The sequence below is a fragment of the Phocoena sinus genome, chromosome 1 (genome assembly GCF_008692025.1).
Source record: "Phocoena sinus isolate mPhoSin1 chromosome 1, mPhoSin1.pri, whole genome shotgun sequence".
NCBI lineage: Eukaryota > Metazoa > Chordata > Mammalia > Artiodactyla > Phocoenidae > Phocoena > Phocoena sinus.
In genome coordinates, this window is record NC_045763.1 from 152000102 (window position 1) to 152070416 (window position 70315).

The 70315-nt window shown below is 52.5% G+C and overlaps 1 protein-coding gene and 1 pseudogene across 3 annotated transcripts; both read right to left on the reverse strand.

Annotated features, from left to right (window-relative positions):
• Positions 1 to 1991: 1991 nt before the first annotated feature.
• On the reverse strand, positions 1992 to 2472 carry LOC116764339 (annotated as a pseudogene).
• Positions 2473 to 17572: 15100 nt separating this feature from the next.
• On the reverse strand, positions 17573 to 49464 carry CDK18 (cyclin dependent kinase 18). Of its 3 annotated transcripts, none has more exons than XM_032635545.1 (16): positions 49220 to 49464; positions 32802 to 32952; positions 32528 to 32667; positions 31840 to 31965; positions 30951 to 31007; positions 29992 to 30106; positions 29710 to 29804; positions 29421 to 29483; positions 28823 to 28946; positions 28574 to 28694; positions 27491 to 27588; positions 27142 to 27247; positions 26970 to 27012; positions 26228 to 26318; positions 25824 to 25901; positions 17573 to 19256 (listed from the first exon to the last, which is right to left on the reverse strand). In XM_032635545.1, the coding sequence occupies exons 2-16, from the start codon at positions 32914 to 32916 to the stop codon at positions 19141 to 19143; spliced, it is 1488 nt and encodes a 495-aa protein (XP_032491436.1). In that variant the 5' UTR covers positions 32917 to 32952; positions 49220 to 49464; the 3' UTR covers positions 17573 to 19140. The 3 variants fall into 3 exon arrangements, with proteins under 3 accessions (XP_032491436.1, XP_032491426.1, XP_032491443.1); XM_032635552.1 differs by lacking the exon at positions 17573 to 19256 and adding an exon at positions 23866 to 25148 and having other exon boundaries at positions 49220 to 49463; XM_032635535.1 differs by lacking the exon at positions 25824 to 25901 and having other exon boundaries at positions 49220 to 49352.
• Positions 49465 to 70315: the final 20851 nt, after the last annotated feature.

Here is a 70315-nt window from a genome sequence, read left to right on the forward strand (position 1 = left end):
GTTTTCAGGCTTATTTTCTTGAATTTCTCAGGGAAGGAGATCTATTTTCCAAGGTTTCTTAAAGTTCAAGTTACAAAAAGGGAAAAAAAGTTCAGGTTGTCACTCTTCGTCCTACTCCTAATTGGGTACCTGAGCATAAAATGTGCTATAAGCTATTGCACCAAAATGGGTAGACCAAGGCACTAAGAATTTAATTATGCAAGATTTAGATCCAAAACCTGGAACGTGGGAATATTTCCAACTCGGTGTACAATATTTCCATTCCCCAAATTGAGGCAGGACTATGCCCCTTTTCAGCAGAAAGTAGCCAGAGCAGTCATTGCCCCATTCCTTCAAAGATATGGAGAAAGTCAAAACAGGAGTAGGGATTGAAACTGAGTCCCCCCAAACCAAGTTCCCCTGCTGAGTTTATGATTAACCTCTCTATCCAAAACTTTATTCCCTGTCTTGTCCCCTCTGACCTTAGTTGTGTCCTAACTGAACACTGATCACCCAGAGCCAGATGACTAAAATTGCTGTTGTCTATAATGTCATTAATGTTCAGACTCAGATTGTTTCTCCTGGGCAAGATGAGCTAAAAGACCCCTGGGTCATGGACCACCGGACAAGAGATTCATAAGCCTTAGGCATCCTGACTCCCAAAACTATGAGTAAGAACTGTCACAAGATGGTGATTAACCCCAGCTTCTTTGTCTTTCCCTTTTAAAAACCCCTAACTCAAGGACCAAGAGGGAGTGGATCTTAGGCTTGTCTTCCACTTCCTTGCTTGGTGCCCTGCGACGAACCCTTACTTTGCTTGCAAACACTTGCTGTGAGAGTTCTGCCCTGCTCAGTTACACTAGCAAAGTGTGTCCCTGGACCAGCAGCAGCTTGGCCTGGGAACTTGCTAGAAAAGCAGATTCTTGGTCCTGCTGAATCAGAATTTCTGGGGGTGCAGCTCAGTAATCTGTTTTAATAAGTCCTCCAGGGGATTCAGTTGCAGCTTCAGTTTGAGAATCACTGCCCTAGAACCACAAAGGAAATGTCTAATTCCCATTCTACAGAGTGCCCTTGACTACTTGAAGACATTCTTCATGTTCTTCCTAAGGTTTATTGTCCCCAACATTCTCTCCACTTCCTTCAGCCATTCCTCATTTACTATGTGTTCCAGACCCCTTGCCATCCTTATCTCCCCATCATGTCATGCTCTGATTGTCAGTGACCCTCTTAAAAAGGGAGGCTCCCAGCACCACACCCAGGGCTCCCAAGTGGCCTATTCAGCACACAGTGCAATGAGTTTGCTGCCTCCTCTTCTCTAGAAAAGGAGAGTTTTGACAGCTATTTATTGAGTGCCCACTCTGTGCCAAGCACATGACATACAATAACTTTTTGTTTACTTTTTAAAATTGAGGTTAAACTTTCATACATTAAAGTGCATGAGCCTTGAGTGAACACACTGAATTTTTACATATGTATTTACATAGCCAGGTGACTGCCACCCAGATCAAAATATAGAACACTTCCAGCACCCACCCCAGAAACAGTACTGTACTTGCTCAATGTTGTGTCTATGAGAGTAGTAGTTCATTATTTTTCATTGCTATATAGGAGAACATTATATGCATACACCACAATTTATTTATCCTGTCTACTATCGATGGACATTCAGGTTGTGTCCAGTTTGGAGCTATTATAAATAAAGCTGCTGTGGACATTCATGTACTTGCCTTTTGGTGGACATAAGCTCTCATTCTATTGAGATAGTGCCCAGAAGTGAAATTGCTAGGTTGTGGGGTTGGTTTAACTTTAGTTGATGCTACCAGTTACCCAAAGTGATTGTATCAGAGTACAAACTTACTAGAGTTCCAGTTGCTCCACTTCCTTGCCAACACTTGGCATTGGCAGCCATGTTCATTTAATCATCGTGTTGGTAGTATACCAGTATCTCAGTGGTTTTTTGTTTGTTTGTTTGTTTGTTTTACAGTCCAGGTCTTTTATTTTCTTTACACCCATCATGCCATGAATTCATAGGGAGTGGGCTCCAACAGTTTAGGCTCTTTTCCATTGGTTCTCATGAGGTGTGCTTCTCTGGGTGGAGCAGGCTGGAGCTTCAGTTGAACCCAAGTCCCTTTCTCTTTGGCTTCCTTCTTTTTCTGATCGTTTTCCTTCACCCGTTTCAGGAAGCTGTCTCGACTCACAGACTGCTTAATATGTTCGATAGGCACATTAATTCTCTTGGCAAGAATCTTGCCCTTAACTTGTTTGTTTACAAGGATGCCAACAGCATGCTGGGTAACATTGTAGACACTCCCAGTTTGCCATGGTAACATTTGTGGGCATTCCTTTATGAACAGTGCCCATTCCCTTGATATCTACAATATCACCTTTCTTGTAGATTCGCATGTATGTGGCCAAAAGAACAACTCTGTGTTTCCTAAAAGGCCTAGAGAACATGTAGCAGGTGCCCCTCCTCTTTGTCTTTGTGTTGGTCATTTTGGCGAATTACTGGAAGATGGCGGTTCCAGATGAAAAGAAGCTATCTCAGTGGTTTTAATTTGCATTTCCCTCACGATAAATACTGTTCAGTATCTTATCGTGTGCTTATTGGTCACTTGAATATCATCTTTTGTGAAATGCCCCTTCAAGTCTTCTGACTACTTTAAAAATTGGATTGTCTGTCTTTTAAAAACTTATTTAGGAGTTTTTGATATACTCCGGATATGTCTTTTCTCAGTTATGTGTAATAACTGAGTAATGTAAATATCTGCTTCTTTTCTGTACCTACATTATCTGTAACCTTCACAATGATCCTGTGATATAGGCCTTATTATCCCCTTTTATAGATTAGGAAACTGAGACTCAGGAATGCACAGTATCTTGCCCCAAATCACACACCTAGTAAGTATTGAAGCTGAATTTTGAGCCCAGGTATCCCGATTCCAAACACTGGATCCTTCCCATGACACCATCTGCCTCTCACACTCCGACTTACACACCTAAGACTTGTGCTTGAGCTTATAGCTATTAACATTTTCCCCCACAAGAGCTGCTGTTAAACCAAGTCTTCCCATCTCATTTATGAGCAGTCGATGTATTGAATCCAAGTATAAGCCTTGGTATACGTTGAATAATGGAAAGAATCTGGACCTGGGAGTGTGTCAGGCCTGGACTATGTTCTGGGCCCACACTTGGCCATGACAACTCAGGGCTTGACATGATAAACCTAATTTTCTTCAATTGTAAAATGTCAAATTCGTACAGTGTTATGGTGGGATGAAATTAGAGCATATGCAAAGCCGCTGGTAGACACTCTTTGGTGCTGTTCACACTTCTCCGTTGCCTTCCCCTGCTCCCGTGTCTCATTTAGTTTTTCTTTGGGTTCCTCTTCCCTGCCAGCATGCTTCGGGTTCCAATTCAGCCATGCAGCAGAAGGGCTGCTCCTCCAGCTGTTCCAGAGAAGGATGGCACCTCACATGCATAATGTATATTTACTAATACAATTGACCCTTGAGCAACATGGGTTTGAATTGCGTGGGTACACTTATAGACAGCTTTTTTTCAGTAAATACAGTATTGAGGTTGGTTGAATCCTCAGGTGCAGAACCTGGGATATGGAGGGCTGACTATGGGACTTGCGTGTCCACAGATTTGGATATCCGTGGTGAGTCCTGGAACCAGTCCTCTGCGACACCACGGGATGACTGTACTCACCCAAACCACGGAGAAAAATACTGAACGCACTGCACCATTCTCCACCCTCCTCTTTCCTAATGAACCTTTCCTTCAGGGCTCAGATGAGCTATATGTTCTACCGGGGCTCCCCACCAACTCAGGATGCCTCTTTTGCCTGCCTTGTGTTCCCTCCATCTCCTCACTTACCTCCCTTTCTTGTGGTCACCAGCTGGGGTGTTCATAATGTGGATCAAATGTCAGCTCTTTGAGGATAGAAGTTGAGTCACACATTAATTCTCAGGGGCACTATACAGCACCTTCCTGGCACATAGCAGGCATTCAGAAAATATTAGCCATGTGAATATATGTTTAACTGTCATAACCTTGAACTTATGAAAAACTGAGGAAGAAATGATATTCATAGAGGACTCCATGAGGGATGTACAAGTCATCTATTGTATTTAGTCGGTAGTTCTCAGACTTGGCTTCTTGTCTTACCATGGAGTAACGTCCCCATAAGCCCATTGTAAGCTGAAAATATCATTAAGTCAAAAATGCATTTAATAGGGTGATCCCTGGAGGCCTAGCGGTTAGGATTCCGGGTTTTCACTGCCATGGCCCAGGTTCAATCCCTGGTCAGGGAACTGATATCCTGCAAGCCCCCCCACCCCCCAATAACATATTTAATACACTTAACCTACCAAACATCATAGCTTAGGTTAGCCTACCATAAACGTGTTCAGAACACTTACAGTTGCCATTAGGCAAAATCATCTAACAGAAAGCCTATTTTATAATTAAGTGTTGAATATCTCATGTAATTGATTGAAAGTTGTACTGAAAGTGAAAAACAGAAAGGTCTTACAGGTAAGGAATGGTTGTAACTGTATTGGTTGTTTACTTCTATGATCCCCTGGCTGACTGGGAGCTTTGGCTCGCTGCCACTGCCCAGGAGGATCATGAGAGAATATTGTACTGCATATTGATAGCCCAGAAATCAAAATTCGAAACTCCAGGTATGGCTCCTACTGAGTGCATATCGCTTTCACATCATTGTAAAGTCAAAATATCAGGAGTCGAACCATCGTAAGTTGGGGACAGTATGTATGTTGGAATCTCATAAAAGTCAGACTTTCTGGTTGATGGAGTCTTGCGTTGGTAGTTTGCAAAAGCTCCCCAGGGCTTTTTAATGCACAGCCAAGGTTGGAAACCACTGCTCCAGAGAATCCACATTTTATCAACAAGAGCTGCTTGCATATCCCACACCATTTAGGCCCCTCATTAAAGTGCCTTTACTGAATTATCCTTGGACTTTATGCCTAGTTTGAGCAACTTGAAGATACGTGACTGGAGTTATGGTAGGGATGTTGTTGCCAACGGACCACTATACAAAGACACACAGAAATTTCTATTGGGCACCAGGAAAATCTGTGATTCTCCTGAGCAACCATTTCATGTTTATCTTATGGATGCTGGGAATCATTTAATTAACACTATTTTCCAAGCTTGTAGTGGCTGCTGGAAAGCTCACGGTCAAAGTCGTGATCCACCTTTATCACCTATGTGGAATTTTAACGGTATATGTGTTGTCTACTGACTTGATTCCTCTTTATTTTCTGTCCTTTTCTCTTCATCCTCCTTTCCTCAATCTTCCCCATAATAATGCTTTTTAACTGAGATATAATTCACATACTATAAAATACAGTCTTTTAAAGTGTACAGTTCGTGGGTTTTAGTATATTCACATCACTACTACCTAATTCCAAAACATTTTCATCACCCCATTACCATGCTCAATCCCTCTTCCCCTCAACCTTTGGCAATCAATGATCTACTTTCTGTCTATGGATTTGTGTATTCTGGACATTTTGTATAAACGGAGTCATATAATTATGTGGCCCTTTATGTCTGGCTTCATTAATTTAACATAATGTTTTCAAGGTTCACTCACATTGTAGCATGTATCAATACTTTATTCCTTTTCATAGCCTAATAATATCCATTGTTCAAAATGGATGTACCACATTTGTTTTTCCATGGACATTTGGGTTTCCACTTTTGGCTATCATGAATAATGTTGCTACAAACATTCATTTACAAGTTTTTAATGTGAACATGTTTCAGTTCTTTTGGGTATATACCTACAGGTGGATTTGTTGGATCATATAGTACTTTTAAGTTTAACTTTTTGAGACTCTTTTCTCATTAAAATTTTTAAAAATCTTATTGTATTGTACGTCTCTCTATAAGCCACTACAAATCCTTCTTTTTGGAAGGAGGCAGAGTATAAATAAATAAATAAATCACAAAACACTCCCAAGCCATCTGTTTAATAATCTGTGCTAGAATTTTGCCAGGATTCTATATTGAGCCATTTGGTATATAGTTTCCAGAAATACCTTCTGTCTCTTTGTGAAAATGAACATTTTCTTATCTCCAATGTCCTCATCATTTACCCAGGTTGTTTTTCAGTCCTACCTGCAAGGTATTTCATGACCCTGTGTCTAATTCATCTGAATCTGGCCCCCAGAATTCATCTGCAGCCACATAAGCTCTCATCTATCTTGTGATGTACTTAAATTTTTATATCCAAGTAATTCATGTACATGGTTAAAAATAAAGTAGAACAGAAGAGCCTGCAAGGAACAGTCCCACCTCATTCCTTCCCCCTCTAGTCCTGCTCCCAGAGGCAACTGCTTCTAAATCTTTTAGCTCTTTATTCTGGGAATGACTTCTATATCTCTAAATAATGTGCTTATGTGGCCGTTTCTGGATTTCTCAGTTTAAAACATCCTTTCTTTATTTATAACTATGAAAAATAAGGATTTAGTTCATATATATCATCCAAATAACTCTCCCCCACCCTACTCACAACATGGTTGTATAACTGTTTTTATTTAATTCCTCTAAATAAAATAAAAATAAAGCTGTTGATTACGTATGTTGCTTTAAGTAACATATTTATATCTTTATTTCTCATACCATCAGCTATGGATAGTAGTTTTGACTCACTATTTTGAAGGATAAGGATATCACTCCTACCTTTCCCTTTTAGCTCCCCTTCCCAGCTTCTGTCTTCTGAACATTTACTTTAAATGCTCAAAGTTGATTACCTGTATATATAATTTTCTAACCATAATTAAGTCTTCTGTGCTTTGCCTATTAGTTGGTTCTAAAAGTTTAAAACCAATAAATAATGTTTACATTTGTAACAATGTAAATGTTGTTTATTGCAGAGCCAGGAATGTCCTATAATTATGTTTCTTTCTTTTATTTGTTTTAGTTTTTCATAGTTTCAGATTGCCTTTCTTCTCCTTCCCCTTCCCCCTCCTCTTCTTCTCTTTACTTGCCATGATTATTTCTTCATGTTTGTTTCCTACTTTTCAGCTTATCGAGTATTCTGTTTCCGAGGTTCCTCTTTTTCCCAGGGACCTCACACGGGGCCCTCTCCGTTATATGCTCTAATTTGGGCGTGTTGCTTTTCTCTTACATAGCTGTTGGTCGGGGACTTCTTTTCACTGATGCCCTTGACGGGTCCCACTGTTTTCTCTCCCCTCCCTCCCTCCCTCTCTCCCTCCCTCCCTTCCTTCCTTCTTTCCTTCCTTCCTTCTTCTCTTCCTCCCTCCCTCCCTTTGTTTTTGTTTAGGCTATCATTTTGTTGCACCACATCTCAGGTAATTGCTTAAAAAGGAGTGTATGTGTGTGTGGAGAGATAAATTAGGAGTTTGGAATTAATGTATATATACTACTATGTATAAAATAAACAACAAAAACCTATCATATAGCACAGGGAACTATACTCAGTGTCTTGTAATAACCTATAATGGAAAAGAATCTGAAAAAGAATATATATATATATATATATGTAACTGAATCAATTTGCAGTACACCTGAAGCTAACACAACATTGTAAATTTACTATACTTCAATTTAAAAAATTGTTATTAAAAAAGAAAGAAAGAAAAAAAGGAGTGGGCGGTATGTCATAGATATTTCTGAGTCCCTAGCTTCTCAAAGTGTTATAGCTCCACCCTCACACTTGAATGATAATTTGGATGGATATAGACTTCTTTGTTGAAAATTGCTTTTTTCACAGAATGTTGAAGGCATCAGTGTAGCCTTTGCTAATGAGAGCCCTGAGACCAGTCTGATTCTTATATTTTTAGAGGTAAATTTTCTTCTCCTCTAGGGAAATTTTAGGATCCTGTCTTTATCACTGCTATTCTAAAATTTCACCATGATGGTGCTCATATGTGGGTCCCTTATTCACTCATTGCGCTGTATTCTTGGTGTCCCCTTTACAAGTTGTCCTTCAGCTTTGGGGAATTATTTTATTTTCTTATTTGAGAATTTCTTCTCTTCTGCTTTTCTCTTTACTTTTTTTCTGGATGTTTCTCTTATCCAGACGTGAAACTACTTCTCTAATTCTCTTACGTCCAACACTTTCTATTGAAATTTCAATTTCCATAATCCTATCTTTTATTTCCAGGAGCTCACATTTATTTTCTGATCTTCCTTTCATAGCATCCTATACTTGTTTAGGGATGCAACACCTCCTCAAATCTCCCTGATTACCTATTAGTTACTGAAAATTTCTTTAGTCTTCTGTTTCCTAAATTATTTCTCTAAAGAGAAATAATGGAATATGTCCATTATGGACATTATGTTACCCCCCCCACACACCGTTTATCTTTATTATTTTTCATGCCAGAGGCTTTTTTTCAAATGTCTGATGATCTTTGTCTTTTCATATTTAAGAGTGAGGCTGGGCTGGTCAGGTGGCAGATTTCATTTCATTTCGGCAGTGAGCCTGCATCACATGAGGACTCCAGTATTAGAGGTGGAAGCCCCTGCTTTGGGACCATTGAACTGAAGCTTCCGACTGGAGATGGATCCCTGGCTGCCCTGTGTGTTGCTTGGGAATTGACTGTTCCATGTACCGTTGGCCAGTCCTCCTCACTTCAGCGGTGGCTATGTCTCCTGCTTCCTCTACACCGTCCACCCTCATAGCATCTCGGAGGCCTGAGCTCCACTGTGGTTCTGCCGCGGTAATGTGCAGCCATCTCTCTCTCTCGCTGCCTGCTCCTCTGGGTTCACTGTCCTCCACCCACTTCATCAGTGACCACTCTCTTCTCCATTTCTCAGCTCCTATATATTTGCTGAGAACGTTTATCCGCGGTGGCCTCTCTCCTGTTCTCTTCATCACTGGGAGGGTAACAGTTGCTCATTGCTTTATAATCATTTTCGTGGGGTCAGGAAGGAGAAGTGTCGAACACACGTGACCAATAACCTGTCTTTTTAAAGGGGAATCTTCAGTTCCCTCTTAATGTGTCTGTTTTACCTTTTCCAGAGTGAAGGTCATTTTCCTTGATGTAGGAGAAACAAAGTAAGAGCATTATTATAATAAATGTCTCTACACTTCGAGAAACGAGACTCCAGGGGGCTCCTTCCTTCTCTGTTTGCAGCTTTTGTTTCACCTTTTTACTTCAGACGCCATTTCCAGACCCACCCAGTCACTCTGTTAGAGACCTTTGCACCCTCACATCCAAAGGCCAGTTTGTGTCTCTATCCTATCAGTTCTAAGTCCAGAATGTTTCTTGAATTCAGGGCTCCGGCTCCTCTGTCCAATGGTCCTGACCCATAGTTCAGTTCTAGGCAGGTTTCTCCTGCACTATTGCAGTGGCCTCCAAACTGGTTCCTGCCTGCCCACTTCTAATCCAGCCTCCTTATACTCTAAGTTCAGACCTGATTTTATCCCTCATTTACATCAAAAGAGGGACATTTTAAAGCAATTAGTATCACCTCTACAGAGGGCTGTTAAGAAATATGCATCAAAATTATAACTGCACCTGACCCTTGACCTGTAACTGCACTTCTAGGAAGTTATGCTACATATGGAGTTTTACTTGTGCAAGACGACATATGTAGAGTTATTTATGGCAGCACTGTTTATAAATGCAAAAGATTAGAGAAAACCCAAATGACTATTAGTAGAGACTTGCTGAATAAATTAGAATACATTCATATGATGGAAAAGTATGTAGCCATAAAAATGAGAGGATTTTTTATACATTCATAGGAAATGGTATCCAAGATATACTAAGTAAAAACTGAAGGATGCAGAATAAGTGGCTAACAATTGTGTAACAAAGGGGGAGAAAATAATATGTTTATCTTCTTGTCTATGCATAAAACTCCTGGAAGGTTACAACAACATTTATTGAGTCCAAGGAGGAGAGCTAGATGGTAGGGGATGGAGCAATAGGGACATTTTCACTATATAACCTCTTGTGCCTTCTGAATTATGGAGCACACGAATGTGTTGTCTATTAAAAATAAACAAATAAAAATGAAAACTCCCTCTTTATAACATCTCAATTTAGTTTTCTTTAAAATGAACTATATTATACTAAGTTATTATATAATAACTTGTATGTTAATTGATATATTCTCTGAATTCAGATTATGTTCTAACATAACATAATCTTTTAATATGAAATATGCATTTTGCTATATTAATATGACTATATATTACATGTTGTATCTATCCTACATATACCCTTTTTAAAGGTCTCTTATTTATAAGAAAGAGTCTGAAAGGAAAACCTCAGTGGTTATTTCTGGGTAGTTGACATATGAGTGATTTTAATTTTCTTCTTTATACTTTTTCTGTTTCTCTGGATTTTTGTGTTTTGTGTTTTTTTTTTTTTTTTGCGGTACGTGGGCCTCTCACTGTTGTGGCCTCTCCCGTTGCGGAGCACAGGCTCCGGACGTGCAGGCTCAGTGGCCATGGCTCACGGGCCCAGCCGCTCCGCGGCATGTGGGATCTTCCCGGACTGGGGCACGAACCCGTGTCCCCTGCATCGGCAGGCAGACTCTCAACCACTGCGCCACCAGGGAAGCCCTGTTTCTCTGGTTTTTATGCCAAAGGTATATTGCTTCTAATAATCAGGAAAAAAATTATGTGTGTTTCCACTCCCCTCAGTCCACAGGGTAAAGGTCAGTGCCTTCAATATGCCTTTCGAGGCCCTGCCTACATTTCCATCCTCTACTATCACCCCTCCCCCTGCCCCCCACAGGAGGCTTTGTGACCCCTGAACAAGTCCCCTTTGCTGTTCCCCACTGTCCTGTAGAAATGCAACCTAGCCTTCAGTGTCCAGCTTCAATGTTCTCCCGCCTAGAGAGAATCAGTGGCGCCCTCCTCTGTGCCCAGGTGACACACTGTCTCCCTCTGGACTGGATTCCTCATGCTTGTGGCCCTTGTCTTATGAGTCACTGAGCCTCCGGGAGCAGCCCAGGCGCTGACTCAGGATGAACGTCGGGAGAGTGTGGGCCCAACGGCTCTCTTGTGGTTTCCTCCACCTTCTGTGAGATGGAGGTGCTAAGAGAGTTACTGTTGGCTGCAGTGCTCACTTCACTTTGGTGTCTCCTTTCTGTTCGTGGGTTTCTGGGGCGTGATCTTGCTGTCCTGCCTGACCTGGCCGCAGTCTTTGCTCCCATCCTGGTGGAGCCCTCTACCTAGCGGCATTCTTCACAGAGAGCTGCATCTTCCAAACCCATGGTGGGCAAGAATTAGTCCCCAGTGGTCCAGTTTGAGGAGAAAGGGCTCTCCCCAGGGTGGCTGGTCTGCCCAAGGGAGAGGAGGTATTTTTTCATGTCTGTTGGAAAAAGTGGGGCTGGGAGATGAGGTGACATTTGCCCTGAAGACTTCCAATCTCTTCCAGAAGCCTTCTGAGTCTTCTTGCCTGCTCCTATCGAGAGGGAAATTAGCCAGAAGGGAAGGAGATGATAGGAGCAGGAAGAACAGGCCCCACCCCTCCATCCCCTTTCTTGGAGGATTTGAGCCTGTTACTTGCCTTTTCGCAGACTCACAGACTGGTACAGAGGAACAAAGCTGTCAGAGAATCCCACTCCTTCCCAGGATCTCAGAGTGCAGAAACCCAGTGATTTACCAAGCCCTACCCCCAGTCCACAGGCAACTGAACCTTAAGAGAGAAGCAGATGTCAAATTCCCTTCATATCCACCTATGCTTTCCCTTAAGCCCTGGCTTAAGAGATACTAATAGAGACTCTCCCCTAATCCAGCCGCTGTTGCCCTCATCCTTATTCCCAAGGAGATTTACCAAGATGATGAATCCCAGCTCAAGAACTCAGACACTTGGCCCCATGTGCAGCATTCCCTTTAGATGACAGCTAGGGCTAAGCTTGGACTTGGTGGGCACACAGCCCCGGATGGACACAGGCATTAACCTATGAAATCCAGACTAGTAAATGTCCCAAATCCTTCCACTAATGAGCAATAATGACTAACATTTATTGAGTACTTAATATGTGCCAGACATGTTGAGACTTAATACGTGCCTGCATTAAAGAAGTGGATACGTTTGCTATTTCTCTGTTTGATACATAAGGAAACTGAAGCAGGTGGCACAAGGTCACTCAGCTAATGCATGGTCTAGCCAGGACGAACCCTCTGTCTCCGGAGCTTGTACTCTTAACCTCAAGGTGGTACTGCCAGGGGAGAGGCCCTCTTCAGGTCCCCCTGGACTGCTTTCTTACAGCTGCTTGTAAAGTGCACCTATTCCAGGGGAGGGCCTCTGGCCTGCTGAGTGTACCCACTGGGTATGAATTGGTTTCTCAGATCTTTTCCCCGGAGGGAGTTAGCAGTTGGCCTGAGGATGACCCCTGGGCTTCCTGAGAGGGAGAGGGGGAAAAGGAGCCTCTAAAGAGGGCGTAATGGTCAAGGAAGAGGGGATAGGGGTCCTTGGAGGCACCCAAGGGTGAAGATGGGAAGGAGGAGAGGAACAGTTAGGTCCCCCAGCTCAACAGAGACAACTCCAGGGAAACAAGACTGAGTAGCAGTGAGGGTCATACGGAGAAGGGCCCCTGGGCTGACCTCTCAGAGCCCATGCTTATGGTGTGATTCTTGGTGTGAAATTGAGGGTTTGGGAAGTGGACGGACAGGGGAGTGGAGTGGTGGAAACAGCCCTCCGGACACGACCTGGGCTTCAGGGTCCTTCAGACCACGGGGCTTCAGGGCTTCCGGGCTTCTGACCCTCTGAGGGTGTCCCAGGCCACTCCATCAGAGTCCACAAGTCAAGATTCTGAATTCTGACCCCCATCGCCCAACCCAGCCCTTGGTTCTCCAAGAGAGTGAAGTGGGTCTGTGGCAGCTGGATGCTGTTGGGAGCCCTGTCAGCATCGCCTGAAAACTTAGAATCAGCTTCTTCCACCGCTCACCTGCTGCTGTCCATTCAGTGCCCACTGTGTGCTCACTGGGTCTTCACAGCCAGGCGCAGAGGTGGACCGGATTATCCTCATTTGACCTGTGAGGAGTTGAGCTCAGGGAGGTTGTCACTTGCCCAGGAGTGCAGAGTGGCCAAGCCAGGGTTCAAACCCAGAATTACACACACTAAGTGTGGTACCTCTTTCACTAGTCCACAGCTGCACCCCAGGGATTCCCACCCAGGCTGTAGCTTTGGGGCCCTCCTGGGGTCCTCAGCTTCAGGAATTCCTTTCCTTCCCAGGCCCTCTGGCCACCAGTTCTCAAACCTCTATTTGCTTCAGAATTGTCTGGGGAACACATTTAAAGCAAAATGAGTTCACCTAGAGCTTACCCCCCAGGGATTCTGGCTATGGAAGCCTGGGATGGGCCCCAGGACTCTGCATCTTAGCAAACCCCCAGGTAACTCTGAAGCAGGAGGTTCCTGATGCATCCAGCCGTACTTGCAACTTCAGAGGAGTCTGTCCCAAGCCCTTTCCCATAGCAGGGGTCCAGAAAAGTCTGAGGGGTGAACGAGGGCCCCTTTATTCTGACTTTGTTGCTCAGTTTCCTATCTTGTGTGTTTCAAATATTATAAAGGGTGATGGGAGAATTTTCTATGCTGCAGACGGGTTCCCTTTGTCTTCTGAGGCTCCAGGCTGCTTCTCCTGGGTTTCACACATAGGCAGGGACAAGTGAGGGGACAGGGCCACCTCCTGAGGTCTCAGTAGGGGCCTGGGGCTGCGCCTCTGTTTTTAGTCCAGGATGCTGCTCTCTTGGCTAAAATCATAAAACGGAGACCAGGGGCTTCCCTGGTGGCGCAGTGGTTGAGAGTCCGCCTGCCGATGCAGGGGACACGGGTTCACGCCCCGGTCCAGGAAGATCCCACATGCTGTGGAGCGGCTGGGCCCGTGAGCCATGGCCACTGAGCCTGCGCGTCCGGAGCCTGTGCTCCACAACAGTGAGAGGCCACAACAGTGAGAGGCCCGCGTACCGGCAAAGAAAAAAAAAAAACGGAGACCAACCCCCAAGGCAGTGTTTCTCAACCTGTGGCTCAAGTGCTTCAGAATCCCCTGTTATTTGGCAAAAATGCAGATTTCCTGCCCCACCCTGATTTATTGAATTAGAATTGGGGAGAATGCAGGGCCCCAAAATCTGCATTCTTAGCTAGCACTCCAGTCAACTCTTATGCAAGGGAATGTTTGAGAAATCCTGCTGCAGATCGTGGACTGTGGAGTGTCACAGACCTGAGTTCAAATCCCAGCTCTGCCATGAAGTAGCTGCGTGGGCTGGAACTAATTCCTAACCTTGGTGAGACTCAGTTTCCGCATCTGTAAGAAACGGCGTACTATACCTGCCTATAATCCTCTTGCTGCCAGGATTCAATCAAACCATGAGAAAACTGATGCAAAGCACCTGGCATCCAGGAACCTCTCTGAAGGCACACCCAGTCTAGTGGTAAAGAGAGATGCATAAATAAATGCCTCCCCTGGGAAGGAAGAGCTGTGAGTTGAAAACACTGAGCATTACTCACCCCACAGCAAACACGGAACAGCTTTAAAACAATTCTGACCTTGCACTTCCCCTTGCGTGAGCACAGTAAAGCTTTTCAAGGTGACTAGGTCCATTCCTACCCTCAGGTGTGAGCCATCCCAAGTTGGGGTTAGGTGTTGGCAAACCTCAGGCCTGCCAAGGTCCCTGGGACCTTCAGCCTTGCAGTTGGCTGCCAGGAACCGGAAGTCTTCAAGTCTTTCCTTTCCCTGGCTCCCCCAGTCCGGCCGATCCAAAGAAATACCAAAGCTTGTAAAAAGCTTCAGCCATTTATAATGGGTCAGTTCCCTCCGGAAATGTTCCCCAGCTCTGCTGAAAGTTTGCCAGGCGACTTGGTGACGTCCTGCTCTCAGCCCACACAATGGGCACGGGCAGAACAATAGAGTAGGAAAAACATCCCGCCTGTCCATAGGCTCACATCCTCCTGGGACCCCACCCCACGGCTCCCAAAGTTGGGGGTGGGGAGGGAGGGGTGCAGAGGGAGGCAAGAGGATGTCAAAGCAGCTGTGGAAGAGGGGAAGGGGAGTGGAAGCAGGACCAAATTCCACCATTTTGGCTGCATTCTGAACCAGCTGCGTGAGTCAGATTAGAAGTCAAATCTGCTTCTTCTGGCTCCTCCGTCAGCCCTGGGGGGTCCCTGCTCAACAGCCCTGACACTGGAACGGATTAAAACCTGAGCTGGCAAGCAAAGCAGTTCACAGGGCAGTGAGGCAGGCAGGCATACCTGGTGGGAGGCCTTGCTTTGTCACTTAATTAACTATGTGCAAGGTGTTAAACCTCCCAGGGCCTCAGTTTCCACATCCATTGCATGGGGTCATCCCACATGCCCTGTCTACCACACAGGGTGTTTTCAGAGCAAAATGGGCTACCATGCATGAAAGCACCTCAATAACTATAAATACGTTACTTGGTCACCAACTGGTGTCATTATCCTAACAAAGCAATTGGGGAGTGGGATGGCACGCCTGGGGGAGGCACACTCAAGAGGACACGGCCCTCTTCAACCCAGGCAGCTTGCAACCTGAACCCAGAGAAGAGACCTAACACGTTGGAAACCTGGACACATGAGCGCAGACCATAGGCTGTGAGAATTTCTAGGCAGTCGGGCTGGGGGTGGTGGTGGTGGCTAGGATGGGGTGGAGTGTGGCCGGTGGGGGGGCAGTTATTGGAAAACTTACCTGGAGGTCACACTTCCATACTAGGCTCTCTGTTTTTCCTTAGGGTGTGTATATTTGGGTAGCCTTTTGGGAAATGGAGGTTATGAAGGGCTAAGGCCCCCATGAAGCCCTTGCATCAGCATTGGTGTACGCCTATTTGCTGCCAGCAGAACTGAGCACACAGCGCTCAAGGAGTTGATCAGGAAGGCTTCCTGGAGGAGGGTTTGAGGCATGCTTGAAAGGAGGAGAGAGGAAAATGGCTCCCACAAAACCCTAAAGTGAGAACAGACAGGTTGATGTAAAATCAGGAGCAGGGAGGGCCCTCTGAGGGCATCTGTACCCCCCAACCCCATCACTGTAGGGACAGGAGCACTGAGTCCCACCACCTGCCCGAGGCCCAGAGTCTGACTGAGCTGCTGCAGGAGGTGGGAGGGGATGTCCGGGCAGAGGTACGAAGGCTTGAAGAAAGAGGCACCTTCGGGGAAAGGTGGTCCTTGGTCTGCTAGCAGGAGTAAGGAGTGTGCAGTGGGTGGTCAGGTACGGGACCGGAGAGAGAGGAGGGTCAGGGCTGGGACACAGCGCTGGGGCACTTGCTGGGGATGGGCACAGCCCCTTAGAGATGACAGTGGGACAGTCAACCGGATGTCTTGAGGCCTCCAGGAGCTCCTCTGCAGCCCAGGGCCACATTCTTTTGAGTATTCGGGGGTGGGGGGTGGGAATGGGGGTTGGAGGAGTACGGAAACACCTAGAAACAAGACCTGGCTTTACCACCTGACTAAATGGCACTGTGTCTAGAGAGGTCTAAGCTCAAAGTAGAGCGTCACCTGGGGGTGCTCACTGGTGCAGGCAAGGAAGGGAAGGACTTGCGGAGGTGGGTTCCAGCAGGTTCCTAACGTATCAGAGGTTTCATTTCTATGTTAATTCATTTTCATTCACTAATATGAACTGTGAAGCCTAGAGGTCCAACTCACTTTCTGAGGCTTGCAAGACTGATAGGTAGGCAGAGGTTGAGGAAGGGGCGGGGAGGCAGGCAAGTGACAAGCCCCCTGGGCAGGCGGCTCACACCCTCTGGGATTACCTGCATCTCGCAGATGCAGGTAACTGCCCATTACTGTCAACATTTCTGCAATCGGATTCTCTCTCCCAGACCAGCCGGTGAGTTCCTTGAGGAAAGAGAACTGTTTACTTAATTCTGAATCTTTAGTTCTTCACAGAGTGATCTGGACCAAGGAGATTTTTAATAAACGTCTGTTAGGGACCCCTCCAAGCCCAGAGCCAATGTGGTCCCCATGGATCCTTCTCGCAGTGGGCAGTGACCAGGAGGGACCAGCCCTGGTCATGGGAACACAGAGCCATCCTCTCTGTGAGTATCTCTCCAGACATGTACATCAGGGGAAATGGGAGTAAAAACTCTAGAGCCATGGAAACCCAACTGATAGCGACAATATAATCATAATAATGGCTTTTGCTGTCCTTTTCATTGACCATAAAGATAACCCATGTTCATTGTGAAAAATTGAGAAAATGGAGAAATTCATGGCAGAGAAAGTGATAATCACTCATCTGTATACATACTTCTAGTTGTTTCGTCATGATATTTGTATAGATACAAAATTAGGACTATATATTTTACATACTGTGTACTTTTACAACCAGTGTATTTCACCTATGTCATAATTATGTTGTAAATAATTTTCATAAGAATGTCATAAGCAGTTTTCCATGAGTTGAAATAGGCTTTGAGAAGAACGTGAGATACAAATGTTTCCATACTAGCTATGTAATGGATGGAAAAACATGTATTTATACTTCTCTTGTGAGATATTTATGTTGCTTCCATCTTTTTATCGGGTATAACAGTGCCACTGTGACAATCTCTGTCCCCAGCTGTTATAAACCTCTTACTATTTCTTTAAATTAATTTGGAGTAAAATGGTGCGTTCATTAAAAAAAAAAGTCTGTTAAATTAAAAAAAATTTTTTTTTAATTTAAAGAATGTTTGTTAAGTTCACGGTACCTTGCCTAACATACATCTGTTAGGATAAGGGACATCAGAATTCTGAAACTTTGGTGGCAGTTTGGGAGGATGGGTGGGTTCCCCTGGACAGAGGGGTTTTATTCACTGTTGTGTCCCCTACAACCCTTCCCCCGTTGAGAGAGTGATGCCTGCTTCCACCCTAGAGGACAGGCAACAAAACAACAGCCAACACTTAGGCGGTGCTTTTCTACGTGGCCAATAAATTCTGAGCACTTTCCATGTATTAACTCATCTAATCTTCACGCATTCTACCTATGCGGAAACTGAGGCACGGAGAAGCCATTTTATGTGATCCCACAATTAGGAAGTGATGGAGCCAGGATTCGAGCCAAGACACTAGAGCTCTGCTCTTGACCTCCACACGGCACTGCCTCTATTGCTTGGAAATTCCAACCTTTCCCCCTCCTCTGGTACCCTAAATCTGGGCAGTCAATTCCATTATTGAGTAGAACACTTAGCCAGAGGTGTAGCATCACAGGTGGTTGAGGGTAAACTTCAAGTCATCACCTCAAGGCATGAAACGGTACTGGGCCCATCCCCCTGCTCCAAGGTAGCCCTCCCTCCTGTCCTCATCAGCTCCAGCTTTAGGAATTCCCACACCCGAGAGTCAGCCCCAGGTCTTGAAAGGCCAAGGCAGTCTGGCCTCAAAGCAAATGGCCCAATCGGATGCTCCAGGCATCCTGCAACCCAGGTGGAAGGGTGTTTGCAAGCCTGCAACCACCGTTGGCCACATTCCTCTCGGCATCTCTGAGGAATGCTTCTTACCCGTGGGCTGTATCTTGCCGCCCTGCTTGGCAAAATAGAGACCCAAGGAACATGGTCAGACCAGGCGCAGATCTGGCCTATTCCAAGACGGCTCCTTCCTCTGCAACCTGGTAGGACTTACCCGAAACAGTGCATGCCCCTGGAATTCCCAACAAGTGGTCTCTCAGCCTCTGCTTGGATGCTTCCAGGGACAGAGAGTTCACTGCTTCAGAAGGCGGCTGATCCACTGAGTGATACCTGTGACCCCGTGCTTTTTATCCTAAACTCTCTTTCCATGTTTACTTCCCCAGCTACATTTTAAACTCTGTGGAAACAAAGCTCTGGGATGAGGTAATCTTAAAGTCTTGCAAAATCTTTTAGGTAGAATATGCTTAATACATTCTTGCTAATTGAGATCTTATCAAGGGTGAAGAATGCAAAACAAGAAAAAATATGATCTAATTTAAATGCCAGGACTAGGATCCCTGGGGGAAGGAGGGCGATGGAATTTCTGCTGGTGGAGAAGGGGCTGGGCATGTGCAGAGTGATATTCATGCTACCGCTCACTGAGCACTCGTGTCAGGCCCCTCACGGGAATTCTCTCATGAATCCTTCCAATCCCATGGAAAAGGTGTTGTCACCAACTCCATTTTACAGAGAAGGACACTGAGGCACAGAGAGGTTAAGAAACATGCCCAAGGTGACACAGCTTGCAAACAGCAGAGCTAGGATTTGAATCAAGATTCATGGATTTTGGAGCCTTGGATGTGCAAGACGCCTCCCCAGGGACCCGGGACCCAGCTGATCTCTCCTCCAGGGAAAACACGGATGGTATAAAAAGTCTTTGTTGTGTCTGGAAAAAAAAAAAAAAAGTAAAAGACAAAAATCCTTGGTAAATTTGAAAAAAGTGACTAATGGACAACTCCCCTTCCCCCAAGAAACTGAGACCTCATGAGAGGGAAGCAAAGATAGCATCCTATCTGATGCTGAGGCTCTGAGCTCCTGCAAGTGGGGTCTAAGGGTCAAGTTTGTATCCCAGATACTGGAAACAGAGCCTGGCATGTAGTCAGGAAGTCTCAGGTGAATAATGAGTGAATGTGGGAGGGAGGAGCTCAGAAGGAGATGGGAAGATGAGGGGCTGGGCTAGAAGCTTTGAGCAGGGAGGAGAGCTGACTGCGTCCCAGAGGGCCGAGCCCTGTATCCACCACTCTGGCTGGATCCACTTGCTCACACAGCTGCTGCCATAGCACCGCCATGCCTCGTGTTGACATCACCAGGATGAGACGGACAAGCGTGCAGGAGGACAGAGATGCCGCGTGGCATCAAGAGAGCTTCTCAGGGATTTGGGGCGGGGGTGGACAGCTAGGAGAGGCTTCCCTCGGGAAGAGGCCCGGCCAGATGATCGATCTCTGCATTTGTGTTACTCAGGGCAACCCCAGCAAGAGGAAGGGACAGGTGAGGGGCAGAAAGAGGGGGTAGCAGAGGGAAAGCGGGGACAGGAGAGAGAAGGAAGTGGCTAAGCGGCACCTGCGATCCCTCTGGAGCCGCCCACCCACCCTGTCCATGCTGTTGAGGAGAGCTGGCGCCGGCTCTCCGGAGCTGGGCACCGACCATCAGAAAGGACGCCGGTCACAGCTCTGGTACAGGAACTGGGGCCCCCGGTGCTCAACGTTGCCTTTTGAAGTGGTGGGGAGGTCCGGAGGGTCCCGAGGAGGGGCTGGGTGATGGCAGGGCACATGTGGTGGGGTGGGCACAGTGACTTTCAGCTAACTCACTGGGACCTACTGGTCACCTCTCAGCCATGCCTGTAGGTGACCGGAGGCTGAGGGTACTGTTCCCAGTTCCCGGGAACCCAGCAGACAGTAAGGTGGCGCCTCCTGTACCCGCCCACAGCCACCTGGGAGGCAGATGGTATGGTGCAAGCACTGCACTGCTCAGGTAGGCAGACTTGGGTTTGAACTCTGACACTCTCCCTTGCTCTGTGTGGCCCAGCAAGCTACCTTGCCCAGAGTTTCAGGTGCCTCACGGTGAGTGCGAGGACAGCCCCCACCTCGGGGCACCCCCCCCCCCCGAGAAGAGGCTCCTCCTCCCCTCCTGCGCCCCTCAGCTGCAGCCTCCTCCTACTGCCTGTATATGTGTGTGTGTGTGTGTGTGCGCGCGCGCGCGTGCGGGGGGGGGGGGTCCTTTCCTCCTCCGCCCATAGCACCCTCCTCTCGGGGGCTGCCTTCTCCTATTCGTCTCTCTGAGCCTTTAAAAACAGAGGTCAGTGGCTTCGCCATTCAGAACGAGATCCAGAGTCCCTTCCATGCCCCACAGCACCCCACGTGAGTGCTTCTCAACCTTGGCTACGCGTTGGGGTCACCTGCGGAGCTTTTAAGAAACTACTGATGCCTAGCCTCACCGCTGGAAAATCCGTGTGAATCACTGGAGCTGGAGCCGGGCGTCTGTACTTCTTAAATGCTCCCTGGTGGATCTAACGCGCAGGACCACTGCTCCACTCCACGTGAGCCAGCCTTCCTGTCACCCCGCCCAGGTGCTGTGCTCCAACCTGGCTGCCTCCTTGTTCATCCTCAAACACCCTCCTTTCAGGACCTCTGCTGGAATACTCTGTCCTTGGGGGTCCACATGGCTCCCCCCTTACAAGTCACTGCTCCCCAATCTCATCAGTGAGGCCCCTGACCATACCGTGTGCCAGGCCCCCACCCTGTGCCCTCACATCTCCCCTGACTCTGCTTGCTTCTGTGTCATCACATTTGACCCCTGACGTGTCACATTTATTTACGTGATGCTTCCTCCTTCACTAGAACGCAAGCTCTGTGAGAGCAGGGACATGGCGGTCTTGCCTCATCCTCAGTGCCCAGCACAGTGCCTGGCACACAGTGGGTGCTTGATAAAAATCTGCTGAGAGAAAGGCCGTCAACGCCAGGAGGTCTGAGCTCCCACTGCCGGAAAGCAAGGGTGGAGAGTCTTGCACCTCGGTGTCCTGGCACCCAGCACGGGGCCAGGCTGTGACCAATTCACGGGGCTGATGATTTGCTCTGGAGACAGGGGCTCAAGGGGTGCTGTGGAGTGTCAAGACTGGAAGCAGGGGTCTAAGCAAAGATGAAGGTGGAAAGGTGGTCCAAAAGGAGCTGAGCTGCTTTGAGGAGGAAGGAAAGGTGGTCTGGCAAGTGTCCCACACCGGGCTGGCCCACGTAGCCTAGCAGGGCAAAGAGAGCAGTGGCCTGTGGGGCATCAGCCCTGACCACTGGGCCCAGATCAGAGGGACAGGGTGACTGAGAGCCCACAGGAAGGGTGGGGCAGGGGAGAGCCAGCCCCAGGTCCCACCAGGGTGGGAGAGGACTGGGGCAGAGCCCAGCATGAGAGCTGCTGTCACCCTCAAATAGGACCTTTTGTCCGGCAGCTGCAGGGCTGCTGCAAAGCACAAACGACCCCGCCGAGTGGGCCCAGTCGGGGGCCCCAGGCACTCCTGACCCATCCCAGGAGCCCATGGCAAAAGTGAGGCCAGAGGGGGAAATGACTGGCTGGCGGGTTTGGCCAGGGACTCCAGCATATGGGGCAGGCCGCTGTTTGTGAGAGCCAGCCATAAGGAATGTGGGAATGAAGCTGGGGGTGCCCAGGAAACAGAGGGCTCCAGGACACGTGCCCTGTGTGGCGGCAGTCTGGCCACCGGAGAGCCCGACGGCAACCCTCGAAGCCCTTCTGCCCCAGCATCTCATAACCAGTTACTCCGCCCCTCCAGCTTCCTTCTCCAGAAACATCATTTTTCTTTGAGCACTAACTACATACAAGGGCTGGTAGGAGCCTGTCCAGCTGAACATCCCCAAGCTTTCTAGGGCAGAAGCTCAGAGTGCCTTAATGTCTCCACAGAGACCTCCAAAGTCCCCCCACCCAAGTGAGCCTCCCTGGGGGAGTGTGGGCTCTTAAAGGGGCAGAAGCCTCTGTAAACTGGTGGGTGCTGCCGTCTATGACACAACGGTGGTCTCTGGTGTCAAGAGGCACTCCAGCAAAGCAGTGTCTGCTCTGGGGCCTTCCCTGCTGTGTGTTTCTCTGGCTCCTGGGGCTCTGCCTGGTCTACACCTCCCCTCCTCACTCCTTCTCCTCTTTGAAGACCACGGGCTGGAGTGGCAGACAGACCTGGGATTCTAATTTGCTACATGACCCAAGGCAAGTCCTCTAACCCCTGAGAAACTTACTGTCCTCACCTGCAAAGTGGGGAGAAAGGGGCTTGTTGTGAGGATTCAATGAGAGGCATAGTGCCTGGCACACAGTAGGGAGCTTAGCAAACCTTAGGTCTTCGCTAGCCTCCTCCCACATTCAACTAAAAGGCCGGACTCAGATGCCCACCAATGTGTCTCCTGGCCCTTGCCCTTACTGTCCTCCAGTTTAGCGACTGGCTGCCTTTAAGAGGTGAGGAGGTCTAGGCTGGCAGAATCCATGCTGAGAATCACTCTTTACTTCCATGATCTTGGGGGACATCACCCAACCTCTCAGCATGAGCTTCCTCAAGTGTGCCAGCAAACTGGAAAGTTCTTATGGCCAGACATAAGGCCACTGGTCAGGTAAGGCCAGCAGGTTTGGGGCCTGACATTCTCAGGGTGGTCTTGGGGAGAACCAACCTGGACACTGAAGTGGAAAATGGGGCAGGATGCTGAGAACTCTGGGAGATGTGTGTGAAAGGAGGTATGGACAGACCCAAGGTAAGAGGCCATCCGGGCAGTGGGAAGGGGAGTCGTGTCTGTGCAGTTACTGCTGGGCCAGAATTATAGGGAGGTTTGTATCCTAGTTCTGCTGCCCTGGCCTTGACCATCCCCCATGTCAACCCTCTCTTGAACTTTCCTCCTTGCCCCCCAATAAGTCAGAGAGCCACTTGGTTGGGGGAGCACAAGGGTCAGCGGCAGTAGCCAGAACCCCAGACCCTTCCCCAGGACTCCTGGCTGGCCCCACCCCTCAGGCACCAACTTGGGCCACGGCTGGGACCCCGAGCACAGAGTCCCAGGCCTCTTCTGCTCCCACCCCAGGTCACCCAGAGCTGACTTCCAGCTCTGAATGCAGCAGCATCTGGAATACAGCAGGGAGGGTGCAGGGCACCATGCCCACAGCCCAGGGTGGGTTCAGGGACACATACAAACCAAACTCTCTCTCCACTTTACGTACACATACAAGCAAGCCCCACTTGCGCTCAGAAGGCCCGGAGGGGGCCTTCTGTCCTCCATCTTTGGCATCAATCTGTCAAAACCAGCTTTTCAGCATGAGACTGTTCACTCCTTTCTGTACAACACGAATTAAATATATTATCTGTCTTTGCGCTGAGTCACAGGACGTTCACAGTACAGTGGGGGAGGAGGGGAGGGACCTGTGGGGAAACCAAGACCCTCCAGGGCTGCTCCTCAGGCTGAGGGGGGTGCGCAGGGGACCTGGCCTCCCCTCGGCCTCGCCATCCAAGATTCAGCCGGGTGTTGAGGAGACTTTGGGAACAGGACAGGTGTGCTCCATAGGGGTGGGGGCCGGGGCCTTCTCGCAGGCCCTAACACTCCCAGTCCCCTGGGGCCTGGGGCTCAGGGCTCGGGATCAAAGTCTATCCCGTCCTGTCCCACCTTCCTGTACCTCAGACTGTGGTGCTGATGCTTTCTCTGGTGGCCGCCCTCTGGGGAGGCCAGGGGCATGGGGAGGCTGGTGCCCAGATACGGTGGAGCAAGGACAGAGCCACGGGGGGGCCGGGAAGGAGGGGACGAGGGAGGCTGTGCCAGCCCCAGGGAGCTGGCAGCAGCGTGAGGGTGACTCTGCATATCTGGGTACCGTCCTCGGGACCCTGGCCCAGGGCTGGCTTACCAGCGCTCAGGAACGATAAGCAGGAACCACTCTCAGGAAAGGGTGGAGAGGTAGCAGCTTGGGTCAGAGCTCCAAGGGCAGTGCGTGCTCTACCACCTGCCAATTTAAGGCAATCCCATTCGGACTGGGGAGACGGGCGGGCCAGGCTGAGCTGGCAGGAGTGCAGCTGGCGGGACCAGGCCACCACTGGACTCAACTGGGCGTCCAGCAGCATACGGGGCCTCCGGCGAGGAGTGGGGAATGGGAACAAGTGGGGGATGATGAGAAGACGGGGTGGGGCTACAACTCCGTTGCTCTGGGGACACCCGCCCCTCAGGTGAGGGTGGGCTTTGGCACACACGTTGGCACCCAGGATTCCAGAGTCCCAGACAAGGTGCCATGTTGCTTCCTGCTCTCAGCGGGGGAAAAACGGGAAAGACGTGTGGGCTCCAAGGGGCCTGAAAGGGACTCGACCAAACTGGTGAGGCAGGCAGGTACCCCGGGTGGGGAGGCATGGTGGTGCCCATGTTCAAGGCATAGCACTCTGCCCGGCCTCTAGATTCTTCTGTCCATGTGGGTTCCATGCTGGTGTCTGAGCACTTTAGGGTGGGAAAGTGTCTGAGATCGCTCCCTGTCCCCTCACCTCCTCCCAGGGAAGCAGCTCATGCCCAGCCCCAGGGAAGGTGATGGAGGGGTTGGTGTCCAGGCCAAGGCCACTGGGGAGGCATGTGGGAAGAAGGGAGAGGAAACAGCCGTGGCCAGCAGGGCTGCCGAGAGGTCTTCTGGACCGGCCATTAGCCCTCACTCCTCAGTCCTCCGAGGCCACACGGGCCCCATCCTGCCGCAGTTGTGCTCAGTGTGACCTCTCGTCCCTTGGGCCACAGCAGGGTGGGCACAGCTCAGAAGATGCTCTGCCGCCGGCCCTTCCCTCGCCCTGGAGAATGGAAGGAAAGATGTGGGACGGCAGGGAGAAGCTGGGCCGAAGGTCACCTGAGATCAGGAGGGACGGGCGTCCTCCAGAGCTACTCTGATAGAGCCAGCGAGAGCACGTGCTTGGGAGCTGGTCAGCCCTGGGTTCAAATCCCATCTCTGCTACTTACTAGCTATGTGAAATTGCACCTTAGCCTCCCAGGGCCTCAGTCTCATTGCCTGTGAAATGGGGAGCATGAACTAATAGTACCAATTTCAAGGGGTATTTTAGGATTAAATGAGATACTGCATAGAAAGCACTTATCATGTCTGAGGCCATCAGCTAGTCTAGAAACAAAGTATAGTTCTCCCAGGATGGAGGCCAGAGAGCTCAGAATTTGCAGAGAGAATGAATCAGGAAAAGCGTGCACCTTCCTCAGGGCTACTGTCAGAGGCAGCGTTCTGTCTAGGGTGGGGGTTGAGGAGGGAAACGCAGGAGGAGGAAGCCTGGCAAGGAGATAGGGAAACCAGTCCCTTCCCTGCTCCCCACGGGCCCCCGGAAGACAGGCCAATGTCAGGGAGGCCACGCTGATTCCCACGGCAGGAGGGGCTGCCCTATCTCTGCTCCTCAAGAGGGTGGAGCCGCCTGCCCTGGCCTCCTCTAACAAGAGGAGGAGGTGGGGGAGGCATGAGCCCCTACCTGGCTGCTGAAAGGCCAGGCCCCGGTAGCCTGGGTCCTTCTGGAGCTGGATCTCCTTCAGGGAGAAGATGGAAGCAGCTGGGGTGAGAGAGGGAAAAGGCCAGGAGAGAGCTGAGTGGAGCTGGCCCTGCTCCTGCAGCCTGAGGCCCCCACACCCATCGAGCACCCCCTTAGTTAGGACTGGCCCAGGAGCACCTAACTGGGCCTTTCGGGCAGCACCTTGGATCCACAGGGTTTCCTCCCCTCGTTGCAAACGAAAACCCAAGGAGGGGCAGCCAGGCTGCTCAGCTAGACCCAGGGCCTCTGGCCTCTTCGTTTCGGCTCCTCCACTCACACCAGCTGCTCCCTTTCTCTGGTTCTGGGGTGGCCCTGCCCCCTTCCCCCAACCTCCCCTACACACTCACTGTCTTCGAGCTGGTGCACACGCTCCCCCAGAGACCGGAAGTAGGGGTGCCTCAGGGCCGCCTCTGCTGACACGCGACTCTTGGATTCGTACTGAAAAGCAGAGGGTGGGGGACAGCAGGGACCCCTCTGGGCAATGCTATTCCCATGCTAAGTTATATGACCAAGAAGGGAAGGGCCAGAGTCTAACCTGAGAAGCCCCTGGGTCAGCTGCCCGCTCAAGCCAAGGCAGTCTCAGAACTCAGGGTCTCAGATCTCCAGCCACCAGGAGAAAACCAGAAGGGGGGCTTTCAGAGAATGACCTCCTCTTGGGATGGAAATACAGATGCCGAAGCATCTAAGATCACAACTTTAACAGTAATATTAACATGTAATGCTAACAACTACCCTTTATCGTGTACTTATTCAAGACAGGTACCATTCTAAGTGTATTCCATAACCTCAATTTATCCTCAAGACCATCTTACAAAATGTGAATGATTCATTCTACTTTGCAGTTGAGGAAACTGAGGCACAGAAGAGCTCTGTAACTTGCCCACAGCTACACAGCTAGGGTCTGAACTGGGGTTTGAGTTGGGAGGGCACCCACTCTTAAGTCTGTGGAAGCCAGCACTCCCCTCGGGCCCAGTGGGTGGAGGGTACGTGGGGAACGCCAGCACGCAGGTGGGACGGAGGGCTGGGCTGGGAACTTGGGGCTTCAGCTCTCTGACTGCCTGGCCCTGGTCGGCGTGGGAGCACACTCACCAGGAGGAGGCCGGTCAGGAGGTTGATGCCATCAGTGTCCAACCTGCGGGAGGAAGGAGCTGGCACAAGTCTGGTCTATGGGAGCGGGGTGGGACGGGTGGGGCTCACAGCCACCTCCGGGAGGGACAGCCAGGCCCACAGGCAGAGAGGAGGAGTGGGGAGGAAGGGCTACCTGGGAGCATGACTGATGAGAGGCTGGGGCAGGTACTGGGGGAAGTTGTACGCTCGGAACTCGGACAGGGCCATCACACCAGGCCACGTCTCTTCCGTGGGGGTCCCTGGGGAGATGAGAAGGGGTGGCGAGGGGTGAGAGGCCAGGGCCGAGGGCGACTTGGAGGGGCGCAAGGTAGGAGGTGGGGTCATAGAATGACTGAGTCCACCGGGCCCCCCCCCCGCCCCCCACACACCCCGCCCTGTAAAGATCCGGTGGGAGCTGCTCTTCCCAATCCGGATATGCGCCCGGGCTGGACAGAGTTCCGGCGCCCCCTAGTGGTGAGAGGGAGGAGCGGCAGGACACTGACCGAGGAGTCGGAAGATAAGGTGCAGCTCCTCCTTGACCGTGGAGCCGGGGAAGAGGGGCCTCCCTGTGGCCATCTCGTAATGGATGCAGCCCACGCCCCTGCAGGGAGCAATGGGCAGGGGCGGCGTTAGGCTGGACCTCCTTGCACTCGCGCTTCCTAGCGCTGCTCCACCAGGATGCCCTGCCACGGTGACTCAAATGGGTCACGGCACCGGGGTGGGTGGCCCAGAGCTGCAGAGGCTCCTAGCACAGCACAGCCACCCACTACAGCCTCCCTCTGGGGGCTTCTCAGGGCTCTAGGACGCTTTGATCTCTCCCCTTTCACTCTGTAGGATTTGGGTCTGCATAGCCAGCACCCATGAGGCAGCTCCTCAAGCAGTGTTGTCTCAAACTTCCCATCATGTGCCCCTCTGGAAGAGAGAAGTCCACAAATCCACTCTCCAAGGAAACCCCTGGTGTAGGGCACAGCAGCCATTCATCAGAAAACTGTGTTTTACCTTTAAAGTTTGGCAATCTTTTCCTTCTACACTGAATCATATGTGCTTTAATTTTAAGAAAAAAAAGTATCCCTTCTAAATTTTTCAGTAGAACTGATGCTTGGGTAAGATTCATCATATTTACTGTGGGCGCCCTCCTGTGCCCTCTGGTAACCCCCTATGTACCCCTGGGCGAATATTTCAGAAGCACAGCCTAGGAGAGTCTATTTAGAGCCAGGGAAACCCCAATGTAGCTCTGACTTAATTTTATTTTTTTTTAAATGTATCTTTTATTTATTTTCCCCCTAAACTTGCTTCTCTTTATTTTATTTTTTGGCCACGCAATGTAGCATGTGGGGTCTTAGTTTGCCCACCAGGGATCGAACCCGCATCCCCTGCACTGGAAGCACAGTGTCTTAACCACTGGACCACCAGGGAAGCCCTCAATTCTTTAACATCCAGTTCAGCAGGACGCCACATGGCTTTTATTCAAAAGACATTAGACAGTCCTTCGCAGAGGCCTTTGGGGCAGCAAAAGCGAGTCACAGGTGCAGAAGCCCCTGCCCCACGCCCCCAACCTCCCGCCCAGTCCCACAGCGCTTGCTTACCACATATCGATGGGGGTGGAGTACTCCGTGGACCCCAGCAGCACGTCGGGGGGCCTGTACCACAGGGTCACCACCTCATTGGAGTAGGTCTTCGTGGGCACTGACTTGGCCCGGGCCAGTCCTAGGGACAGACCCGTCACTGAACCGCCCCCCGCCCCCACCCCACCCCCCGACAGTGCCCACTTCCTGAGGAGACTGTGTCAGATTCCTCCACTACCCCGCCCCAGCCCTGTAGGCTCTGGCCCTCACCGAAGTCGGCCAGCTTCAGCTCCCCTCTCTCGTTGATGAGCAGGTTCTGGGGTTTCAGGTCCCGGTGCAGGATCTTGCGTCGGTGGCAGTAGGCAAGGCCCCGGAGCAGCTGGAACATGAAAATCTGGGGGAGGGAAAAGAAAGGAAGCAGTGCAAGGTGGGAGCATGTCCCATGGAGTGGAGGGGGGAAGGGAGGAACCCTGCGCCTCTTCCCCGTGGCTGGGACGGGGATGGGGACAAGACTGGGTGGAGGTGAGGTACTTGGAGAGCTACCTGGTTCTCCTGCCCGCGTGGAAGCCACATCCTGGGCCCCATCCACCCCAGGAAATGCCATCCAGAGGGCAGGGCACCAGGTGTACAGAGGAGGCAGGAGGGCGGGGGAGGAGAGAGTACCCCAGCCGGGGAGCTGAGAGGCGCCACACTGGGCCAGGAAGCCTGCCTGTGTGGGGACGTACGCACACAGAAGACGTCATTCATCCCTCTGAATTTCCCCGAAGCCTCTCTTCATCCTGGCATGTAACTCACGCTCCCGTTTGACAGAGAGGGAACCTGACGCTCAGCGTTAGAGCGGGGAGGCCCATGACACGGAGGCTCTTACCTTGACGTTGTGAATGCTCATGAGGTTTCCACAGTGGTCCAGATACTGCTTCAGGTCACTGTCCTGGAACACAGGGCCTGGCTCAGCCCTCGCCCTGACCTGACGCCTGGCCAGGCGCCCTTCCCTGGGCAGGGCCCAAGCCGAGGAGTGGGACAGGTCCCTGGCTCTGAGCTGCCCCTAAGCCTGGGCCCTTCGGCCATTCCTGAATGGGAGCATCTGAGAACCTGATTCCAGAACAAGGCCTGGGCCACCCCCCTCTCTCCCCCACCCCACCCCTACCCCAACTCACCAGGTACTCAAACACCAGCGTGAGGGAGCGCTCCGTGTGGATGAGGTCATGCAGGGTCACAATATTGGCATGTTTCAGGTTCCTCAGTAAAGACACTATGGGGAGACAGGCCTGCCTGTGTCCCTTAGGCCCCGTATGCCCCTCATACCCTCTCCTCCTGGGACCAGCCTCAGGAGTCCCCATTCCAGCAATGACTCTTGGCCCCCAGGCTGCCACCAGGGCTCAGGCCAGGAACCCTTCCTCCCAGGAGCCCCAAGACTACAGGACCCTAGGATGCTGTACCCTCTCGGATGGCAGTGCAGGGCGCGCCTTCTTCATGTTCCAGCCGGATCTCCTTCAGGGCCACGAGGTTCTCTGTCAGTTTGCTGCGCCCTTTGAAGACTGTGGCATAGGTTCCCTGGGAACAAGAACCCCAGCAGCCCAGCCACATTCAGGCCCCGCTCTCCTCTGTCCAACGTCCTCCTCTTTGTGCCTCTGCTTGGGCTGTGACTTTGGCAGGACCGCCCTTCCCTACCCACCCCCCCACCCCTTCACTGAAATTCTGTTTCTTCCAAAGCCCACTTCTCTGTGAAGCTATCCCTAACTCCTTCCCGGTCAGAAGGAACTGTCTTTCCTGTAAGCCCCCAGCAGGCAAGGTGTCCCTCTATTATAACACCAGTTTTGTTCTTCCTTATGTTCTGTTGATGTTTATGTGTAGGTCTCCTCTGGGTTCCTGGAAGGAAAGGGCCACATCCTCCTCTCTGTAAACCACGGCCCACCCCCCCACCCCGCCCCGCCTGGAACACAAAGCCCAGCACCGTGTTTACGGAAATAGCTAATAATTACACGGCACAAAAGCTTACAGTGACCTACTCAGGCCTCACAACACCCTACGAGGTAGAACAATTAGGATCTCCATTTGACAAGAGGAAGAAACCGAGGCACAGATGGAGGTCACATAGCTCACACCAGGCCACAGAGCTGGTAAACGGAGGAGTTGGGATTTGATCCCAGACAAGAAATATTAGCAGGAAACGAAAGACTGGATTCTGCCCCAGAGCCCATCAGCCACCCCATCCTCATGCCCTCCTCCAGGACCTGGGCCCACCTTAATACCTGCCAAAGGCTGGGCCAGACTGCATGGCAAGATCTGTGGGACAGGGGTAGTGTGACCACAGACTGGGGAAGGCTGGGGAAGACCCTGTTCCTCTTCCTAGCCATCCTGCCTGGCGGCCTGGAGAAAACCCAACCCAGCCTCTTACCTCCCCCAGTTTGTCCAGTTTCACGTATGTTTCCAGTTTCCCAAAGCCGATATCTGACTGAGAGGGAGAGACATAGGGTCCTGTGAGCTTGAAGGCCCCAGCAGTCCCACATAGAGTGCACCTCCTCACCCCCAGCCTCCAGGTGGAAAGGGAATGAGACCCCCAGGGGGTCTGAGGCTAGCAGGGTGAGGGCAACCCCAAATCCTCCCTCTCCACTTCTCTCTGTCCCTGTGATAAAGGAGGGAGGCCTTGGAAGTGCGAGTTTCTTTCTCCCGTGGCAGTGGTGGGTGCAGAGCCCAGGGTTGTAGTCCTGGGATCGCCACAGGCCTTTATCACCTGTCTGTCTCCATCCTGCTCAGAAGCCCCTCAAGGGCAGGAACTGTGCCTTTTACTCCACTGTACCTTGGGGGTCCAGTTCAGAACCCACCTCGCTACAGCCTCTCTCATCAGCACACTTGCTCCAGCTCAGCAGTACCCAACCCTTAACAATACGGATTCCTGGGCCCCACCACCGAGAGTTTGATTCTGTAGGTATCTGGACTGGGGACCAGAATCTGTGTTTTGTAAGATACTCCCAGGGAAATCTGATAGGCAGCCAAGACTTAGAAACACGGGCCAGCTGGTTTATTGACCTCATGCCAGTGAAGACTCTGGAACCCAGAGGGGGCTTGGAGCTCAGCTCCAGCACTGGTGGGACTCAACTAGGGAATGGAGGTTGACCAAGAGGACCAGCTGTGGGAATCCTCTCGGCCAGAAGGTGGCGCCAGAGGCCCAGAAACCTCCCTGGAAACTGCTGCAGGCCTCAGCCGCGACAGGCAAAACCAGGACTGACGTCTTGCAGGGGAGAGGGTGTTCCACCCAGGCGACCTCTGACCCTCTTGGGACTCACCAGGGAGGCACGGCGGGACATTCGGGTGAGCGGTTTGGGCAGGTCTGGGCTCTCCAGCTGCAGCTTCTGGAGGAATTCCTGGGGCAGACGGATGTCCATGGGCAGAGAGAGCCTCTTACTGATGTCCTGCAGTGGCCAGGATGAGACAGGGCCACCAGTGTTTGCTCCAGGGTAGCCAGGGCTGTGGGACCCTCGCCTCTGGCCCTGGGCCTGGCTTCCCCTGTGAACAACCCCAGCAGGACTGAACCATGGGCTGTGAGGCTTCAAAGATGTGCTGAGACATATATGAACATCCAGGGGTTGCTGTGTGACCTTAGGAGGTGCCTTCCCCTCTCTGGACCTCAGAGTCACCATCTGTAGAATGAGATTCCTGCAGACACTGCGATTCTGTAAGCATGTTTTTCATACACTTGGGCACATGTATATGGGTCATAAGACCAATAGTCAAATTGTCTCGCCCTTGCTATGTACCAGGAACGTTCAGAGCATGCATATATTCTCATTTAATCTTCTCGATGACCATTTTAACACAAGGAGACTGTGGTACACAGAGGTTGCCTAGCCTACTCAGGGTCACAGAGCTAATCAGTGGCAGAGCCGGGATTTGAACCCATGAAGTCTGGCTCCAAGGCAACCACCTTCCCGGGCATACATCTGTGGATGTGTCGTAGAGCCTGGAGCCCCTCACCTCCATGGAGAAGCGGCGCTGGTTCTGCCGCCGGTACTGCGTGCCAGGGGACAGCTGCCCGGGGTCCTCCCCTCTGTCTGCGGGGGAGAAGGTGCTGGACTCTGGCTGGGGGTCTCTGCCCAGAGGACGGAGCTGCAGGCCTGAGAGGGAGAGACATCAGCCACCCTCCCTGCCTCTGCCCCGGCATGGGGGTGGGGAGGAGACTTCACTCTGCCCTTCCCCGGTGTGTCAGGGAGGGTGGGGAGGGGCGGGGGAAGGGCCCCAGACCCCTCACCCTCATTGTGCCGGCTGTGGAGCTGGTTGAACTGCTCTGTGAACTCGACCAAGGACTCCTCGATGGTCTCAGTGCGGGGCACGGACAGGGAGAAGCGGCGCTTGAAGTTCTTCATTTTGCTCACGATCAGCAGGCAGCAGGCCGCAGGGTCCTGGGACAGAAGTGAGGACAGCGGGTGAGAACACGGCAATGGGTCCGGTCGACACCAGCTTCCCATCAAGCTCTGTCGCCCTGCACTCAGGGGCCAGGGTTGCAGCTTCCTAACCCTCTTCCTCCTTGGGAATCTCATTCCCCCAGGACTCCCTGTCCCTGGGGGAGATATTCACAGGGGATATTAAGAAGCACAGCAAAGTACTGCTCATAACAGCAGCTGGATGTGCCAATAGGATCCTGAAGGCCTCCCCAGGGCCACATGGTAACCTTCCAGCTGCCGGAGGTCTAGAGAGTTCTGGAAGGAGGCCAGGGGTGGCAGGGAAGACACCAGGACCGGGTGGCCCTAGGGCCAGCAGCTCTTTACCAGCTTGCACGGAAGAGGCTGAATATGTCAACAGGCAGCAAGCCTTACTGATGGATGCCCATAAGCTGAACATAACTTAGCCTACACCCTTGTAACGCAGTCTGGTCCCAACCCCATTTCATCCAAATATTGACACCTGGGAGTCCCTCTCTGGCTTGTCCTGGGTCCCCAGGAGACAGAAAGAGGGAGGAAAGGGACAAGGGAGAGGATGTGTGCATCTGAGCTGGCCCAGCCCCATCCCTCCTGCTGAAATATGGGAGGTCGGGAGCAGTTGAATGTCTCAAGGGAAAGACAGAAATTTACCGGAAACAGACAGGGCCCCCAGGGAGGAGGGGCTGAACACTGCTGGCCCCTCCCACACCAGAACCCCAGCAGGCAGGGTGTCTACTGCAGAGAGGGGTGGGCCCTCCCCACCGAGAAGGGGTTCCCTCCCTGCGGCTCCTCTTGCCCCGAGTGAGGGGACACGGCTGGCCTCCCAATGAGATTTGTGCAACTGCTTCTCCCCCTAGACCCTCCCTTCCCTGTTCCGCCCTGAAAACTCAGAGTGGGGCTGTCACGCTTTCCCTTCCCTTTCCCCCCCTCCCCTCCCCTCCCCTCCGTGGTTTCATAAGCTCCCAGTGTGGCCACCCCCTCATTTCTACTCTGCCTCCTTCTCCCTCAGCTACAGTGGGGCTGGGATCAAGAGGCCTCACAAGGGCCCCCACCCACGCCTGCCGTGAAGCCATCAGGGCTAGCCCTGTGATGGGAGGGGGCCCACCCTGCACCCTCTCCCAGCTTTTACCCATGCACCAAGCATAGCCCATTTCCAGAGGATGCTCTCAGCACTGTCACTGGCCAGTAACCAGTTGCCAAGGCGACCAGGCCCCTCCTGAATCCTGGTTTAAGGGATTATGGGTCAGTAGCATGTTTACTTTGCTTAAGGATCACATCCTTCTGTACTCAGCCAGCCTGGAAAGGGTCCTTTCCCTGGCTACCCCCAAATGCAGCTAAGTTGTGGCCCTCCAGCTCCTCCGAGCCCAGAGACTGGGTATGGCCAGGCACTCCTTCCTCAGGCTGGCCCCTCTCAGAGTACAGGCGTTGGGTCTGCACTGCCAGCCGAGCCTGTCTCTGTCAGTGGGCCGTGAAGTCTCACTCCGTTCGGCTCAAGAAATGAAGTGCCAAGCATTACACTAGGCACTGGGGTTAGTGGTGAGTAAAGCCTGGTCCCTCTTCTCAAGGAACCTGGGGGCTGTGAGGCCTCCTTTGATGAGAAGGTAGCTGAAAGGTCTTCTTCTTCCAGCTTCCTTGCAAAGCCCACCAGCCTGGAACTTCCTTACTTCTCCATCTCCAAGCTCATTCCTGCCAGCCAACCTCAGCCACTCGTCCTGGCTCTGCGATGTCCAGGCCTGTCGTCTGCAGGATTCTCATGGACAGGAAGCTCCCAGAGGCTGCCACCCACCTCACTCTTGTGTGCAGCCAGCCGGGGATGGGGGGGCATAAGGGGGGCTTCATGATGGTGGCAGCGTGTAGGCTCCAGTGACAAGAGGACCTGGACACGCCCTGCCTGCTGACTCATATTTCCCACACGACAGGAGAGTGGAGATGTCCCCGTTGTACAGATGAACTGTTTACAAGCTGGCTGAACGTGAGCATCAGCAGGGAGTACTGGGAAACATTCAGATTCCTGGGCTTCGCTCTCAGATTCTGGAACTGAGGCTCTGAGGATGGTGCCTGGGAAAATGCATTTTTAGAAATCATCCCCCATCCCACAAGTGGCAGGGGGTGGCCAAAACCAAACACACAAATGAAAAAAAAAACCCACGCCCAATCATCTGAACACTAGAGCCATGGCTGGGAAGCATCTGAGGTCTAGGTAAGGGATGGTAATCTGCCCAGGTTTCCAGGTTGCACTCATGTGCTGAGATGAGGAATCCTCGAAGCTGCGGAGGCACGGGAAGGTGGAGGAGCGCTGAGTGGAGCAGAAGACCCACCAGAAGGGGAGAAAATGTGTGCCCTGCACAAACCGATACCCCAAGCTCAGTCATGCTCATCCTAGGGGGTGGGGCGACTGGGCACTTGGCTCCCTGAGGTCTGGGCTCTGCCAAGAGGGGCCAGTCACGCCCTCTTCTAAAAACAGGCCTCCCCATAAAGCCATCCTACAGTCTGGGACTTATGGGATGGCACATAGGGTTTGTGGCTCAGGAATCCACCAGTAGCGGCCATATATCTCACGCCCTTGCATTTGCCTGTAGAGGAGGGAGAGGGGAGCTCATCAAAAGCCTCTGGGAGGGAGGCCCCCAATCTCTACAAGACAAAGGAGAAGCAGCCTGAACTGCATCTGCCCTCCTTGTTAGCAGCAAGGAGACACCAGTGGGACCAGCAAGCATGTGGACGGTGAAACTGGGGACGGCTCACTTGAGCGGGAATGGGGGACCAAGCAACGCGGACGATGGGAACCAGCTGCTCTGCACCCGGCCTGAGAAGAGACCGAGAGGAAGTGGCTGTCACTGTAGCAGGAGCGATGGCGGTCAGATGTAGGGATGGACTTCCTGGTGGTGGCAGGGGAGCAGGCAGCAAGGGTGGTGACCACGCAGAGAGTGGACGCTGCTCTCGGACGGGGACAATTGGGGCCTTGAACCCGGCAGGGTCTGGGTGTGCCAGGGCAGGCTGGGCAGTGAATGGTCTGTTGTTCCCTACCTCAGGACACAAGATGCCTCTGTGACTTCTTTCTTGGGAGAGTCAGTTCCTCAGATTTGAGGGCCAGGGGGGAAGGGCGACAGGAAAAAGGCCTGTTACCTTCGTGCGGTCTGCCCCTCACCCCCATCTGGGGACAGAAGGGCTCAGTGTGACCCGGCCTGAAGCCAGCCCAGGGCTGGGCACAGTGTGGCCTTTGTCCCCAGGGCCAGGGAGCCATCTGGGGCTGTCCCCGTGCAACTGGTGTCAGGGGAAGAGGGAGACGGGCGTCCAAGGACGCTGGCCTGGCCCGGTGGGATGGGGGGATGCTGAAGGAGAAGGCCCCCTCGGGAGCTGCAGGCGTGGGCAGGCAGACCCCCAACCAGGCCTTCCCTCCTGCCCAGGTGAGTCCCTAGAGTTCTTGGCCTACCTCCCATCACCTCCTCCTGGGCACACACCAGCCAGCCCAGCAATTCCTGCTGGTGCCAGAGAAGCAGGTAGCTCAGGAGGAAGGAGGAGCCAGACTGAGAGGAAACTGACACTTGCCCCGAGGCCACCGTGTGCCCCGCAAGAAAGGGCTGGACTCCTGGAGTGTTAGCAGGAACGGGCACTACGGGCACTCACAGAGCCACCATTCTAACCCTCCCTGGCTCGCCCGTGGAGGACAACACGGCTCCCAGAGGGGAACTGACTTGCTCAGAATCATGCAGCAATTTCCTGACTGTTGCCAAGTACACAGACTCAAGTGACCACATTGCTCCTCTCTTCTCCTAACTGGAACTCTCCCACCCTGCCCCTCCCTGCGGCCTAAGCTCTAAGTGCGGTTTTCTACCTTCCAGGTCTCCTCCACCGCCATCCTGAATTAAAGTCAGACAACCCCAGCTTCCAATCCCGTGCCACCACTAGCAGGCTGATGACGGAGATACAGTGACACCATCGCTCGTAGCTTTTCATTCAACAATTCTTTATTGAACATCTACTATGTGTCAGGCACTGTTGTTGACCCTGAGAATCCACTTGTGAACAAAACAGACATTAATCCTGCCCTCATTAATCCTGACACTCTAAAAGGGGTGGGGAGGGGAAACAAAGAAAATAAGTAAATAAAATATATGGTATGTTAGATGGTGACAAGCGCAACAGAGAAAAATAAAACAGGAAAGAGGGATGGGGTGTGAGAGGTGGGATGTTGCAGTTTTAAATAGGGCGTTCAGGAAGTCTTCCCTGAGAAGGTGACATCTTCTGGGAAATATTCTGAGTAGGCACCGGGGAGGGAGCTAGTCATACAGAATCTGGCGGAAGCATGTCAGCAAGGGAACGGTAGGTGCAAAGGTCCTGAGGCAGAAGTGAGTTTGGTACCGTCTGGGAACAGCAGTGTGGCTGGAGAAGAGAGCTGATCACGTTGGGGCCCCTCGGGATTTGGGAGGCTTTGCGGGGTTGAGTGATTTGATCCCATTTAGGTTTTAATTGGCTCCCTCTGGCTGCAGCAGGGAGCTCGGTCAGGAGGTGATGGCTGGGGGAAGCGTAGAGCAGTGGAGGTGGGGAGAAGTGGCTGGATTCTGGGTATATTTTGAAAGTGGAGCCAGAGGGATTTGCGGACAGATTGTATATGGTGTGTGAGAAAGGAGTCAAGCAGGACTCTGAAGGGTTTGGCCTGAGCAACTGGGAGGATGGGTGGCCATAGTGGGGATGAGGGATGCTAGGACTGGAGGTCTGGGTGGGGTTTTAGGCACGTGTTTCACGTCCAGTGGATGTCTGAGTGGGGATGCTGAGCGAGCTGACACAAGGAAGACACCCAGAAAACGTTAGCTCTCTTTTCTCTCTTTCTTTTTCTCTCGACTTCCTGCACAGATGTAAAAATGTACCAGAAAAGAGGCCCATATAAAGCGCATCAGACACATCCCTCACAGACGTTCTTAGAGCCCATAAGGCACTTTGAAGCCTTGGGATGGAAGAGGACCAGGGAACAGGGAACATGGTTGGCAATCGGCAGGCCTGAGCCACCAGATGGAGATGGAAAGGCCAGGCAGGAGGGGTCCCCCCAATTATTGATGCAACTCGGCAGGGCCACGCCGGGCAGGGGACCTGGGCCTCCTAGCTGACTGCTCTTATCCACGGGGCAGGCCAGGCTGGCCCACGGGCCCACCATCCAGGTAGTGCAGAGGTGGCCTGCCGCTCCCCACCCCCTGGACGACCTCTGCCAGGCCCCAGAACTAACACCTGCCTCTAGGCTGGGACACCTGGGCGACCCAGACCGGGAGACCATGGAGGCAGAAAAGGAGATCGACAAGAGCATCCAGGGGAGCTGGGCCACAGCCTCCCTCTCACAGAAGTTTGGCTGCAGACTGGTGCAGAGGGAGGAGGGCAGCTTCACTTCCTAACCTCCAGGGAGCCAGGCTCTGAGATTCCTCAGGGAACCCTTATGAGAAGCCCCTTTGCCTTCCTCCTGAATAAAGTCCCACTCACAATAAAGCCTGCAACCCATGGTCCTTCAAGACCTGCCCCCCCGTTCCTCTCGGGCTCTGCTCTCCCCACTCCCCAACACAGCATGCAGTTCAGGTCCTGGGTCTTCAGAAGCTTCCCAGAGCCCCTAGGACCGCAGGGTGCCCATCTGACGGGCACACTCCATGCAAGTGCATCATCCACGAGATCACAGTGAGGACTTCTCTCGTGCCTCCCTCATCAGGGGTGCTTTGATTCCAGTGCCTAATGCTGGCCACATACAGCGGGCCTGGCTGGCTGTTTCACCAGCACATGGAGCACCTGCTGCATTCCAGGCACATGTCAGATACTTTTCCAAGTCCCTCTTTTGGCTTTGTTTCCTTTTCTTTTAGCGCTCAGTCTCTGTGAGTTCAGGGACAGGGGAGGAAGGACGTAACTTCCAGCTGCCCACTTTCTGAAGCCCAGAGGGTCTGACCCTTGGTCCCAAAGGCTGACCACCAGCTAGGATCCTTATGACATTCTCGGCTGCCCATTTCCTGCCCCCACCTCAGCCACTCAGCCACTCTGGGCCTTTGGGCGGGTTTCAAAACAACTAGAGGCCACAGCTGACCAAGTCTGCAGACGTCATGAGCTGAGACTTCAGAGCCACTCCCTCCTTGCAGTAGAAGTGTGCCTGCAGGGAGCCGGCAGATACCATCTCTTCCTTCATCTTCTAGCTGACCCTGCTTTGCACAGCTTGAGGCTTTAGCTTCCCTAGTTTGTGACAAACCTCAGGAGAAGCCAGTCACCGCATGACTGGCTGGAGCTGAGAGGCAGTGGGAGAAGCAGAAGCAGAAGCAGAAGCCCTGGAGCCCTCATCACTCACCTCATTCCGCAAGCTCTTGCCTGGATGAGAGAGGCTGTCAGCCTGGGGCCTTCTGAGTGGTCAGAATCAAGGGGACAGACAGGCCTGTGGTCACTCTGCCAGCGAACAGATGCTCTGGACACAGGGACAGAGCTCAGGGAAGATTCTCACAGCCCCCGTTGGAGCGCAGGAAGCAGGCGGGGAAGGCCTTCCAGGAGCAGGCAGGACTAACCTGCGAGAAGCCGGTCAGGAGGCGAAGCGTCTGGGGCTCAGGGTGGCCCCTGCCCTGGACAAATGCACCACTAGCCTCCACGGCGTCCTACCTGATGCAAAAGTCCCGCAGTGAGGGCCACGTGCTGCCCAGCCCTGCTCTCCAAAATCCTCTTCATTTTGGAGTCATGGAAGAAGTCCCAGCTCTCCCACCTACTAGCACTATGACCTGGGAAGGCACCGATGCCTCAGTTTCCTTTTCTGCTAAATGGGGATAATGCCTAACCTCCTATCCAATTGCCACTGGCTGCGAGACCTAACTTTCTCCGTTGCTTTCTGATGATGTCACTTCCCTATTTTAAATCCTTCAATATTAACACCACCCTCAGGAAAAAGTCCAAACTCCAGTGGCCAGAAGACTAGGCCTCCTGTGTTTTGACCCCTGTCTCCTCCTTGTCTCAGCTCTCACCCCTCCCTGGGGGGTCCAGCTTTATGAAATGTACTTGGCGTTCTCAGGGTAAACCACACTCACGGCCCACATGAACCTTCACTTGGCCTGGGATGCCCTTCCTCGTTTCTCCCTAGGTAAAAACCGCTGCCAAGCTCAACTCAAGTGTTGCTTCCCCTGGGAAGCCGCACGTGGCCACCCGTCCTCCCTCAAGGTAAAATGAGATGCTTCCAGAGCAGCCTGTGCACATTCGTAACTAGATGGTGATGTCTTCATGGCAAGAGCATGGTCTCAGGCAGCTCTGCTTCCCCAGCGCCTCACAGTGGAAGGAACCCACCAGGTGCTCAGCCAGTGTTTGTGGAATGAATGAACACACGGCTGAATTAGACCGCAGCCAGTGCACCATAATGACTCGTTCAAGCCTCTTTCCTCTATAGACATTTAAACATTAGGGCCATCGAAGACAAAGACCTTTTGGCACCTTGAACCTCCAGAACACTGTCTGTCTGTGTGCAGCCCCTTTCACTCTCAGGCAGGCCAGGGACCTGTTTCTACGTCTATCTTCTCCTTGTCAGGCCAGCCCCACTCTCAGCAGGTGGGACTTGAGCCCACGAGGATGGCCTGGTCCTGCCCTCTTTCTGGGCACACTAGAGCAAGCCCGGGGGTCCGTCAACCAGCCCTGGACTCTCTGGGACATCTTTCCTCCTCGCTTCTCCTGGCTCTCAGTGGGAACTGGAACCCAGGGACCTGCGGGCCCGGGACAAGGGGAAAGTCAGAAAAGTGTTCCCATCTTCAAGGCTCCTGTCAGGCATGACCTCTTCCTGGACGCCTTCTACGATGCCCCTCGTGTCCTCTCTAGCCTGAAACCCTGCTGGCCCAGCCAGGTGGGGGCCCCTCATCTGTGCTCCCACGGCATTCTGGACGTCCCCAAGTAGCACCCTTCGCTCCCTGTACTGTAACTGCTTGTCTGTTTCCCTAGTTTGCCTGCGGGCTTGTTAAGGGCAAAAACTGGGTCTGACTCATCATTAACACCCCCATGTGCCTGACATGGGGCCTGGCACCAAGCAAACCCTCAAATGATCAGTGAGCAAATCTATAAAAGCTGAAAATTCCTGGTTCTGGGAGCTGTTTGGAGGTAAGAGGGCTGCCAGGAGACTGTCAGTTGCCCACTGGACTCCAAGCCTCATCTGTAACCTAGCCCTCCTTCTCCAGCCAACTCTTCCCCATGGTAGTGGGGGGAGTGTGGGCTGGGGCAGAGGGGGCAGCTTCCTGCCCAGCAGCAACTCCCCCAGCGAGGTCTGTGGAGGCCTCAGGGTTGGCAGGTGCCACAGCACAGTGAGGGATGGACAGGGGGTGTAAACGATCCTAAAGAGAGGTACCAACTGAACATGCACCGAGTTGGGGCCTCCAGGGCTTGTGGAGAGGGGCTTGGCAGACCTTGGGGCCCTCCTCATGGGCTCCCATCTCCTAGGGGCAGATTTCTATGGCCTCACAGGTCAGGTGCACTACCCAGGCTCAGACCTTGGCCTCGACCCCTACAGATGACCCCTCCTGACCCCCCTGCCCCATTGGTGTGGGCCCCACATCAGCCCCGCTGATACTCTGTTCTTTTTGGCTTCCTAAGGCTCAAGGAATGAAGCCACATATATCATCTTCTGGTATTTTCTTTTTAGCCTTTTCTGGAGACCCAGCTAAGGCTGGCCTGTAATCTCTGTGGAGGCTCTGGATTTCTAAGTGATATGATGGGACAAGGTGCCCTTCTGTCAGCTCTGGTCCTGACCGTGCGTAACATCCCAGACCAGAGGCTGGAGCAAGGAGCCAGCGCAGGCAAGATCTCTGTCTCCCATGTCTGCTTCCAGACCAGGCCTGCCTCACCTCTCAGACAGAGAAGACCCTTTTCCACTCCTCTTAGCAGCATCCATTAAAGACCCTCAAGGAAGGTCCCTCACCTACTACACAGTGTTTTTAAAATTCCAGAGTCTGGAACCTCTTCTTAGGTCTTTCTTCCTAAATCCCAATGGAAACAGCTCACAACTGTTTCCTCTCTGTTTGCTGATGCCCACCATCCTCTATACAATCAGTAGGAGGAGAAATAAAGAGCGTCCAGGTCACCTCTCCTTCAGCCTTCCCTTGTGCAGATTGAAGAACCTGTCGTGGGATCTTTGTAAACATCTCTTTGGTTTTCTCGCCATGCCCAACTTTAGCAATGGAACGGCAGGGGCCTTCAAGCTCTGGCATCCCGGGGGACTGCTCAGTCACGTGAGCAGGGAGGGCGGGAGGGGAGGGTTTCCCAGCACCTCCAGACCACAGTTCTATTTATACTGCACTCCCAGGCCTCCACCGCCACCAGTTTGGCCCAACAACGCCAGGCCCACATTCTGAAGGACCCTGGCCAACATTCTCCATCCTTTAGGGCAAGCGGGCTTCCTCACACTCAGCATGGCCACCCTCTCACCAGGCTGGGTCCAGGCGGCCGCCTCGGCCTGGACCACCTCCCTGCTCCTCTCTGTCTCCAAGGCCCCCTCTGGGATGCCTCTGAACATCCTGCAGTTGTTCACCTGTTCTTTAAACGTCCCATCAGCGGCACCCGCCGCCCAGAGCTCAGGGGTGGCACTGGTTTCTCCTAGACCCTCTCTCACTTCACAAGTATCCACTCAGCACCAGGCACTGTCCCAGGCTCTTGGCTTGTCTTCCCCTCCCCGAGCCTTCTGGTTCTCCTGCTTCTTTCTCCCTCCCTTGTCTGGTGGACTTACTTCCTCTACCTGTCCCTGAATGTCGGTGTTCCTGAGAGTTCCCTCTTTGGCCCTTTGTTCCTCCCCATCTACACTCATCCTGGTGACCTCATGCTCTCCTGCGGTGGAAACCACCACCCATGTGCTGATGACTCCCAGATCCACAGCTCTGGCCCCACCAAGCCCCTGAGCCTCACACACACAGGCCCAACTGCCTGCTGGGCATTTCGGTCTAGATCTTCCCCTAGGGTCTGAGATCCTAGAATTACCCCACTGGGCCTAGGACAGTCCCCGAGACAGCAAATAGTTTGAGATGTGTATTTAAATGAAAAGGGCATTTGTGTACCACTTGTAAAAGCTGTATGTGTGCTAGATATACATGTGTCATACATGTACACTATATAAATATATGTAAATACACTGTATATAATCCAGAAGGATATAAATATATATATATGTGTGTGTGTGTGTATACATACCCCCCCCACATACACACATATATATATTCCAGAAGGATCTAAGTTAAAATGCTAACAGTAGTTATATAACAGGGTGGCAGAATTATGGGTTATTTTAATACCTTCTTTTTGCTTATTTGCATCTTCTAATATTTCCATAATGAACATTCACTGCTAATGTTAAAAGAAGAAGTAACGGGGCTTCCCTGGTGGCGCAGTGGTTGTGAGTCCGCCTGCCCGATGCAGGGGACGCGGGTTCGTGCCCTGCTCCGGGAGGATCCCACATGCCGCGGAGTGGCTGGGCCCGTGAGCCATGGCCGGTGAGTCTGCGCGTCCGGAGCCTGTGCTCCACAATGGGAGAGGCCACAGCAGTGAGAGGCCCGCATACCACAAAAAAAAAAAAAAGAAGAAGAAGAAGAAGTAACGCTTCTTTTTAAATGAAAAAAGTATTTTTAGGTAGATTCCAGAACTATTTAGTGCAAACATTGGGAGAACTATGGTTTTCTTGAGCAGGGTCGGCAAACTTTTCTGTAAAAGGCCAGACTGTCAGTATTTTAGGCTTTGTGGCCATATGGTCTCTGCCATTACACAGCTCTATCCCCATAAAGGACCCACAGACAAGATGTACATGAATGTGTGGCTGTGTTCCAGTAAACCTTCACTGTGGACACGAAACTTCGCATTTTATGTAATTTTCAAGTGTCACAAAATATTACTTTCAACTTTTGAATTTTTCCCAACTACTTAAAACTATAAAAATCATTCTTAGCTCACGGGTCGAGTAATATAGGCTGGATATGGCCAAGAGCCATGGTTCGCCAAGCTTTGCCCTTGGGCATCAGTGCCTGGATGGCGTTTGAATCCGGCACCCACTCCTTTGGGAAGTACTTATTTTCCTCTTATCTGACAAGGAGGAGGTCTTCCAGGCCTTTCTCATCCACTGAAGCTGTGGCAAGGACCAGCTGCCCTGGCCTCAGCTGGGGGAAGGCCCTGTGCTGCAAAGTTTGGGGGATCAGAGGCAGAGTCCCTCCCGGGGTCTCCGAGCACAGCTCACCTTGCCAGCAGGATTGGCAAAAGCTGGAACCACAAACCAGCCATCCTGGACGGAGCTCTAGAAATCCCCTAGTCTGTGTCCTTGTTTTTCGGGTGAAGAACGGAAGACTCAGAAAGGGGAGCGAGCTGCCCAAGGCCACTGGGTTGATGGGGCAGAGCCGAGACTAGAACTGAGGGCTCGTGACTTTGAGTTCCATGCCCTTTCTGCTCACCCAGGGTTGGAAAGGATGGCAAGGAGACGGCATTCTCCGCACCGGGCACCATTATCAGGGAAATCAGCAGCCCACTGGAGGGCTGCCTTGCACAGGGAAGGAGCCAGGCAGGTCTGGCGTCAGCCCACAATGTGGCACCCGGCCCAGCCGTGGCAAGGGGTGCTGCCAGCTGGGCTCCGTGCCAGTAACAGGGAGGGGCTCAGGGCCCCCTTTCCTGGCCTCAGCCTAAGCCCTGCTAGCAGAGGGGGTCTAGAGACCCAGCACCGCTGATGTCATGAGTGTGATGCCCTCCAGTGCAGGACCTACCACCTACCTGCTTCCAGGCACTGGATCCTGCCAGGATGTGGGGAAGGACAGCCACGTCCCCTCCTGGGCCTGGTCACCCAGCAAGAATCTCCTTTGCTGGGTGGCTAGGGCCAGAGGAGAGAAGGAGCCCCAGTTCCTGAGGGGATCCCCAAAGGCAGGAAAGGGGAGGCTCCTTTAGGGAAGCAAGGTGTGAGGACAAAAATCATTCTGGAACTTTGCCAGAGCTTCCCACAATAATGATAAAATGGAGAGGACGCTCAGGGTAAGGGAGGGTAGAAATGCTTTAAGAACAGAGTTTCCTGCCCAACTGAGGGCCTGAGCCCTGGTTTCTACAGGGATGAAGGAGAGGCCAGGGTCCTGAGAACTGCCAAATGTGGCCACTAAATCCATCTGCCACCACCCTGGATAATGACACCAGGCAGGGCAAAATTCAAGGAATATTGTGGACATTATCTCATTGGAATCCTCACAACCACATGAGGTAATACTATTACTCTTTCCATTTTCTAAATGAGGAAACTGAAACTCGGGTGAGCAAGTTCCCTCACCTAAGGCAACCACTTACTGAGCGACAGCGGCAGGATTTGCACTGACCCTGGAGTCCATACACTGCCCCCACCCACGGTGAGCAGGTGACACACACTCCACACACAAAAATGATGAATGAGGGGCTTCCCTGGTGGCGCCAGGGTGGTTGAGAGTCCGCCTGCCGATGCAGGAGACACGGGTTCGTGCCCCGGTCTGGGAAGATCCCACATGCCGCAGAGCGGCTGGGCCCGTGAGCCATGGCCGCTGAGCCTGCGCGTCCGGAGCCTGTGCTCCGCAACGGGAGAGGCCACAGCAGTGAGAGGCCCGCGTACCGCAAAAAAAAAAAAAATTGATGAACGCACCAGCTGGCCATTGTCGGGTCATGCTGTCTACACTGACCCCTCTATTTCCAGGGAAGACTTTATTTAATGTTTGAAGGGTAGGGTGGGAGCACAGGGTAAAACCATTATCCAGAGTTCCAAGAAAGAGGGTCTCACCACTGTCCCTTCAAAAGTTTGGGCCAATGTCTCCAAGACCAGGGTGTCCTGTCTCACCAGGGTAATTCATGCCTTCGGGAAGCCTCAAGACCCTTTTCAGTTCAAAGGCAATTCTCACACCCGCCTCCTCATTGCTCCTCCTCCGCAGACAGAACCATGGAGATTTCAGGAACAGATGCACTCTCCTTCAGACAGGAGGTCTGGCTGAGATGCGCCTACAACTTTCCCTCTTCCTGATCTGCTGCTGCGCCACTGGCCAGCTCCTGCCAGGCCCAGCCACTGGCTCTGTCATGCTCCTGGGTCCCAGACCCTCTGCCTGAGCTGCCAGGAGTCCAGCCTCAGAGCTGGGTTCCGTGTGTGCGCACACATGCGCTGTGGGGACCAGGACAAGACCTCGGTTTGCTCCCACCCCCTGGAGATGGGAAAATGCCTACTCAGCAGCTAATGCCAGGAGGGTAGGGCGAAGGGTCCAGGGTGGACGGGGGAAGAGAAATGTGACTCACACCCAACAGGGTGAAGCTAATCGGGTGAGTCTGGATCCAGGCCAGCCACTCCCTCCTGGACAACAGAGCAGAACAGGGACTGCAATTAATTAAGTACTGGGGGAGGGTCTTCTTACCCCAGGGAAAGGAGACCCTGCCAGAGGCCCTCAGAGAAGGGAGCTGTTGGGTTTCCAGGTCCCACCTCACTCATCCTAGAAACTGGGATAGAGGGTAAGGTACAGTCCCACGGCACAGACTCCTGGTCCTCTCCTGGCAGGTTCTCATCCAATTGGTATCCCACCCCACCCGCCATTCTCTTACACAGAGCCCTCCTCCCCAACCTGGAGGAACAGGAAAGATACTCTCTAAGGGCCCGGCCTGATGGGATCAGGAAAGCCTGCCTCCGTCTCTACTGAAAGCCAGGTACAGTGTGATAACTAGGAATTCCCTTCCAAATAACAAATACAGCTGCCGGTTATTTAGCATTTGCCGTGTGCCAATGCATTACTTCATTTAATTCATGCAACAAACCTCCTTATTGTGATCCCCGTTTCACAGATGAGGAAACTGAGGCTGGGAGAAGCTCAAGAGTTTGCTGGGGAGAGAGAAGTCACACAGTTGGTATTGATACTTGCAGGAGCTGGGCTGGTCCTCTCCTTTAGGCCTCAAACTCAGGGAAGGAAAGAAGAAATCCACGGAGGGATGGATGGAGATGCTGGACAAAAGTCCAAAACAGGGTGACCCCAGAAAGTAGAGGCACAGCTGGAGTAGGAGCTGGGAGAAGCCAAGCGAGGCTCTGCCCTATAGTATGGGGCTTGTTTGCCTGGGCACAGGAAGGCCAGCTTGGCAGAGGACAGTCTGGGTCTGTCGAGAAAACAAATGCAGCCATAAAGGCAGCTTCATCTCCTCAAGGCCCGATGGGAAGGCTTCCAAGGCAGGCAGCTCGATCAGTCCCATGAGATCTTAGACCAAAAACCTACTTGTTCCTCAGACCAGGTACCCTCTCTCCTGCAATCCATGGAGAAGCTTGGCTCTGCCTGACACAGGATACGGGGGAGCCTCCTTACTCACAGCACCAGCCCCATCCTTCCTTCTCCAAGGACTGCTATAGAGTCAGACAACTCCAGAGTAGGCTGGCATCTCCCTTGATGGGGCAGGAACTAAGAGCCAGGGGGCTTGAGGTCAGATGTAATGGGCTGGATCCCACCTTTGTGGATTTTGGGAAGGTTGGTATCTCAGAGTCCTTGTTTCCTCACCATAAAATGAAGATAATAATACCTACTTCATAAAGCTGTGTGGCACCCAATCAATAATAAATGCCCAGTCAAAAATAAAATCAAAAAATGGTAGCCACCGAGGCATTCAGAAATCGGATGCAACTTACTGAAGTCTACTCTGGCTCTGGAAACCCCAGTAAGTTTGGGGAAGAATGAAGGCTCCTGGTGGGGCGTGGGCAGCCAGCGGGGAGAGTCCCAGTGGGCAATGAGGTTGCAGGGCTCGGGGGAGGTCAGCCTCACAGGCTCATCAGCTGCACAGGAGGTTGACTGGGGCAGGGTAACCCGAGACAGTAGCTCTGCTGTAGCAAGGTGACCCTCTCTCCAGAACACCTTCAAGATGCAGACCCAAAGCCAGGAGCCAGTGTTGCCTGGGACCATCTTCGCCTTCCCCCAACCCTAAGCAAGGTGGTCCCAGCCCCCTGGCCAAGGCAGAGGAAAGGTAGGGGATCTCTGAGGACATTTCTGTCAGCCAGACATTCCAGGCATCCTCGTCCTCGAGGATTCTATTCCCTCAGTCCAGTGTCCGGGAATGTGCTGTGTGCCCATGCCCAGTGGAAAACGTCACACGAACATGCCAAATCTCACAGGGCGCTGACACAGGAGGGGCAGGCTGGTGGTGTCAGTGAGTCACAGGGCCCAGGACACAGTTGGGGAACTGCTGAGGGCTGGGCTGGGGGTGGGGCTGAGGTTCTGGGAAGCTGACCCCCACTCCTCACAGCCCCAACTCTCCCACCCTTGCTGTCGGGAAGGGGCTCAGACAGAATGAGAAAGAGGTCACTGGTGCCTAGCAGGGCGTTGACCCCAAGCACAGAAGATCAGTTACTGTCTCAACAACCGGACTCCCAGCCTGCAGACAGCTCCAGAAACCCCCCGCCCCTAACAGGGAGAGAACAGAGGCCTCCAGCGAGGCGGACCTCAGATTTCTGATTCCTGACCATCTCCCCCGAGACAGAAGAATCCTCAAGCCACATCTCCCAACAGGCCACCCACCCTTTCCCACCGCTGCGTTAACCCTTTGCCCGCTGCTGCTGGGTGGGGAGGTGGTACTGCCCCTTTGGGCTCCCGGGTGGGCAGGGAGAGAAGAGGCACAGTAAACCCCAGAGGCCCCCACTTGGCCCCCCACACACCCCTCAGCGCTGGAACCTGCAGGGCTTCACGTGTCCTGTCCTTCCACCTTCACCCCAGGGCCCTGGCCTCCCACCCAGCCACAGCCTGCCTCTCTGGAAAGTTCACCGGAGCCCAGAAAGGCCTTCAAGGCGGGATGTGGTCCCACACTGGCGGATTCTCCCGTTACCGGAGACTCCTGACGCTTGCCCTTCCCATAAAGAAGGGAACTGAGAAAGCGCCTGGTTCCCGATGGGGTGGAAAACTTTGCTTCCTAGGAGCCCGGGGGCCAAAGTGAGTACCGGTGGAGACTCCCGGGAGTGGGGGGGTGGGGGGGGGGCGGAGGATCTGAGAAGGCAAAACAGTCCTCCCTCCTAAGCACCTGGAACCTGGGACTGACCTTTGCAGGGCATCGCCCACCCCCCAACACTCTTGTCCACTCGCCTCGTGATCTCGGACCTCTCCGTGTCGCTCCGGTATTTCCCTCCAACCTCTCTCCCCAGGGCAAAAGCAGAACGGCGCCTTTAAGAGCCGCTCCGCTTACCTTTGCTTCGTTCACCCGGCGCCGCGGTGCCCCCTCCTCCGACCTCCCCTTCCTCCCCCGGCACGCCGCCCGCCCAGCCGGCCGGACACAGCGCGCCGCCCGCGGGACTCACCGCGCGTGTCCTGGGGTCCGCGGCGCGCCAGCTCCAGCCAGCGACGGCCGGGGTGCGGCGGGTCTGGGCGTCGTGCCCTGCGCCCTGCTGGGGTCCCTGCCCGGGCTCGGGGCGGCTTCCCCAGCTCCGGAAAGGTGAGCGACTCCCCAGAGAAGCTGCAACCTGAGCTAGAAGAGGAGGAGGAGGAGGAGGGAGAAGGGGAGGGGAAGGGAAGGGGTGGAGGAAGGTGGGGAAGAGGAGGGAGGGGGAGGAGGAAGAGGAAGGGAAGAGCCCGGCCCCCGCCAGAGTTTTTCACACGTACAAGTTGACTCCTCCCCCGTCCCTCCCGCCCTGCCCACTGCCGCTGCCAATCCCCAGGGCTGGCTCCCTCTGCCCGGGTGCCCACCCCTTTCTCCCACTCTGGGAACCAGGGTCCAAGTGCCTCTTCCGGTTTCGTTCCTAGGCCTGGCTTCTACCAGCCCTGTGGGACTGGCCCTGAGAGCCTACACTAGGGGATGAGGCCCTCCGGACTCACCCAGGACTGGGGCCAGGGCACGGGGTGATTTGCTGAGTGTCCACCCCTAGGTGTAGCCCTTCCAACCTTCTGAGTCTGAACCTGGATCCCAGCACCTGGCACCGCAGGAGCTAATGTGCATGGCCAGGTCCTGTTGGTCATTTTCGTTCTTAGAGTTCTTGACAACAGTATTCCTGGCAGGGCTGTCCCTCTGTCCTGTCCAGTGGAACTTGTCACTTACCTTTAGGTAAGTAAAGGTAATCATCACTCCCACTTCCTCCCCTGATGAGAAATGCAGTTTGTCCTTTTGGAATTAAACCCCGCAGGCCAACTGAGAATCATCTAAGAAGCCTTACAGAATAGCTAGTTCTAGTCCAGCTTTCATTTTAGAGAAGGAGAAACTGAGACCCAGAAAGGATATTGGATTGGCCCAAAGTCCCACAAGGTTAGTGGCAAGCCATGATTAGGATCCAGGCCAGTGGCCTCTCCTCCTCTCCCTCTACCATCAGACTTCAGGGATCGAAGGAAAACTGGGATGGAATGAAGTGGCCCCATCTGGGCCCCTCCCAGCCCTGCTTCCTCCTGAAGAAGAGATGGGCACCAAATCAGGGAGGTCTGTGGCCTCTGCCCTGCCATTGGACATGGCCTCTGCAGTCTGGGGGCCCTGTCAGGGGTCTCTTGAGGAAGGGTAGTCTACAGTGGGGATGTGTTTCTGTTGAACACTTTCTGAAGATTGATCAAAAGTGAATGCCACTTCTTAAGTCCTAGGCTTTGAGCCTGGGGCCCTTTCCCTAGAGAGAATGAGTTGTTGAGGATAGGAAAATTTTCTTTCTGGAAGACATGGGCCTGAGTTTTGCCCTCCAACATCAGCCTGCATCCAACCTGTAGCACAAGATCTCTCGCAACTCCACAGGGCTTGGACTTGGGAGGGAGAAGGAAGACACTGGGCCCATCAGGAGAGTGACTTGTGGGTAGTCTGCAGGGCCACCTGGCAAAGGGCCTCCCAACTCTTTGCTACCTATGTTTTCCCTGCCAGGGCATGCAGATTTCCTGGGCACACGCACTCTGAGAATAAAACTGCCGAGTGTTGAAGGGTTGCAAAGAGCGGATGGATCCAGAGTCTCCAGGCTTTCAGGAGAGGAAGCAACCTTCTTGGCTCCATAATCCACGTGTGTGATAAGAATACTAGGGTTGCAGGGAGGAGTCCATGCAGAGGCAGGGAAGGAGCTATGCTAAGCGACTGTATTTTAGAGGACTAGAGAGAATGAAGCCAAAGGAACCGGGGGGATGGATGAGGTCAACAGGTTTCAACAAAGTCTTCTGAACATCTCTTATATGCCAAATAACGGCCAATTTACTGGGCACGAAAGAAGAATGAAATGCAGCCCTCCCCCTCAGAAAGCTCACCGTCTCATGGGGCAGTAAGTGACCAATTCCGGGGTGGAGGGCCAAGGTTAGAGCTGTGGCCGCCTGGAGGGGTGGTTCTGCTTGAACTGAGGGTTACAGGAGGAGAGGACAATGGAGGGGAGGAAGGGCTTTTCTGTTTTTCCAGCAGGGATAAGATGTACACAGTGCAGGGGTGAGAAGATACGGCTACACAGCTCTGTGAGGCCAGAGCTTAGAGTTGGTGGGGCTGGAGGTGACTTCGTAAAGGGAGGCAGGTGCTGGATTTTGAAGACCCTTCTACATACACCGTGGCTAACGAGCCAGGACCCTCTCCTGACAATACAAGGCAACCTGGAGCATTTCAGAGGAAAGAGGTATCACCAGGTCTGTGATTTAGGACGATCCTTCTGGCAGTCAAGTGGAGGATTGATGGTGGGGTCAGATCTGAACATGCGGACCCCAATTTCAAGGCTGAATCTGGTGAGACATCATGCAAGCTTAGACTAGTGCAGTGGCAGCAGGGAGGAGAGGAGGAGAGATAGTTAGGAGACAGGGTCACGGAACATCGCACCTAGAAGTTAAGGGAGTGGAGAGTGTCAGTGTCAAGGTTGGAACCACTGGTGTGATAGGCCAAGCCGGGAGCTCCTTAGGGATGTCTCGATTCCCAGAACTTCCTTGTATTGGCTGTGTGCCCTTGGGCAAGTGACTTAAACTTTCTGAGCCAAGTGTTGCAGTCTGTAATCAAAGATACTAAAATCGATGTGTGTGCTTGTGCGTATTAAAGATAATGTATGCCAAGGCACAGGGCTTGGCTTGTAACAGGAACTCAATAAATAGGAGATGTAATTACTGTTGTTTATCTATTCAGCAAACATTTACTGAGCACCTGCTACGTGCCAGGGTCTGTACCGGATGGATCCTTGGGATTTAAATCTCAGTCCCCATTCTTATGCAGGTCAGCATCCCAGGGAGAGAGATGTGCAGAGGAAGAGTTCCTTAGCAAGGCAAAGGTAACTTCCAGAAGGAATCCCTTAACTATGCCCAGGAGAATCAGGGACAGTTTCACAGAGGAGAGGTGACACCTTAAATGATGTAGGGTCAGCTACCTGCTCAGAGACTATCACATCAGCCCCCCCACCCCCTGACGTGGGATTGCATTTCAGAATCTTTGAAATCTTCAGTTTTGAAGGCAACGCCTTGCTCCTTGGGGTTGGGGGAGGGGGATGGGCTGCAGATGGGTGTCTATATGCAGTCCGTATGGCAAATGGAGCCTTGGGAGCCCCAGGGAAGGGCATGAGCAAATGGACAGGTAGAAGGGGGAGCCAGGTAAGAGTGACCATAGGCATGTGGGTGGAGCTTGCTAGCAGGATAAAGAGCCTACGTGTGTGTGTGTGTGTGTGTGTGTGTGTGTGTGTGTGTGTGTTTGGCTCATCCTAATTTTTCGGCTCCCTTTCTCTGCCCTTCGGAAAATTGCCTCCAAATCCTCTGGTGACCCCACCCTTCTCCCACGTCAATTTTCTTTCCATACATCTCTCAGTAAGCCCAGCTTAGTAGAAGCAGCACTACCTGTGTCCTCCACTAAGGAGGGACTCCCACGCTGCTGCCCCACGAACCAAAACCTCAGGCTTTAAAGTCACGTAGACGGTATGACCTTGGGCGGTTACTCACATCTCTGGTTTGCCCGTCTGTAACATGGAGATGGTAATAGTCTCTCTCTCGGGGCTGATGTGAGGTTTTCATGAGATGTAAATCTAGCGCCTATCAATGCTTGTTTCCCTTCTCTGCAGCCCAATAACTGGCTCCTTGCAGAGGGTCAGACAAGACTCTCCCAGCTGGGGGTTTCCCCTGATGCTCCAGCTCCTGGGGCCTCTCCCCTGCAGGCCCCTCCCCTCTGCTAGCCTAAAGGGTCTGCTGCATTCCTGGGAGGCTCTGGTGGCCCTAGCACAACAGGCTGGCAGGCCTGAGCAGCATGACAATGGGGGCCCCAGGGGCAGCCCAAGCCACTCTTCCTTCTGATCCTGTCCCTCCTCCCCACTGCCAGTGACATGCTGCTGCTCTGGGTGCCTGAGGGCTGAGTGGGGAAGCTGGAAACAGCTCTCCCTCACAGACTGTGTGGGCAGCGCATTTGAATAGCTTCTGAAAACTCAAAGTTCAAGCCCGCCCCACTTTCTCCTGGGAGGCGCAGCATCCAGACAGGGAGAGTTCAGCCAACAGAGAATCTCCTTCCTGCAACACTGCTGCAGGCTCTCCTCCTTTCTGGTCCCTCCCTCACCCAGGCAGGCATGGCCTCCAGAAGCACTGCAGGAACCCTTGGAAGACCCAGAGACCTGACTCTGCCCCTAAGGTGCAGGAGTCATTTCTTTATCTGGGCCTCAGTTTTACTCCTCTGCAAAATGGGAATAACGTGAATGCCTGCCTCTCAGGAGGATTCAATGAGAGTGTGAATGTCAAAGTGCTTTGTAAACTATAAAAAGATCTGCATGTGTGTGGGATCATTAGTGGTTGACCAAAGAGCCCTTCTTAGGCTTCTAGGAGACAAGTGGAGACAAGAGAAATGAGAAACTAAGTAAAAACAGAGAGAAATTCTCCCCAAGGGCATGTATGTCCTTGACAGGGAGGGGGGAAAGTGGCAGCAGAGACCTGAGCCCACGTACCAATCCCCTATGGCCTAGCTCCTTAGGCTGTACTAGTCAGTTGGAAAAGCAGGATGTGGCTGGACTCAGCCAGTTCTTACTCCTCCACTGAAGAAACCCAGGCCATTGTTTTCCAATGACACGTGGAGAGTGGGGATGAGTAGGAGAAAAATATCATTTACCTGATTCCGTTTTAATTCCGGTAGAGAGCCTGGAAGTTTCCACTTTATCGCTGCACCAAGCATCTTCTCCTCACTGTTTGTGCCACACGTACAGGCACGTGTGTACTTGTGCATGTGTGTACACACGTACACACACACACCGCCCCCCATGCACGACCGCGCCAGACCTCAGATCGGGCAACAGCTGCATCCCTAGAGGGTTCTAGGACAAGGCGGACACGTAAACAGTCAGCCAATCACAGCCCTGTTGACCCTAGCAACCATCAAACCAATTAGAACCCCACCCCTGTATCCAGCAGTGCCTCCCAAACATACCACACACACACACACACACACACACACACACACACACACACACACGGAGCCTTCAGGTCTCTGCATTACCACAACAACGAAACCACCACACAGAGCTGAGAAAACGGGAAAGTGGCCCTCAGCAACGAGACTGACAGTCACTGGGGTGAGAATGCAGGCAACCCTGGCTGGGGTTAGGTCACTGAATAGGGTCCCCATGCAGGATGAGGGAGAAGAGAGGCAGCTGGTCCACCTAGGCTTTCTAAGTAGCTTTTTTTTAGACATGGGCCTCAGTTTGCTCATCTATAGATGAGCTCCTGCTTGTGTTATAGTATGTGCTCAGAGCATGTAATTACTTTTCAACTAATAAATAAGGATGGGAACTATAGATTTTCTTTTCAGAAAGCCTGAAGAATTTTGAATCTTCTGAGAAAAAGAAAGTTGATTGGTCCCCAGAAAGATCTAAAATCAAACCCTAAAATTCAGCTCATGAGTAGATTATAGAGTTGGAACTCAGTTCAACTTGAAAACCTTACTTGGTATCTACCGTTTGCCAGGCACAGATGCTGACTTTGGCTATGGCCAGGTGGACTTTGAGAGGCCTGCAGAGCGTGTTGGTGGAGAAGTCTGGAAGTCCAGGAGACCCGTTGGGTGGACCTGGAGGCAGGTGCTGGTAGGGATGGCAGACCGCCTTAGGGAGACTCTGCTCAGGGCCAATGAGAAAGCTGAGGCTTGAACACTGTGTGCCCCACTGCTGAACTGGCTTCTCGCTTCCATACCCCAGAATCCTCCTTTCAGCTACCACAGCGTTTATCTTAGTTAAAAAGGAAAAGCTGACAATGGGCTCCTCTGCCCAGCTGCATCTGATAACGCCCCAACAGTGGGCCTTTGGGCCCCTAAGACGTCCTTCGGAATCTGACGAACGCCGAAGAACTTCCTTCCTAGAATCAAAAACACATATGCGCACTATTTTTCATTCATTTTTGGGAGCTCTGGGCCGCTTCAGTCTCATTCATGGAGTTGCTTGTGGAGACATGGCCAATGAGGCCCCTGTGACCTGGCCTCTGCCTGCCTCGTCAGCTCGTCTTGACCTCCCCCACTGATTTCGGCCACATCAAACCGCATGTGCTTCCCTTGCACACCTACTGTGTTTCACTGCTTCATGACTTTCATATGTTGTTCTCACCAACTACAGGGGCTTCCTCCTGGTATCTAGTTAACTCCTATTCATTCTTCAAAGCCCAGCTCAGGAGTCACCACCTCCTTGACAGGGTCCTCGATGCTGTCCAGACAGCCTTAATCACTCAGCAGTGTGAAGCGCTTCTGTTCTGTCTACACACTTCTCTCGTTGAGCGCCCCCCAATACACGGGGACTCTGTGTCTGTCTTCTTTACTGGGGTATGAGCTTCCTGAGGCCAAGGATCACATCTTTAGCCTTTGTATTCCCGGTACCTAGTGTATAATAAGCCTGGAGAACCAAAACGGTGGGACCGAATTGGCAGAGGAAACAGAGCTGACAAAGGAGGTGGAGAACGAGCCAGGAGCAGAGAGTGTGTCGAGAAGGAAAGAGGCGTCAGGAGGAGCCTGGAGGTCAAGGTAGTTAAGGACTGAAAGGCATCATTGCATTTGGCAACTAGGAAGTGAACAGTCCCAGTTTTCCTGGGACTCGTCTAGTTCTAGGATGAAAAGTCCTGGGCAAATGGAGGTGGTTGGTCACCCAACATTGGTGACCTTGACGAGGGCAGTTCTGGAGGGTGGGGTGGGCAGAAGCCTGATGTGGAGGGCCGAGGGGTGACTGGAAGGTAGGGAAGGGAGATTGGGGGTACTGGCGACTGCTGGGCTGTTAGGCTGTGCAGGAGTGGGGAGCCGGAGAAGCCTGGGGGGAGAAAGCAAACAGAGCTGGTGTCAGGAGCACTGTGGGTATCTGGGTGACTGCGTCTTGAGCGGCTCCGAGCCTGCCATCTCTGTCACCCAGCTGCTCCTCCCACCACCCTGAGATCCGCCCAGCAGCAGCAGCTTCCCATTCTCTGTGTCTGTGTATTTTGTCCAGTGAGCACAATGGGTCCTGCACGGATAGGTCGGGGCTCCTCTCTTCTTCTGAGTTGTTATTTAAAAGTCTTCTTTGAGCTTGGGTATCTTGTCCAACTAACGAGATCCTGAACTTCTCGGAGGCAGGGATCACGTCCTCCCTCCCTGCCTCCCTTGCCTCCCCCTGCCCTTCCTTCAGTAAACGCTAATTAAGTGCTACCTATCCAGCAGTCGTGATGATGGGTACAGCTCCTGCTCTCAGGTGTCTCACAGTCTGGGATCGGGGCTCCTGAATGTGGGGAATTTTATACCCTGGAGCAGTGGAGAGCTTCAGAGAGTCTGAAAATCCATACTGTTGTAGGCTGATACTGACTCTGTGTGTGTGTGTGTGTGTGTGTGTGTGTGTGTGTGTGTGTGTGTCAGAGACAGAGACTGCACGGTTTTAAAGAGAGAGACTCTACAAACAAACATATTCAAGTGGAGTCAATCTGCTGGATTCAAGTCTTAACTGTGGGATATGGCAAATTATTCTCCACCCTGTGCCTCAATTCCCTAATCTGTGAGATGGTGATCAGAGAGTACCTTTCTCATAGGGTCATACTGAGGGTTTAATGGGAAATGTATGTAAATAACTTAGCACGGTGCTTGGAACAGAATAAGAGGACAATTAGTGTTAGCTATTATTCTTTTGGGAAGAGAGCAAGAGAAGCATTTGTGAGACTCTCAAAGGGTTCTATGATCCAGAAAAGACCAAGAGCGAGCGGTCCAGTGGGTGAGGCTGACTGACCTGTGTGCTGACCTGTGTGAGGCATGCTGTAACGGGTGCTAAAGGGGCATTAGTCTGAGGGGCAGCCATGGCACCTTGAACTTCCTCTCTGCGTCTCCGAAGCACCAAGCGGCTCAGGATCCTGCTCTAAACAATGGCTCAGGCGTAAAGACTTTGAATGGACCCCCTTGTGGCCATTGAGTAGCATGTTCAGGTTGGAACAACATGTGAGGAGAGACCAGAACTCCTTTCTCCCAGTTGGAGGGATCAAAGGGGGAAAAAAAACGAAGGCCTTGCTCCCGATCACATTAAAAAGCAATACCTCCACAGCAATTAGGGCCCCATAAATTACAGAGCGTTCCTTTGTCAGCTGGCTCGGCACTATCTCATTAACCAGGGTGCCAGAGACGCTGCACGCCCTGCCGGGAGCCGACTCATTGCCAAGTGCCTGCTCCATAATTAAACACAAAATCCCAGTTTCTTCAAGGCACCCGCCCGCCCCTTCTGGGGGATAGGGAGGCAGTGGACAGGGCAGGGCAAGGGCAAGGGCAAGGCTTGGCTATAGGCCCTGCTCAGGGGAAGGGAAACTAAAGGGGCGTGAGTTGTGAGTGGGGAGTCCCAGTCACTCCCATGGCCTTGGGAGGAGATCTGGGAAGTCCTCAGGGAAAGGAAGTGAAAGGGCATGGAGCAAGGGAAGGGACCCCACCTTCTACCTGGACACCCAGGACCAAGAGCAAATAGGCTAAACTGGCTTCCCAGGAGATTCTGAGTTGGACTTCTGGAAGGGAAGTCTGGGAAAGGTGGGAAGTGGGGGGTGGCCGTGAGGTCTTTGCTCCAGGTGTCTGAAAACGTCTAAGCACCCCACCACCCAACACACACACAACACACACACGCACCATACACACACACACACGCACCACACACGCGCACCACACACACAAACACACACACACACTATCCAGGGACTGATGGGGATGGTAGCTGGGCAGGGGAGGACTCAGGGGGTGGGACAATACAGCCCCCAGAGGCCCTTGTAGCAAGAACTGGAGTAAGGGCTGGGCCAGCAGACAGGTGCACAAGATGGAAATATAACAAGACATGTGTAGGAGAAATCATTTGACAAGCCACTTAGGGCACAGGTGAGCACCCTTCACCGTCAAGAAGGCTCTAGTAACAAGAGAGTGGGGTGGGCAAAACAGCAGAGCTTTTGCTTTGCTGAGTGGGGAGCACAGACCAACTGGGAAGGCAAGAGGGGCCAAGGGTGGTCCCAGCAGTTCTTCTCTTCCCACCCCCACGGAGCCCCTGGCCTCTCTTCTAAATCCACTTTGAACAAGTGAAGAGATATCCTCATGAAGGGGTGCCAGGTCATCGGCCTGCCCTGGACGCCCACACGTCTCCAGCCAACCACGACCACCAGCCGAAGGACGGAGAAGACGCTCCAAGGCTCCTGTAGCACTTCTTCCCACGCTGCCGCGCAGGGCCCGGAGTGAGGATGGGGCAGGAGAGAGGAGACTGGAGAGGAGGCTGCCTGGGGCCTGGGGAGCACCACGCCCCTTAGAGTTCTCTCCCCTCTCCCACTGCCTGAGCGGCTTGGGCCTGGATGGTGTGATGTTCCAAGCTCCAGCCCTGGCAGCTGGATCCTGATGGAGAAGGACAGCGCCATAGAGAAAACATTCAGCACAGGCAAGACGGCCCGCTCACTGGGGCCAGAGACAGGGAGACCCAGAGGCCAGAGCCGCTGAAACCGGGGCATGAATAGAGGTAGATGCCACTTGGCATACATCTGCAAGGCATTTCATGTTAAACCGGGCAGCTGGATCGGTGGCCAGTGCCCAGCTAGAGCCCAGGGAGCTAACTCTGCGGAGAGTCAGAAGAGTGCACAGAAACCCCGGGCCAGCCCCTCCCCCGTGGTGGTCCTCCTGGCTCTGTCTGGCCCCAGACCAAGGCTGCTGCCCCTCCAGCCCTCCCCAGTCTGGGGACGGCAGGAGGGTGAGGACAGCCTTGCAGTGGTGACTCACAGTGCTGGCCTCTGAGGCTGGCACAGCCCAGAGAAATGCCAAGGCAGGCCGTGCTCCTCTCACTCCCTCTCAGAATCCCAGCACATCAGCAGCCCTGGGCCAGGCTTGGGGCAGGTGCCCAGGGCAGAGGGAAAGCAGCTGCCCCATTCCCACCTCAGCCTGGAGGAACCGAGTTTCCCAACCCAGCCTATCCTGCCGGGACCAGCTGGGAGCCCTTTGCCACCACACCTTGTGAACCCAGCCCGGTGACCATTGTTCCCTGGAGCCACAGCTCATATTCCTGGGGGCTCCTCCCAGGCCAGCTTCCCCTTTTCTTGCAGCCTGGGAGGGGCTGGGGCTCCAGAGCAGCCAGGTGTGGCCTGAGGGGTGGGAGGGGAGCCAGGCAGAGAGGAAGGGTCACCATGGGTCAGGAACCAGAAGCAATCTGGACAGGCCCCGGGTTGGGGGGCACACCTAGAGGAGTGAGGAAGAAGTAGAGAGTTATACCCACAATCCCTTTTTCTCTGGGGTGAGCCCATGACCAGAACGGTGTGGATTAGCAGGGCCTCCCAGGAGCACTCCCTGTCTGAGTGATGGAGCAGGTACTAGGCCTGCTCAGCTCAGGTATACCTGAATGATCAGCTAGGTCCAGGGCCCCTACATCTGAATGGATGGGAATGTCTGATCAAAATACATCTGACTGTGCCAGGTACTACCAGGTGAAAATGCACCTGAGTGGCCAGGCAGTGGTGGTAAGTGTCTCCTTGTGAACAGGTGTGACTGGGTACAATACCTGAATATACCAGGCTGCCCCAAATCAGACCTGAGTGCCAAATGACCTGGCGAGAAAGACCTGCTCCAGGGAACCAGCTACTCCAGGTGACAGCCCAGACTCATAGGTTGGTACCTGGCAGTGTCTGGTGCAGCCAGGGGAAGGAAGGGATTGGGAACAGTCTGGACCCCCAGGCCTACACTTTGCCCCAGCGAGCTTGCCCCTGGTCCCTCTGAGACGCTAATAGCGCTCAGCATTTCTTCCTCAGGATCCCAGCCATTTATGAACCCACGGCTGCGCTCTTAAACAGCAGATGACTGAACCTGATTCAATATTTATTCCTGGAGAGAGGGCAAAAGGGCAGGCGTCACCCTAGGCAGCTGAAGCTGCAGTTGGCTGGGTTCTGGGGGAGGGAAGGGGAGGGGAAGGGAGGATGTGATCTCTTTTCTTGGGCACCAGAGGGTTTCTCAGACCTCAGGTGTGCCCCCCAGGCAACCATCTCCCTCCTCTTCCTGGCATGGGCTGGGAAGGACTGGAAGGGGACTTTGTCCCCAGGGAATTGTCCCTAAGAGGGTGAAAGTCGAGTAGATGAGGGACCTCAGCCAGGAGCTGTCAGAAACCCAAACCTCTCCCTTGAGATAAGAAAGCCCCCAGGTCCTGCCCAGGACCCAGTGGGAGGCTTCCATGGAAGGAGGCCTCCCTGCAGGGAATGGTCAGCCTGCTTTTCCCTGAAAGGAGGCGGGGAAGAGGAAAGCGGGGAACTGGGGTGAGACCCCTCTGAAGAATGAAAGTAGGTGGTGTCTGAGCAACAGGGCTGGGCTGCCGCCCCAGAAAGGAGTCAGCCCCACCGAGACTCTGTAAGAATCCGGAAACTTGGTAATTTCCCCACATTAGGCATTGTAATTCTCCCTGGCATGATTAGCAATAAACCTCGAGAAACTCCACGTTCTTTAAGAAAGAGGAGCCAGAGATCTCCCTCACTGGCCAGGCCTGGAGGAGAAGCCCCAGATATAAGAGTGAATTTAGGCTGTTTCAAAGAGGGCAAGGAGGAGGGCGAGGTGAGGAGGGGTCTTGCTGAAGAAAGAAAAGGTAGGGTAGGGGTGGCAGCCCGTGTGTTTTCCTGATGGGAGCTGACTTTACTGGGTGCCTGTTGTGTGTCAGGCACTTCATGTAGATCCTAGTTAGTCCTCACGATAACATTAAGTCGATATTGTTATCCCGTTTTACAGATGAGGAAACTGAAGCTTACGAGAGTTCGAGTGACTTTCCTAGTTACCTAGTGAGAGGCATAGCTGAATACAAATCCAGGTCTGACCGAGTCCAGAGCATGTGTGCTTTCTGCAATGCCCTGATGCTCAAGCCAGGCTCCAGGCCCCCTCCAGATAACACAGCCCAGAACAGGGCAGGTCAAACCAGGGGAGGGAGTCTCTGCCACACCTCAGAGTGCCCACACGCAGATGTCGTGACCCCGGCAGCCCCCAGAGACTGTGCATCAGAGGCAGCACCACTCAGGAGAAGCACACAGGTTCTGGCCTCAGCTCAGAAAAATCTTGATTCAGATACCACTCATTAGCCTCTGTGCCCTTGGGCAAGTGGTTTAACTTCTCCGAGCCTAGATTTTCTCATCCATGAAGAGGACCTAATCATGGCTACCTCATAGGGCTACTTGAGATTTAAATGAGATACTGGATATAAGGAGTCTAGCACATAGTAGGTGCTTAATAAATGATAGAGTTTCTGGCAGGGCTGACTTCTCGGGCATGTAATCATGCATCACACGGGGCCCTGTGCTCAGAATGGCCCCACGCTTAGGAGGCTTGGTTTAATGCTTTATTGTTGCCTTCTTGAAATTTTTAATACTTTTTGAATAAGGGGCCCAGCATTTTCATGTTTTATTGGGTCCCGCAATCCTGCTTATTGGTCTGGGTTCAGTTTCGTGGATCCCATACTCTGGAAAAAGATTCCGTTTCATCATTTCATGGTTTTCTAAGCCCCGGGAAGTATTTCTCTGCCTACCCTTTCTGCCCGTGCTGTTGCTTACAAGAAATTCAGAGAGAGCAGTCTCACTTTGGTTTCCAGCACCAGTAGGGTGGTGGGAGAAGGTCACCCCCTCCTCGTTCTGAGGAGGACCGTGAGCCTGGGCTCCTGGGAATCAGCATCGTCTCCCTGATGCCAGCAGCCCTGTTAGGATTAAAGCTCCCTAAGATTGGGAGCTTTAATCCCCTACGCAACTCCTGGGGCGAGGGCCGCTGGTCCGGGCAGAAGCAGAGCTCTGAGCAATGTCAGGAAATGATGGGCAGGGCAGACGTCCAGACACGGCAGTTCCCAGGACTGGAACCCGAGGTGGAGCCAGAGGCCACTCTCCCTCGGTGCAGACTGCTCCGAGGCTTCTGACCTCCAAGGCTCTACCCATTAGCTGTTTTTAGACTCCAGTTCCCAGGAGCCCAGCGGTTTGCTAAATTGGCAGCCTGGGCTCACCTCTGAACTCTGAGAAGCATCCTGCAGGGGAAATAGAAACTGATCAGCTGCGAGGCTGTCTGTCATCTCTCATTCGCTCTCAAAAGACTTACCACATTTCTAGGTCTAGGAGCCTTTTACAAGAACACCGGAGCAGGGTGAGGGAAGATGAGAGAGAAGATAGTGGAAGAGGAGTCTGGGGTGCAGCTGCACAACCAGGGAGAGGAGTCATAAGCCCACCCAAAGACCACGAAATATCACAGTCAGAAGGGACCTTTGAGAAACTGAGTTCAGAGAGGGAAAGTAAGTTACCCAAAGTCACACAGTGAGGACTGGGACCTGGGTCTCCTAATGCCCAGCCCGGGATCTTTCCATCACATCATTTGTCTTCAGATTCAGAAACAAATTGGGGTAGTGAGAGAAAAAAATAGACAGCTCCCCTCATCTTCTATACACACACACATATATTCACAAACAAACACTAATTCCTCCTGGAGACTGGTAAAGGGAGGTGCTAGACCCTGGTCAGGTAAAAAGGGCATCAGTGTAGGGAGGTACGTGCCCTCTGACCGTACCATCGGCATGGCCTCTTGAATCTGAGGCTTTGGGGTGGCATGATGTGCTATGCTTCTGCCAGGACCGTTCTCCCAGTGGCTGATCTGACAAGGCTGCTACCTTTCTGAGTCCCCAGGCTGAGATCTTGGGGCCTCTTCATGGGAAGGAAGGACCAGGAAAGTTTCCCATTTAGTGTGGGTTTTAAAGATAATAACATTAATTGCTAATATATATTAAGCACTTTATATATGCCGGCACCATTCTAAGAGATTTTCATGTATCAATTCATCTAATACTTACACAACCCTATGGAGATAGATACTCTCATTGTCCCTTTTTATTTTTTTAATTTATTTATTTTATTTATTAACTTTTGGCTGCGCTGGGTCTTCATTGCTGCGCGCGGGCGTTCTCTAGTTGTGGCGAGCGGGGCCTACTCTTCGTTGTGGTGCGCAGGCTTCTCATTGCAGTGGCTTCTCTTGTTGCGGAGCATGGGCTCAAGGCATGTGAGCTCAGTAGTTGTGGCGCACGGGCTTAGTTGCTCCGCGGCATGTGGAATCTTCCCGGACCAGGGCTCGAACCCGTGTCCCCTGCATTGGCAGGTGGATTCTCAACCACTGTGCCACCAGGGAAGCCCCATTGTCCCTATTTTAAAGTTGAAGAAACTGAAACACAGAGAGGTTAAGTAACTTGCCCAAGGTCACAAAGCTAGTAAACAGTAAAGCTGGGATTTGAACCTAGGCAGCCTGGGAGTGGATAGCCTGTGCGCCTCCTTCACTCCCCAAATGAGTACTACCTTTGGGCTCCTAGTTCAGTGCTCTTGGCAGTGTAACACCTGCTTGATCCCCATCCAGTAGGGTTTTAGTTAGAAAAAGCTATGTATATTTCTATTTACACATACATTTACCCTCTGATTCAGCTCCCCTTTCCTCCTACACCTGGGTGCCAGGCACTGTTGTCCAACCAGGAGGTAAATCTACAGTTGGGGGAGCTATTTCTCTCTTCAAGCCCCTCTTTCCTGCCCCTCAGAACACCCCTTAGTGGCCTATGCTGCCACCTTCTGGCCACAGAGTGTTAAGACAGCCCCTGTGGGTGTTTTTCAGCTGTTGATTCCCAAATATATATATTTTTTGTTATTCCAGATTTTTTCCGGCTTTAGTGAGATGTAACTGACATATAACATTGTGCAAGTTTTTTTTAAAGATTGGATTATTTTTACTGACTCATAACGTAGCTTGAAACACAATCTAGAGACCCTTGTCAACACCAGCTTTTTCCCCCCATTTTTAACTCAAGTATAGATGATTTATAATGTTTCAGGTGTACAGCAAAGTGATTCAGATATATATATATATCACTATTGTGTAAGTTTAACGCATACACAGGTGATGATTTGATACACATACATATTGTGAAATGGTTACCACAGTACCTTTAGTTAACACTTCCCATAGTTAACTTTTTTTGGTGGTGAGAACTCTTTGCCCAAATGTTTATCTTTTGAGACCCGGGTATGTGTGTTCTGATATGTATGGCTTTCGTACCCCAACACCCTGTAACTCCCCTAAGTTCAGAGCTGGCACTAGAACCGAGGGCTCCTGGCTCGCTCCTGACTCAGTCCTCACATCACAGCACCACACTGTTTCTTCAACAAGGCAGCAGAAAACACATACAAAATGAGGGCCTGGAGAAGGACAAGACAAAGATCACATGCTGGCTGGTGCCAGAGTCAGGATTTAGACCCACGTCAGGGAGGCAGCAATACCCAGGGGGGCGGGGGGGCTTTCTGGAGCATTCCATGTCACTGATGGGGGTTTGGAGGAGGGATAAGCCTTCTAAAACATACAGGTAAGGAAGTGTGAAGCTGAAGGGGGTTGAGCAATCCAGGGCAGCTAGACAAAGGCTTTGTGGCTGAGAAGAGGGGGGAAGGGGGTGGGTGCTGGGACTCCGTGCCCCGGACTTGGGAGATGGAGACACAAGAGGCAAGAATGAGGGTCCATGGGGAGGGGTGGGAGAGGAGAACAGAGAGAGAACAGGAGGAGGGATGGGCTCCTGGGCTCTGTCCCTGACTGAGGGATCAGAAGGAGAAATGGAACAATGGACAAAGAAGGAGCAATCAGATGGAAGAGCTGAAGCCCGAATGCTTTCGAGACAGACTTTCATCTTAGAGCAGGGGCAGGGTCGTTACGGCCCTGCTGCCTGTTTTTGCGCTGCCTGCAAGCTAAGAATGTGTTTTGACATTTTTAAATAGTTGAAAAACTTCAAAAGAAGAATAATATTTCATGAAACCTGAAAATTGCATGAAATTCAAACCTCGGAGCCTACAGATAAAGTTTTATTAGGACACAGCCGTGCGCTCATTCACTATGTATCGTCTATGACTGCTTCCTGCTACAGCAGCAGAATGGGTCATGACAGACCATGCGGCCCACAAAGGTTAAAATATTTACTCTTTGGTCCTTAACAGAAAGTTTGTGGACCGCTACCTTAGAGAAAAAGGGCCCTGGGTCACAGGATCTGCCCCCCTGTTGGAGGGGAAGCTGCCTGGGGGAAGTTGAGGCTGCAGACAGAGGGGCAACCAAGGAGCCGAAGGAGCGGAGGGACCTCTCAGGCCTCTGCAGAGGCAGCTGCCCCGATTTTCCCATGACAAAACTCCTCGACAATAAACCTGCATCTTCCAGCCGCTAGCCAGCTCTCCCCAGGGTGGGTCTTAGAGGGTCCCAGACCCCTCCACATACCTTCTGGCCTGGGAATCCCCGCTCTACCATTATGAACTGTGTGGACTTGTGCAATTCCATAACCTCTACGCCTTAGGATCTCCGTCTGTAAGATGGTGATGATAAGGCAGACCTTGAAGGACTGTTGAGAATTCTTCTATAAGATGACAAAGTTTAGAGCTCAGTGCACAGTGGCTTTCTGAAGACCTTGTTCCGCTCGTCTTCATAAGTGCGTGCACCTCCTAACTGTGTCCACTAGAGGGCAGGAAGGCCCTCCTGGCGGCCAGGAAGGTGTCAGATGGAGTTGGTCCGCAGGTTTCCTGTCTGGGGAGAGGTGCCTGCCCTGCTGTTTACAACCCTGGCCTTTGATCTGCTCCTGTTCTCCCCACAGCCTGCTGAGGGCCAGACTGTTGCAGAGCTTCCCGCTGGGGGAGGTGGGGCCAGGCTTCCTTCTGATCCTTTCTTTGTCCCTCAGAGGCAGGCCAGGCTGAGGCCAGGTCACTCTCTGGATAAACACTCCTTCTCCAGTCTATCGTACATCACCTCACATCATCCTCCGATGACCCTGGATGCAGGCAGAGCTGTGGAATAATGCCCCTCATTCTGGTGAGGGAACTGAAGCTCAGAGAGGTTAAGTGAGTTGCCCCAAATCCCACAGCTAGTTAGCAGGCCAGCTGGGATCGTAGCTCATGTCATATCTTCCGGTGCCGGGTGTGGCTCTCGCCGGACTGGCAGGCTGTCCTTAATGGCCACGCTCTCCCTGAGGCTCCACCTTCTGCAGCTTCTTCCAGTGTCGCTGCCGCTGCCCTCCAGGCTGGTGAAACACCAAAGCACACCTCTACCCAACAGAACTCGGAATGTTCCAAGTGCTTCCACACACGTGAGCTCATTTCTATTGAGAACAGGCTCTCCCAGGGGATCCGAGGGCAGCAGCAGCTGTTCTGTCCGGGGGATTTGATGCATTTAGGAACACAAGGGCAGATGGGCACATACACACCCAGATGTGTGCTGGCAGGGAACAGTGACAGAGAGGTTGCTGAGCGGAAGTAGTCAGGGAAGACTGCTGGGAGGATGGCCTTTGGGAAGCTGCAGGAAGGCAAGTGAAGAGGCAGGAATGCTCACGGTCTTTCAGGGTAAGCAGTGAACCAGACAGAGGTGTGTACCAGACCGAGTACAGGGCAAGGTACAGGCAGAGTAGAGGGCAAAGTGTGAGCCCAAAAGTTAGAGGAGGCTGCTTCACAAGGAGCCTTGAATGCCAGGCTCAGGGAAGTGGATTTGGTCATGTGGGCAATGGGGAGACATAGAAGGCTTTTGAGGGAGGGTGTCTTAGGGTCCCTTTTTTTTTTTTTTTTTGGCCGTACCACAACATGCGGGATCTTAGTTCCCCAACCAGGGATCCAACCCCATGCCCCCTGCAGTCCTGCAGTGGAAGCACAGAGTCCTAACCACTGGATCACCAGGGAATTCACAATTCCCAATTCCCCTTCATATCAGGAAGGCTGATATGAAAGTGTTAAGAAGACTGGGCGCCTTGGGAAGGAAGCAGAAGAGGATGTTTCTGTGGTCCAGGCTCGAGGTGACTGTAGACACAGTGGAGAGGTCATGGGTTCCAGAGCTGCCAGCGTGTCAAGCTTGATGTAATGTGGGAGGCTGAAGGAGACGGACTAGCCCAAGATGGCAGTAACTGGAGAGTTAAGGTGTGTATGTGTGAGAGTGGGTGACGGTAGGGAAAAATGGCTAATTCTTTTTCTATGAGGATGAATTTGAGGACATCAAGTAGAAATGCTCTGTGAATGCATCAAGATACAGCATGAGATATTAAAAGAGAGTCAGAGCTCAAGATGCAGCAAAGGAGGGAATCAGTCACAGGGACATGATCTCTGAAGCCGTGAGAGGGAGTCTGGGTGCCAGGTGAGCAGCTGAAGAGAGGCTGAGGCAGCCGGGGAGGGAGAGGAACTAGAAGAGGTGGCCCAGGGGAAGAGTGTATGTTGGGGCACCCCCCATCCCATCCCAGAGGCTCTCGAGTGGAGTACGTGGCACCCCTCTAGCAACCATGATTGGGTGGTGGAGGGCGGACATTTGTCCTAAATTTAGGCCAGTCAGAGAATTACAGCACTTTTGATGGACGTGATGGACAAAAAAGCTCTTTCCATCAGTACATGAACAAGGAAGCAGTTTCTGTGTCCCCAAGAGGAGCCAGCCTTAGGCTGAGGGAGACAGAGCCAGGGATGGAAACACACTTAGCCCTGGGTGACACCCCTGAGTTGCTCCTTCAGTCCTCGCCTGAACCATTGGTGATTGTTCTGTGAGGTAGGGCTTTCTGTTTCCTGCAAATGGAATATTCCTAACTCATACCAAGGAAGAAGGAAAACCTGAAGAAAGTCACTTTTTGGTAATTGAGGGAGGAGACGATTTCAAAATGGATATGGAGAAGTGAATAGTATCACATGCTGAGCATGTCAGGTCAGAGATGTCTTACTGACCCAAAACTGTGTGACAGAAGAGGAAACAGTGGCTCACAGAGGTTCCTGTAGTCAGACCCACACCCAGGACTCAGGTTTCACAATTCATTACCTCAAGAGGGAAAGGGGAGCTATGTCTTGGAGAGCTATTCCAGGGGGTCTTCCCCACCCATGGCTTTGGTGTAGTCGCACCAGCTCCCACTCCTTTCCAGAAAGTTCTGGAGATTTAATGGCCATTTCCCTACCCTCATGCCAAAGCTCTACTCATCTAACGTTGACCTCAGACAAGAAAATATCTCATATTTTTTAAACTCTGTTTAGACAAAGAAAGACCACATGGCTCCTAACTCAACCACGCCAACACTGGGACAGTTCTTCCTAGTGTCTAAGTCAATTCCTTTCCGTTGAGAAGGACCCGTCAGCCCTCCCACTGACCAGGGCTTGTTGGTGGATCTGTAGGGCATCTGAAGGTGACACACAGGGCTCGGGGAGAGAGGAGGCAGGCAGGCAGGAGTGGCTGCAGGGGAAGGAGGGCACCCTGCCCCAAACACCCACCGGGGCCCCTGTGGCGGGGCCAGGTTCTTCCTGAGCGGATTACCGCTGCGGTCTAAGTGGCGAAGCTGCCGAGAATGCTACTGTAACGAGGGGCTTTTACCGAAATGTAGACACCCAGCCCCGGCGTGTCCCGACACACAGACGGGAAAATGAGCAGAATAAGCTCCCAGCGCTAAGCCGCTCCATTGTCCTGCCTGTTGCTAAAACACCTTGCAGAGTTTTCTGCCCGTGCCCCTTCCCCTCCAGAACCGCACTCTGGGGCCAGAGGGCTTTCTCCTCCTAAAGGTGGGAGAGGCTGCCCTTCAGGAGGGTGAGAGCCGAAGGGCACAGCTGAAAGCTTTTGTCCTTCAGCCTAAAGAGTATGGTGGAGCCCCATGCAAGTGAGTCGGTGGCCCAAGGTCTCACGGCAGGTCTGTAGCAGGGTCAGGATTAGCACTAGGTCTCCTGACCCCCACTGAGTGCTCACTCCTGTGCACCTTGGGGTCCTTCCACCCCCAAGCATTGCCCCTCACACTCACTTCTCCTCCATCTCCCACCACAGACCTAGGGGGCTGCTCTCTGGGAACCCTGATGGGTGACTGGCAGCTCCCAAGTGTAGACCAGCACAGGGTTTCTCAATTTGGTGCTGGTTCATTTATAGGGGTGGAGTCACAGGCCATGGTCATGTCACATGGAGGCAGGTAACGTTCGCAGCTGCCAGGGGAAACCAGAGTGGAAAAGTCCCATCCCAGTCTCTGAGGGCCCCCGGAAATGGGGGAATGTCTGTGCCACAGGGAGGAGGCCCTGGGAACCCAGAGTAAGCACTGGGGCTTTCCAGCAAGCCGGCGGCTCTGGGTGGTTGAGGAACACAGCGCTGGGCGGTGGGCGGCAGGGGGAGAGGGCAGGGTGGATGGGAGAAGTGGCGCCTGAGAGGCAGGCAGAGGAACGTGGGGCTCCTACGTAATTGCTGTGCATCTCCACCTGGGTGTCCCACAGTCACCTCAAAGGTAACTTGTCCCAGCCCACTCATCACCCTGACAACCTTCCTCCTGGGCTCTGTATCCTGGCCAGTGAAGCACCACCCCAGGTATCTAGCCAGAAATCAGGAGGTTCGCCTTCACGCCTCCCTCTTCCCAATTCTTCACTTCCTGCCAGTCACCACGTTTTTGCCAAGTTTACCTTCTCAGTTTTTCTCAAAAGCACCCCCTGCTCTGCAACCAGTCCCCTCTGCTCTCTTCTCACCTGATCAAAGTAACAGTCTCCTAACAGCTCTCTCTGCCTTGTCCCTAAAATCCATCCTCCACGTGGCCTCCATGACCGTCCCCCTAAAGGGCCAGGCTGAGCAGTTTTTCCATTTAAATCTCCAGGGTCTCCCCATCTCCTGAGAGATCATCTTGGGCTCTTCAGCATGACTAAAAGGACGGAGGTGGTTTGACTCCATCTTGCCAAAGCAGTGCAGAAACACAGCTGCTAGAGTCTGACTTCCTGGGTTCAAATCCTGCCTGCTACTTTCTAGCTGTGTGACCAAGGGCAAGTTACTAAACTTCTCTGTGCCACCATTTCCTTATCTATGAAATCAGAATGTGAAGAGTACCCGCCTCATAGACTTGTGAGGATGAAGTGCATTTCTCTGTGCAAAGCAGTTAGAGCTGGGATTGTTCCCACCTCCTCCTCCGCCTTCCTCTCTGCCCTTCCCTGCCTCACACATTCGCTTCGGCAGCTGGGCTCTTGTGGAATTAGTTACAAGAATTCCGCCGGCAAATCTTGCTATTTCTCGTCTCGGCGTCTGGACACTTCAAACAGGTAACTTCCTCTTCCCC

Coding starts and splice junctions, on each gene's coding strand:
- CDK18 (XM_032635545.1), bottom strand. CDS start 32,916: ATGAAGAACTTCAAGCGCCGCTTCTCCCTGTCCGTGCCCCGCACTGAG. Junction 29,805..29,991: donor CTGCACTGCCATCCGAGAGG/GTACAGCATCCT, acceptor GTCTCCCCATAG/TGTCTTTACTGAGGAACCTG. Junction 28,947..29,420: donor TGAGCATTCACAACGTCAAG/GTAAGAGCCTCC, acceptor TCCCTCCCCCAG/ATTTTCATGTTCCAGCTGCT.